Consider the following 72089-nt stretch of genomic DNA (forward strand, 5'->3'; position numbering starts at 1 on the left):
AACTCGTTTGGTCGGAAAACTCGGTTTAAAACCGTTTTAGTAAGTAAAAAGAGTGTTTTGTTAAGTTTAGTGATGGTGTAGTGGTCGAGATGGTCGTTTAAGTGATTTAATGCACGATGATGGTACCAAACAATGTGTAAGGCTTGTGTTTACGATCGGTAGGTCGTAAACACGTGTCGGATTGTGACTTGAAAAGTTGAGTCTAGAATTTTAAGGGAGAAAAGAGGGGGCGGACGCTCGCGTAACTCTCAAATGGTGGCATTTGAGGGGTATTTATAGGAAAACGAGTGGTTGTGTGAGTTTTGAGCGACGTGGCCGCATGGGCTGCTCAAAGAGGCGCGAGCCACGTCGCACATCTTCGAGGTGTCTTGTCACTATCACACGAATGCAATTATGATTTGTTCTATCCTAGGATTTGGATGAACATGTTTGGTACTTGACTATGTAAGATTCCGGGAAATCTTAACATAGAAGCATTTGAATGGTTTGTTTTTTGTGTTTGACTCGGTTTGACTCGTTGTTGGAGTCGGCATTTGAATTTTGAGTCGGTTTTTGGTCCGGTGTCAGTTTTGACTATAGTTAGTGTCATTGCAACCAGGTCGGGCGTCTCCCCAAACAGGATGATTGTCTTCAAAGCAGAGGTCGAGCGTCCCCTTCCCAGGACTTGCAAGGCCTTGGACATCAATTAAGGGGTCTAATCGTCATTTAAACCCTTAGTTAACCTAATCCTTGTGTCACTATATATACCCTCTTGGTAATAAATTGAGGGTTTAGCCCTCTTAGTGTAGCCAAAGTTCCTTTAGTTTAGATTAAGCTCTCATTAGGAGTATATTAGAGTAGATTAGGCTTTAATCTTTCCACAAATTGCACTGTAATTTTTGTTTAATTATTGTTCAAGATTTATTTGGTTAATTGAAGATTATTGGGTTATTATTTGGAGAATTGACAACTCTTCATCAATCAATCAAGTTCTCTTCTATTATTCTTTCCTTTCCATTTCTTTATCTTAAGATTGGTATAATTTCTTTACTCTTTATTTAATTATTACATATTGTTAAGATGAATGACACCATTGTTAGCATATTTTCCATGATAATGAGTGAGTAGCTTCCTAACTAGGGATTAGCGGGGGATTAGGAGAGTTAATCATGGGATAAATCTATGATTAATGAGTTCGAATGAATGCTTGATTATTGTACTTTAAACTTATGCACATGTTATGTTTGATGAAATGCTAGATTGACAACCTAGCATGATTCTCTTATCCTTTCAACAAGACTTGTAAGGCATAAACTAACTCAAGCCTTGTTAGACCATGCATATAATTGAATAGGAAGAATTAAGTCGACTTGTAGGTGTTGTAAAGTCTTGGCCGACTCGGCTCCGAGACCCAAAACTTCCTAGGAATAGTAAGATATGTTGGAGTATGTGTCCTCAACAATGATGCGATCACATTATTGAAACTCATGATAAGAATACATAAGGGATGATTCATTTATATATGTCAACTGATCAACATTAATCGGCAATGATTGGCTGACTAGAGTTTGACATTACTGTCGTTTGACGGTGGTGATCAGTTGATCCCTTAAGGTCACACCTAAAGGACGATTCCCTCAATTGTAAAGTTAATCGATTGTATGACGATACAGATTGATTAAATCCTTAAATTGAACAAATTGATATATAAGAGAAAATATTATATCTTATTGTAATATGATTAAATAAGATTCAATTTAGTAATTAATATGTTATATTACTAAAATTGATTAATGTTTGTGAAACATTTGAGATAAGAGTAATTGGTTAATCATAATTGCAAAATGTTGTAGATTATATTAACTAGACCTAATATGACCCATTTTATAAACATGAAATTGTGAATTACTTGTTAATTTGTTAATTTTAATTTATTTAATATATAATGATATTTAATTAGTTAAATATGCATTTATATTACTAATGACATGTTACATGTCACATGTCACAACATATTACAAATGACAAATGACAAAAATAAAATGGAGTCCATTTTAAGTGGCTAAAATCGGTTTATGTAAGGGTTAGTGGGTGATTATTTTATGCTAATTGGAACATAATTATGACCCTATTGCATGAAAGATACCTACACTTATTCTAGCTTTTCTTGTGAAGAACAAAAGGCAAAATTGGGTAGAAAAATTTGACTACCCTATGTGCCAAAAACCGGTTGCCCATATACATAAAACAAGAGAATTGTTCTCATTGAGTAAGATTAATTCTTATACTCAAAACCTCTTTTTCTCTCTACATAAAATTGTTTTATGCAAAAAAATTTGTTCATAAATTCTAATATTCTAATAATATTACTATGGTAGTAATGATATTAATATTAGAATAAATATTTAAGGTAACTAATATTGTTATCTAGTTATAGTAATAATATTAGTATTGAGGGATAGTCTTGGTGCAACTAAGAGGAGGTATTCCACAATGAATACTTGAAGATTTTGGAGGATCATCCTAATATATTTAAGCTCAAGATCTAGGTTAGGAAGGTGTTCTAACCTAGTGCCTATATTTCGTCCATTATCAATGTAAGAAAATCGTTTTCTCCTAACCTTGTTAATTTTGTTAAGCATTCACTAGATCTAATGACTAAATCAAAGAGTAATTTAGATCATCAATTAAATGAGTTTAATTAGAGGGTTATTGAATCCTTTCAAGTGGTATCAGAGCATAGGTCGTGCATGCATAATCGGTTTGGTTTTTCCGAGTTAAATGTAACTTAATTAAAACTAAAATTTGTGATTTATAAAGATAAAGCCACGAAATTTTTTGCATGTAATATATTCTGGTCCTAAAATATATTTAGGTCATTTTGATGATTAATGGATGATTATTGCTTATTTTAATAATTTTTAATGAAATAATTACATTTTAATGAGTAAAATGAACTTTTATTTACTAAAACTAGTTACACTTCACTACTGGCCATGATTTTTTAGTATGACCTTGCATGCATATTTTGCATATTGTATGTAAAATTTCGAATCATTGTGATTGGTTTTGCATGTTTTATGATTTTTATGTGATAAAAATAGTATAAATGGAGGTTAAATGACTAAAAATAGTTGAACTTCGAAACAGGCCATGAAATTTTAATATGATATCACATGCATATTTTACAGATTGTATGTAAAATTTGAAATAAATGTGATTTATTATGCATGATTTATAATTTTAATGGTTAAAATGATATAATTAGTGACTATTTTTAGCAAAAATAGCTAAAATGAATTTTATGGCATGAAATTTTTCCCTAATATTGTATATATAATATGGACATCAGATCTAAAGTTGCATGATTAATTTTGATTGATTTTATACGTTTATTGATTTTTATGTGATAAAGTCGATAAAAGGGCAACTTTATTAGTCATAAAAATTAATTCGAAATTTTTGGTTGAAATTTTGAAATTTCAAGGTTCTGGAAATTATTTAAGAATTTTCAAAAATTTGATTTTGATTTTTTCATAATTTTTATGTTTATTTTGGAATTAAATGGTAAAAATTATGTTTTATACGATTTATTAATGGAGTAAATTATAAATATTTTGTGGGAAAATTTTATTGAGTTTTTGAAATTTTGGTAATATTAAAGTATATACAAAAATGTGATTTCAAATTTTCTCAAATTTTTTAAAATTTTTATGATTTATTGGGAATTATTTCATAATTGTTATGATTAAAAGAAGTTTAAATAAGCAATAATACAAAGCCAAGTTGAATTATTGTCAAATGTTTAGTGAAAACTAATTTTTGAGTCCTAAGAAGGTTAGGATAATAAACTTGGGCTTAAATGTGATTTAAGTATTGATTTGTGATTTTAATAAGTTATTATCACACATTTCCATAAAACCGGATTATATACGATATAAGGTTTAAGTAGGGCGATTTGGCACATTAATTTGGCATGTTAATCACATATATTTAAGCTGCAATTTTTATTGATGAATGTCATATTTTATTTATATAATTTTGAATTATGTAATTTTATCTTAGTATGGCCTTAGTTTTAATCGGTATTACCCGTAATGTAAGGGATTACCGATTCGGTTGTAATTTTATTGTGATCTCATATCACTTTTATTTTTACTATTTTTTCATATTACAAATGTATAATAGGAATAACTATGTATTTTATTATATTTGTTTTTCCGGAGTTCCTTCAAGATGGTGCCATTCGGAAGGTGTTTCGACAAGACGTAGTTTTCTTGGAAGGCGTGCCATATGAAGATTCTAGGGACCAAACGAGTTGGTTTCCGAATTTGTAATAGATTATTAGATTTTCTATTTTAGGAAAGGTCATACTAGGAAATTTCTTTACTGCTTTGCATTTTTCCTTTATATCTTGCATGCATTGCCAAATCGCCATTAACATCACATGCATATATATATATATATATATATATATATATATATATATATATATATATATATATATATATATATATATATATATATATATATATATATATATATATATATAGAGGCAAGATCCGGTGAGTTTGCCACTTTTGGTGAGTTACCCCCGCATTTATATACCATTGGATCTAACAAGATCAAGGGTCGAGATTGGACCCAAAAAAAAATACACACACTCATTTTTTTTCTCTCTTCCCCTCATGCTAGGTTTTCCCCGCTTCTTCATTCTTCCCCTCTTGTTTCTTATTTTCTTCATATTCTTTTTTCACTATCCTATTTTCTTTATTCTTTCTCTCTTTTTCCTAATTTCTTCAATTTAATAACATTATTCAATCAAATCATCACAGAAACTGGAGTAACTCAAGTCGAAAACACAAATTAGTTCATTATTTTCGTTCTATTTGATTTACACATGCATCAATCGTCAATTTTTGCCCAAAATTTGCAGAAACCCTAGCTCGAATCGACAAAACGAAGGTAGGAGTAGATTATATAAGTCAATATATGTTATTTTGCGAGTTATTTCATTTTCTACACCGTTAGTATGCTTGTTTATCATACCGTTGACATTTGATTGATGATTTATTATCATAATGCTGAAAATTTGTTGGTAACCTAGATTAGCATACCAACTGTTTGTTAAAATGTCTAATTGAATTTAGAAACTCAATTATTGTAATGAAAAAACGTGGTTATTTAAATGCACAAACGCGGTTATTTTAATGTACAAAGTCGATTATTGTAATGTACAATCTCAGTTATTGTAATGTACAAACTCACTTATTGTGGTGTAGAAACACTGGTATTTGTAGTTATTGTAATGTAGAAACTCAGTTATTGTAATGAATAAATTGTGTTATTGTATTGAGATGAAACTCAAATATATTCAAATTTCTTGTTCACTCGTTAGTTGTTGTAACATTACATCTCGATTATTGTATTACTTAAACCCAGTTATTCCATTATTAAAACTCAGATATTGTATCTCGTAGTTATTTCTTGGATGTTATGGAAAGTAATATTCTGCTTTTTGGTGATTTGCAGGTTGAGTCACGATATACGCGGATAATTGACGTTTAATGGAAAAATTGATGTATATACTTGGTCATTTTTTGTTAGCTTTCATCTTGTTTAATTGATTAACTTAGTTATTCTAATATAGAGAAATTCAGTTATTGTAATGTAGAAACTTTGATATTTGTAGTTATTCAAATGTACAAACTCAATTATTGTAATGTAGAAACTCAGTTATTGCAATGTAAAACTTTGATATTTGTAATTATTGTAATGCAGAAACTCGGCTATTGTAATGAGTAAATCGTGTTATTGTATTGAGATGAAACTCAAATATAATCAAATTTCTATCTTGTGTTTGTTTTCATGTTGTTTAATTTAATAACTAGTTATTTTTATTCAATTAATAATTGAGATTGGTAATCTAGATTAGCACACCAACTGTTTGTTAAAATGTCTAGTTAAATTTAGAAACTCAGTTATTGTAATGAAGAAACGTGGTTATTTAATTGTTATTCAAATGCAGAAACTCAGTTATTGTAATGTAGAAACTCGGTTATTGTAATATATAAACTCGGTTATTAAACACTTACTTTCATTATATAACTATTTTGTTTCCAACACATTACACTTAAACATCTCCAACAAATTATATCTAAGCATCTCATAATTACATCTATGCATTTCAAATAGTACATCTAACAATAGTAACTTCTCAAATATTACATATATTTATCTCCGATACAATGTCTAAAATAATTCTTCCAACGAGAACCATGTCTTGTTGTTGTTTCCACGTTTCTTCCACCAGTATTTCTTCCTAACGAGAACCATGTCTTGCCGATTGATGAGGGTTGAACCAGCAGACAACAAAAACTCACTGAAAGAAATAAAAACAAAAAGGGGGTAAGTTATAAATAACTATGCAACTGATATACAATAACCACCTATAAGTATTGAAATAACCATAAAACGACTATAAAATAACTGGATATTTTAGAGAAATAAAGCATATTATTATAACCGACTATAAGCATATTATATAAGACCACAATAATAACTCCAAATTGAAATAACTAAGTTAAAACAATACAATAATTGAGATGTAATATTATTAAAACCAACTTAAACAGATTATATAAGAAGACGTCATCTTATAACAACACTAATTTGAAACAACTAAGTTAAAACAATACAATAACTACGTTTGAATAATGCAATAACTCGGTTAAAGCAATACAATAACTATTATTACCATAACATATTCTAAAATAGCAAAACAAGTAACTACAAAATACAATAACTGAGTTTGAATAATACAATAACTCGGTTAAAGTAATACAATAATGTTATTACCAGACTAACCACAAAATCCGAGAAATTATCAAAGCTATAGAAACAGAATTGAATAAAAAAAACCTACTCAAACACCTTACAATCAACATAAAAGTGCACAAAATCATTTAGAATTCTCATCTCAAACTCAAACCTTATTTATTGGCAAAAAAAATGAGAAAACAAGTAATTTAATAACAAAAGACATAAGAACAAACGAATATATAAAAAATCAAATGAAAATGAAATGAATATTAGACAAGAACGATAATGAAAACGCACAAATTAGATCTAGAAAAACAAAATTAGTACTTACATATAGTGAAATTGAAGAGAAATACGAAGATGAAGCGAAAGTGACGATGAAATCTCCATAATTGATGACGAATTTGGACGAGTATGATGTTTGTAGCCTAAAACTTGAATCAAATTGATGAAGATTGAATTTCATAACTTGCATCGATTCTTTTTTTTTTTGGTTCTGGTTTTTTAGAGGCGGAAGGAGGAGAGAGAGTGGTCTTTTCTAATAATGGGGGAGATTGAGGGAAAAGTGGGTATTTGTAGGTTGAGTAAGATCTAATCTCAGCCATCCATCTTAGATTAGATTAGTGGTTCAGATTTAGAGGGGTAACTCACCAAAAAAACCAAACTCATATGATCCTATTTCTATATATATATATATATATATATATATATATATATATATATATATATCGTCTTTTCGACCGTGTCGATTATAATTATCGTTAGTTCACTAATAGAGTTCACATAAAAGTGATAGATAATAAATCGACAAGACCTCTCACATATTTAAAATTGAGATTAGCCTTTACAAATAGTAGGACCCATGAATCCCTTTGACATTTGGAGTAGATTTGGTTTCCCGAGGTACTTTCATTTTTCATTGGGTAAGTGGGGTAATAAAACGTTATTACACGTGAAATTTGGTTGGACTCAACGGGATATAAAGACTAGTCTTATGTTCCGGGGCTAGAGATGAAATTTATGAAATTCATCGACCGAGAGTTCTAAGGTAGAATCAATTAAGGAGTTAATTCACCAAATTTATGGAAGTATGGGATATATCGGTTTCCTGTGCCCATGTTTGTGTAAAGATGGATCTCGGAATTATTTATATAATTGGGTGGAGGTCATTATATAAATGCTAAAACATGCTAAAATGTTTTCATATATTAACGATGAATGTTTCTTTTCCCACTATTTCGTTGTTTTATGCAGTTCTTTATCACTTCTCCTATTAATATACGATATCAATTCGATTGTAACACGAGTCTCCGCTAAACCACTATTACTAACGACAGATAGAATCTCTTTCTAAATCCTCAAATAAACCGTTTAAATAGGGCATGGACTAGTTCCATAGGAATCGTTCTATTCCATAGAACTCCATAGGAGTTGTCCTATGTCATATAAGATTAAGCATCTTAAATTCCTAACATGTCTATGTATGATTTCTTGTGAAGAAGTATGAATAGAAGTAATAATTAGTCAAAATATGTTTTGATGAATTCTTCTATACATTCTTGGTTCAACAATCTTATTGCTCAACCTAAACACTTGTCATCAAGTACTTAAGTTATTAAAAATATCACAATGTTAAATTGGTAAATTAATTTGATAGAAATTTTGATTAACAAAATACCACAATAAAGTTAATCCTTGTGAAGGATTAACTAAGAATTTATATGAAGATAAGTCTTCATCAAGTAGAAATCCTTGAAGTACCTATCTTAATCGTTAAGGATAGAACTAGGTTCGAAAGAGAAAGTGTTAGACACTAAAATAGATAAAAAACCCCAATAAGCAAAGATCAAGGAAGTTGGTCGTGTGACTCCAACATATTCCTTCTTGAAAATCTATGACATTGACATTGCATTCTTGCCAAATACCACATCATGAGTATTTGATACAAATTTGTGAATTTCGTCATGACATTTGGCATTATCGTGTGATGACTAGCAAAAATAAGTTCAGAAATTTGCATGAATGGAACTAGGGTAGTTGCCATTTCATCCATTAACATATGAATGTTGTAGCGTACTCATTTTAGTTTTGTATTTAGAAATGTACCTCAATAATTGTTATGATGTACAATATGTCTAAATAAGAATATAATTCAAGTTTTTGTATAAAACGCAAAGGGTTTCTCTATTATGCAATTAAAACAAGCGTTGTGCCCTAACATACCACGATTAAGTTTATGGTGAGACCATACAAATCAAGGTAATTATATTCAAACTAGAAATAAAATGTCATATATATACAAAACTCAAGTTGGTGACCCCAATCATTTCTCAATTCTCGATTGAAAATCACATTTAGAAACTAGTTTTGACTAGTCTCCCAAACCATTTGATTGGGAATCTTTTGGTGTGTGCGAGTCTTGTATTCAAAACAAGTTAATTCATGACTTTTTCTGGAAAAGGATTATGAATAGAGCAAGATATTCGCCCTATTTACACTTTGAAGTGTATGGTCGAATACATTTTCAATCAGAAAAGGTTAATACTTCTTTATCTCTTTTACCAACGAACTAGGTAGATACTTGGTATCCACTTAATGAGGTAAGAAGAGAAATTCTTTGAATAAGTTCAAATTAATGTTTAAAAAGTATCAAAACCTACAGATTATACAATCAAAGTATTAGTACTTTGTTAAGGATGGGAACTATAAAGTAGTGACTTTGATTTACACCATATAGAGTGTGATATAGTATCACAAAATCACTTTCATAATCACACACTATTAAGATAAGGTGTGTTAGAAAGTTACAAAGAATCCTATGCGATATGATTGAATCTTTACTATAAAGTTGGAGGTAGTTTCTATCACAATTTGTCTAGCATTTAAATTTTCCACTAATATAAATATGTTTAAAGCAATCATCTACTTTTCATGTGAGATATGGTTAGGCATGGTACCTAAATTGTAGCTTGTTTCGATAGTAAACATGTGCTCTTTCTTCCTACATGATCACGAGAACAAATGGTTTGTGGCTCGTGATGCTGTCTATTAAAGAAAAGAGGATTATTTCTTAAAGACAGAGTGGGAGAAAATGTTCAAGAGCCACAAACTGAGAATAAGACGTAGGAAGATGTTCTTTCTTGGTCAAAATCAGTAATTATTTCTTCGAAACCTAAAGTGGACAGGAGTCATGTTATTTTAAAAGTAACAAACCTGTAACTTATTAAGATGCTTTATCTAGTTTCAACTCCGCAAAAGTCCAAACTGAACATAAACATTAAGATGTTTCTATAACTTGGTGTATTGGTGGTAAGAGGTTTACACCAATTGCAACGCTTCGTTAAATTCGGATTTAATAATATTATTTGATTGTTGGATTTTAAAATCATCTTGCATGAATTTTGTAAATCACTATTATCCTAAGGTAGGATACGAACCTAAGAAGAAATCTTAAGTAAAAGTCAAGGAGTTGAATGGTATGTTTCAGTCATGTAATAAACTTTTCTCGATTTATCGAGTAGTTTTGTTTATACATGAAGTTTAGTGGAAGTAGGGTGGTATTATTAGTCTTATATGTGAATGACATATTGATCACTATGAGTGATAAAAGAATTAGGAGAAGAATAATACATCTCTAAGATATCCAGTTCGATGGATATTAGCTTAAAGTTAATATTCTTATGTTAATAAGAATCTTAACAAGTTCAAAAGTATTGAACATGAAGAATTTGAATCCAAATGCTTCCCCTGCGAGATTAATTCATTACGCTAAGATGTATTACTATTCTTAAACCTCGTATACTTGGAGTATAACGAGATGTTACAAATCGAATCCTTGAGAGAAGTCTCTATATAGCCACATAGTTCATTAGTTAGTACTCAGGAAGTACTAAAGATATGAAGCTATAAGCATTTAGAAATGAGATGGATTTATGTGCAAGGAGTTACACAAAACCATATTCTAAACACATAAGGATGTTTAGAGAACCATCTTGGCTATATTATTTAACGAGGATATCTGCTAGAAACGCCCTAGGCAGTTGAACAATGAGATAGACACAACGGAAATTGAGTACACTTGCAATAATGAGATATGAAAGAAGGAAGGGATGATATTAGGATTCGGTTTTGTGAATTGGAGGAATTATGGTAGTTCGTTCCAATAACCGAAGGTCCTATCCCTACTCTCTGTGAGGACAGTGGGAGCTATTCTAAGGCAAGATAGCCTATGTTTAGATTGGATCTAGACAGGTACTCAAAAGTTCTATAATAAAGATTATACATAACAAAGGGAAATAGTATATAGTAAGGTTAGTAAAGTGCAAGGTGTTGCTAAGACTTACTAATCAAGGCCTTCCCATAGGCTTAGCATGATGTGTCATGCCATTTCAATTGAATTGAGATGATCCACTATATACAAGATTAAAAATGAATTATAGATTATGTAGTAATTGATATTGTATCAATTTTACATATGTGATAAAGCACTCATCGTTTGAGTTTTTTTCAAAAACTCCTTTCTTATAATACTTTGTTTTCCAAATAGGTTGTCGAGACAATATTGAACCCTATTTATGTGAACTGGATTAACATAGTATTGGCCCCTAGTCACTTATATGAGATGACGTCTCCTAGTGACTTGAGTGTGAGGTGATTGATGGCAAGTTCAAGTGCCATATAGTCATAAGAGACGACTCGTCGATCACATAGGCAGACTGTATGGGACACGCTGTCGGGTAGTGACCGCTAATAGAGTTCTGGCAATTTTATATAGCATGGTCGTGGCGAGAGCTACTATAGTATTATTTTAAGTCGATTCTTTGACTAGAGACTGTTCGCCTAAGTCAGCACAGTTTCTGATTGACTTTGATTTTTGCCCCAAGCCATTCTGTCAAAAGGGGTGAGTGTGCATCTTTTGGGTCATGATGAACTGTGGGTGTACGAAGGGAATAGTGCGATAGGAATTGTCCACCCCTTGTCAGGGTTATTTGAAATCTCAAGACCACTCGAGGAGTAGTGAACTTGAAATGCGTGGCCACGCTCAGAAAGTATCTACGGTAAATAATTCCGGTCAAACAGTTACTCTCCAGATCGAGGAAACCACTCTTGATATGACCATATGCAAGTACGACCTGCAAGACACCTTGCATTGATTGGGAGATGATGTAATAGGACAAGAGAATTGGTGACGCACACTTGTCTCGGACAAGTGGGAGATTGTTAGAGTATGTCCTCAACAATGGTGGGATCACATTATTGAAACTAATGATAAGAATACATAAGGGATGATTCATTTATATATGTCAACTGATCAACATTAATCGGCAATGATTGGCTGACTAGAGTTTTACATTACTGTCGTTTGACGGTGGTGATCAGTTGATCCCTTAAGGTCAAACCTAAAGGACGATTCCCTCAATTGTAAAGTTAATCGATTGTATGGCGATACAGATTGATTAAATCCTTAAATTGAACAAATTGATATATAAGAGAAAATATTATATCTTATTGTAATATGATTAAATAAGATTCAATTTAGTAATTAATATGTAATATTACTAAAATTGATTAATGTTTGTGAAACATTTGAGATACGAGTAATTGGTTAATCATAATTGCAAAATGTTGTAGATTATATTAACTAGACTTAATGTGACCCATTTTATATACATGTAATTGTGAATTACTTGTTAATTTGTTAATTGTAATTTATTTAATATATAATGATATTTAATTAGTTAAATATGCATTTATATTACTAATGACATGTTACATGTCACATGTCACAACATATTACAAATGACAAATGACAAAAATAAAATGGAGTCCATTTTAAGTGGCTAAAACCGGTTTATGTAAGGGTTAGTGGGTGATTATTTTATGCTAATTGGAACATAATGATGACCCTATTGCATGAAAGATACCTACACATATTCTAGCTTTTCTTTTGAAGAACAAAAGGCAAAATTGGGAAGAAAAATTTGACTACCCTATGTGCCAAAAACCGGTTGCACATATACATAAAACAAGAGAATTGTTCTCATTGAGTAAGATTAATTCTTATGCTCAAAACCTGTTCTTCTCTCTACATAAAATTGTTCTATGCATAAAAATTTGTTAATAAATTCTAATATTCACATAAGATTACTATGGTAGTAATGATATTAATATTCGAATCAATATTTAAGGTAACTAATATTGTTATCTAGTTAGTAATAACATTAGTATTAAGGGATAGTCTTGGTGCAACTAAGAGGAGGTATTCCATAGTGAATACTTGAAGATTTTGGAGGATCATCCTAATATTTTTAAGCTCAAGATCTAGGTTAGGAAGGTGTTCTAACCTAGTGCCTATATTTCGTCCATTATCAATGTAAGAAAATCGTTTTCTCCTAACCTTGTTAATTTTGTTATGCATGCACTAGATCTAATGACTAAATCAAAGAGTAATTTAGATCATCAATTAAATGAGTTTAATTAGAGGGTTATTGAATCCTTTCAAGATATAAACTAATTCGATTCCAACAATAATAATTGCTTGCATCTATGTGACTCATTTATGCTATCTTACCATGATTCCCCTATGATCCCATGACACCTTAGTGTCTTTTACTATTTGTTTGCATCTTCATACCTATTTACTTGCTTTGTTCTTCATTTGTTTGCATTTCCATGTTGTAGTTTAGAACACAACTTCAAACCCCAATATTTGTGACACTAGCATAAATTGAGATAGATAGACTTAAAACCCAAAACACACCGTCCCGTGGATCGACCTCTACTTAACCACTATCTAGTTGTTTGTTGAGAATATAAATGTGTTTGATGGAGTGAACAATGACTCGCTCACCATAAAAAATGGCGTCGTTGTCGGAGACGGTGTTTTGTGATTAAGTTCTTGTTTGTTTGTCTATTTTAATTGTGCTTTAACCTTGAGGAACTTGTTCCTCAAGGTCGTTCTTAGCGTTTTGTTGTAGTTTCCGTGCTTGTAGTTGTTTACTTGTCTTAGCTATGATGATGTCTCAAGACTTGACACATGGAGTATGTAGTGGATCTTTTGAGTATGACTACAATGGGTATGGGGAGTTTGAGGAGCAAGTTGATGTGACTCCTATTTATGCACATTTAGTCCCCTAACTAGCCTAGTTCCTATGCTTTTTAGTGTATATTAGGGTAGTTTCTTGTCTTTAGCTTCCTATTTATGCATATTCTATGAGGATTGGTGTCCTTTGTAGAAGAGGAGCACTAACCTTGCCCAAACGGAGTGAAACAGAGCTAAATTGATAACATCGAATGACCAAGCATCGAAGAGGAGACCAAGGCTAAAGGCCGTAGTTCAATAAATCAAGTTTTAGGGTAATGAAGGACAACTCCTACGACCCAAGAATCAATCCCCATAAGTTGTTGAGCAAGGATGAGGAGAAGGGAGCCATTACAAGAGGAAATTGCTTGGAACCAAACCAAGAGTTGCTTGTTTGGCTCTGAAACCATGATATATGAAACGACGTCAAACATTCAAGTGCTCTACGCTTTTGAATCACTCTAATAGGAGTTCGGATGAGGAAATGACGTCCGTTTCACAATCCAAGCTCAAATAGACAAGCTGACCGTCAGGACGGGCGTCCCATGCTCAGGACGGGCGTCCTCAAGCTCAGTACGGGCCTCCCGAAGCCAGGACGAGCGAATTGTTCGGCAGGAAGATTGTCTTCACAATGGGGAGTCGTGCGGTTCCTCCTGGGACTTGCAAAGCGCTAAATTTAATTAAAGGGTCTAACCGTCATTTATACCCTTAGTTAACCTAATCCTTGTACTACTATATATAATCCATTTGTAAAAATTAAGAGATTATGCTTCCTTATTTTAGATTAAGCTCTCATTAGGAGTAGATTAGAGTAGATTACACATTAATCTTTCCACAAATTACACATTAATCTTTCCTTAATTATTGTTCAAGCATTCTTAGATCTTACTGTGTAATTGAAGATTATTGGGTTATTATTGGAGAATTGACAACTCTTCATCAATCAATCAAGTTCTCTTCTATTATTCCTTCCTTTCCATTTGTTCATCTTAAGATTGGTATAATTCCTTCACTCTTTACTTGTTTATTGTTTATTGTTTCACTCTTTTATCATGTTTATACTTGTTAAGATGATTGACACGATTGTTAACATGTTTTCCATGATAATGAGTGAGTACTTTCCTAACTAGGCTTGTTATATCATGCACATAGTTGATTAGGAAGAATTAAGTCGATTGTAGGTGTTGTAAAGTCTTGACCAACTCGGCTCCGGGACCAAAACCTTCCTAGGACTCATTTATGTTATCTCACCATGAATAGGGAAAACCAAGTTGACTTGTAGGTGTTGTAAAGTCTTGTCCGACTCGGCTCTGAGACCTAAGTTTCCTCTAGGAATTGTAAGATATACACTAAATTGATTCCAACAATAATAATTGCTTGCATCTATGAAACTTGTTTGTTTGATCTCACCATGATTCCCCTATGATCCCATGATTCCCTAATATTGTTTATCATTTGTTTACACCCTTGTTTCTATTTACTTGTCTTGTTTACATTTCCTTGTTTAGCTTAGAACACAACTTCAACCCAAATCAATTGTGACACTAGCATAAATTTAGATAGATAGACTTAGAACCCAAAGCACACCATCCCGTGGATCGACCTCGACTTAACCACTAACTAGTTGTTTGTTGAGATCATAAATTTGTTTGAGAGCGTGTGACGACAACGCTCATCACAAGTTAACACAAACCTACCTTATAACTCATACAATGAAAATCCTAACTACTACCCCAACTTTTCCTACCAAAATTCCCACCTCCAGTATCCACAACAACCACCCTCCCAATACCCACTTTACAACCAATTCCAAATACCACAATATAACCACTCTCACACCCACCCACAACAAGAAGATGAGCAGGACTTTAACATTCAAAATGCGGCTCTCCAAATGATGGGAGATCAACAAAATTTCTTAAAACAAGTGCTAGAGGAGAGCCAAAATAAGGACAATGTTCTTTAAAGCATTGCTACCTATGGTGAGGAGTTGGCAATTCGAATTGCCCAATTGATGTGACTCATATTTGTGCATGTTTAGTCCCCGAACTAGCCTCGTTCCTATGCTTTCTAGTGCTTATTAGGGTCGTTTCTTTTCTTTGGTTCCCTACTTTGCATATTCCTTGAGGTTTTGTATCCTTGGTAGGAGAGGATTGCTAGTCTTGCACTTATGAAGCAAAGTGGAGCTAAATGAAGTGCATCTAATGACCAAAAATCAAAGAGGAGACCAATACTAAAGGCCTAAGTGAATAAATCAAGTAGAATGGGCAATGATGAAGACCCGCACGACCCCTCAACTATCCCCACGAATCTTTAGGCAGTCAAGAGAAGAAGAATAAAAGCTGATCAAGGATCCGGGCGACCTGAGCTCAGAACGAGCGTCCCAAGCCACAATCTGGGCGTCCCGTGGTCAAGTCAAGTGGATCCCTAGGCAGCTTGAGCATACTTCAAGGACAAGTCGGGCAGCTCCTTATGGGACTTGCAAGGCACTAATCTTCTTCTTAGGGACTTAATCGTCATTTAAGCCCTTAGTTACCCTAATACTTGTACTTAGTATAAATACCCCATTGTGTTAGGGGATTGATCATCAAGTTTGCATGTTAATAATCAAGTTTTAATCAAGTTGTATTTACTTAATTCAATATTAATCAAGTCTTAATTCCTCTTTAATCACTCAAGTGTTCTTAGATTTAGTGGGGTAATTTGAAGACACTATTTGGGGTTTATTGAAGAATTGACAACTCTTCATCATTCATCAAGTGTTCTTCTATTATTCTTTGCTTATTATTTGGATCATCCTTAATTTGGTATAATCTGTTTTACCCTTTGCTTAATTAATTATTGCTTTACTCATTCACCATGTTTAACCTTGTTAATATGATTGACACCCCTATAGCATCTTTACCATGGCCATGAGTGAGTAGTCTTCTAGCTAGGGTTAATGGGGGGATTAGGGGAACTAAAACATGGGGGTAGATCCATACTTAATCTAATATGTTTTCATAAGATTTCTTGCTTGTTGTAGTTTGAACTTATGCATATGTTATGCTTGATGAATTGCTTGATTGACAACCTTGCATGAATCTCTTATTTATTCAACAAGACTTGTAAGATATAAACTAACTCAAGGCTTGTTAGACCATGCATATAGTTGAATAGGAAGAAACTAAGTCGACTTGTAGGTATTGTACAGTCTTGACCGACTCGGCTCCGGGACCCAAATCTTCCTAGGAATTATAAGACATAAACTAACTCGATTCCACTACAACAATAGTTTGCTTACAACTATGTAAACATATTTGTATGATCACCACCATGAATCCCCTATAAACCCATGACACCCTAGTACCTTTCATCAATTGTTTGCAAACCCCTATTTGCTTGTTTTGAATTCATTTATTTACATTTCATTTTTAAGTAGTTTAGATTGCAAACCTCAAGCTCAACTCAAATTGTGACACCCTAAGACATAGCTTTCTACTATTGATAACTTGATTCATACCCGGCTTTTGGGATCCGACCTTTACATGCCACTCTACTAAGAGTAGTTAGTTCAGTCTATAAATATTGTTTTGATCGGTTAGCATAGACGACAAAGTTCCAAACCACATCAAAAATGGCGCCGTTGTCAGGGACGGTGTTCAATTGAATTATTATTTATTTTTTTTAGTTGTGTCTTTCTTAACCTTGGGGAAGTCAAATTCCTCAAGGTAGTTTTAATTGTTTTCTAGTTGTTTGATTTTTGCATGTCTAGGAGATCACAAGGTAGACTTTTGCCTATTGATCCCGAAATTGAAAGAACCTTGACCAACATTAAAAGAACCGTTAGAGGGAATTCAACAAGTTTGGGTATTGGAGAACTTGTGGACATTGGTGTTGTCAAATCGGATAGTATTGAATTTACCAACCATTTTCAAGAGAAGGAGAGGAGAACCCAATTCAAAATCAACTACAAAATCAACCCACAATGCCTACATTTTCATCTCATTCCGTACCAACCGAGGAGAACCTACCCAATGGTACTTTTACACCACCTCACTTAACTGGTAATTTCATTGCCAAATCCGCATTCATACAATTAGTTGAGAGAAGCCAATTTAGGGGGATGCCTAGTAAAGATCTTCATCTACATATGGAGACTTTTTGTGACTATTGTGTGATGCAATTTCACAAACCGGGGTGACTCAAGACCAAATTTGATGGGTTTTGTTTCATTTTTCCTTGATCGGAGCCACAAATCAATGGTTAAAGAGCCTAGACAAGGCTACCCTTGGAATTGATTCATGGAAGAAGTTAGCACTTGCCTTCTACAAGAAGTTCTATCCTCCGGAGAAGACTAACATGCTGAGAGCCTAAATCACCGGGTTCAAGCAAAGAGATGAGGAGTCTCTATATGAGGCTTGGGAGAGATTCAAGGATACAGGTCGCACTTGTCCTCATCATGGACTAAGTGAATGGTTCCTTGTTCAACAATTTTGGAATGGCTTATATGAAGATTAGAGAAATGTGCTCAACATGGGTTCCAATGGAAGATTCACCGAGGTTGATGACAACCAAACATGGGCTAGGATCGAAGAATGATGGTTCATAACTCCTAATATAGTAGGCCAAGAAAAGCTACTAGAGGAGGGAAGCATGAAGTGGACTCCATCACACAATTGGGTGCCCAACTAAGTGCTCATATTGACACCATAAACTTGAAGTTTGAGAAAGCCATGGCCAAGCTTGATGAAGCTTCTAAATCACCCAAACAACACGTCAATGCCACGATGGCAACATCCTTAATCCCAAACGGAGTGTGTGAGAGTTGTAGAACCTTGGGACACGATCAACACGAATGTAGGGGAACAAGTGAACAAGTGAATGCTTTCAAAGCATACAAAAATGGCACCCCTTATTCCAATTATTACAATGAGAATACCAAATTCCACCCAAACCTCTCATACAAGAGCCAAAATGTCCAAAACCCTCAACCCACATACACACCCCCTCTAATGAGAAATCCTACCCAAAGACCATACTACAATCAACCCAATGACCAAGCTTTTGATGTTAAAAAAGCGGTCCTCCAAATACAAAAGAGCCAACAAGATTTCTTTGCTCAAATGCAAAGGGATAGCCAAGCCAAAGACACTACCATCAACAATATCCTTGCTCACACTAAGATGTTCGAGACTCAATTGTCTCAATTGGCCTCTTCTAGCTCCCAAAGACAAAAGGGGCAATTACCTCCTCAAGATAATCCTCCTACAAGACATGAGATGTAATACCACTCATTTTTACAAAGCATTTATCTTTTGTCTTCTAAACTCGAACTTCGAGGGCGAAGTTTCTTTTAAGAGGGGAAGATTGTAATACCTGAAATATTTTGGATATCTCTTATTTTAATTTAAACTATTTTAACATCAATTTGATATTTGTTTTCGTTGTAAAGTTCGTATCCATTGGGCCTATGTCTTTACGTCTCCTCTTAAAGTCTCAAATATCTTTATATATTTATATCCTTTGAACAAACCCTTATTCTAGCATAACAGAAAAACTCATTCTTTTCCTAGCCGTCTTCTATAATCTTGATTGTTGTAATCACCATGATTCCCAATTATTCATGTGCAACATATACTTGCTGCTAATCTGCTATGCTTGTTTACCAATTCTCCCTGTTTGGCCAAAATTAAAGCTGCCCACAATCTCGTGAAACAATATTCTTTTTCTTTACCTTTCCGATTTCTATTTGCCCGAGTACATAGTCCTTGTTATCTTCGAGTCAGCCGCATGAATTGATTTTCCGTCGGAAGGTAACACGATTCTACCGATCCTATTATTATTACTATTGTTTGAGGTTATGTGGCATATTTGTTAATTGTTATTGGTTTAATTGAGTTATATGCTGAAATTTTATTATTGGTTGGTATTACTTACATATATTATGAGTATATATTTTGTACTTAGTAAGTGACTCTTTCGGTGAGATTGGGTGACGAGTTCAGTTAAGATGGAAATAGTTTGCATAATTGGTTAGCTTACTGGCTGTGGTTACGTTTTCATGTTGATTGGAAATTAATGTAAGGAGTAGGCCTTGATTCTAGTGGTGTATGAACAAAATTATTATTAGTAGATTGAAAAAGAGGATGATGATGATGGTTATCCATTCCGTGACATTAGAATATTACAAATTATATTGTGACAGTAGTAGTGGTAATGTTTGGTTGATCAGATTGTCCGACTTGGTTACAATCGTATAGCGAATTGGTATTTGTTTGGACTTGTATTGTAATTTTCATTATCGTTTTCTTTGACCGAGATTCATGGGTGAGTAGCTTAGAGTTATACTTTAAGTGTTGAGCAGTTCCTTTAATGGAATATTTGACAATATCGATATTGAAATTGAGATGGAAATTAGTTACTGGTATTGAGTTATGAGTTATGGGGCCTTTGTGCCGAGTTATGTTTACGGTCCAGTGGGACCATGGTTAATGAGTTTTTATTTGAGTTTTGAATCGATATTGAGATGAAAATATTGTTTTACGGTTTTATCCCCCGGTTTACTCACCACTTGCCCTTGGCTTAGGAGTGACGATGAGAAACTGTAATACTCCGTATTTTAACACAATTAAAGGATTATTTTAATCAACATTTTAATTAAATTATATGAAACTCGTACCATATAATATAATAATAGTATATGCTATTTTTTAGTCAGCGTAGCAGTAAGCGGAAAAACAATTATTTTAATAAAGACAAATAATAATATTGTAGTTATTATATAATTATTATATTATATGCCACTATACATCATATTATTAATAGGAAACCAAACCCACCCACTAATACTATATAAATATTATGCTAAAATGATATATTTATTACAATTGTAAGATATCACTCATAATCATAATAACCCTAAGCACTACCCTCCGTGTTCTTATTCAACCAAAACACAAAAACAAAGAGAGAAAGAGAGGTTGTGCGGCGAGTACGTGAGAGCAGCAGCGAGAACGCGAGAGCAGCCATGGACGACGCCATTAACACAATCGTCATCGTCCTCTTAACAACTAAGGTAAACGTGAGTTTCCCTCTTATTATGGTAATGGTAGTAATTCGTCTTTAAACCGGAACTTATTGTTAGGGTTGGTGTCGGTAGTCAGCGGTGGTCATCGGTGGTCATCGGGGTTCTGAGGGTCATGATTTGGGTCGTAAATAAGGTGTTTTAGAGCCTTTTATTGGGTCGTTGGTGGTCGGGAACGTGGCTGGAAAGGAGAGTAGAATGCTTTGTTTTTGTACCGATACGATGTAGTTTTGATATCGCTAAAAGCTCTCTATTAGTCGACTCAAACCCCGGAATTTGGACCATACCCTATTGTGACTACGAGGAGTATTTTATTGGTGGTGAACCCGTCATTAGTAGCTGAGAACAACATGTTTAGGCCTGCTCTGTTTTGGTCGTGGGTGTACCGAGTGTTAGGCATTGAGAGTGCTGGTCGTGAGTGGTGCGGTAGTCATGTGAAAGACGAGTCGGGCCATGCTGCTTGAAGTTGTGGTTGTTGTGTAGGAGGTGTAAGCCGTGGAGTTATGTTGGGAGGATGGTATGTATGTCGGGATGATGTATTAGGATGTAGGGGTGCACAATCATATTTGATGATGATGATGATGATGATGATGATGATGATGATCGTACTATAGTATTCCGTATATAAAAGAAAGAAAACAAGGACGCTTAGTTTATTATAGTAGTGGGGTTGTATTAGTGACCATGTACGTAATTGTTAGAGTATAAATAAATTAAGGATAAATGTATATATGTTCAGCTTATAACGGTACTAATTAAGTCGTAATTTATATTAGGTAATGAATTAACTAATCTAGTATTAATTAATATGTAATTATTTATGTAGGAATCGATTTCGTAAAGGAGCAGTTTTATTCTTGTGCTAATTGGCTTGTACTTGGAAGTTGCTAAAAGGTAGGGATTATCCTACTCAACTTGTATTTATGTGGTTGTTAATTGTTTATATATATGTGGTTGGTTTATATATTACAATTGTGACTACAGAGGTGGAGTTGAGTTAATTATGAGCATTGTGGGTTACTTGAGTATTGGTGGATATTGTAATTTGATGGAAGGGATCGAACTGCCAGTCCTTGTGAGTTATTATTTGAATGGGCCGATATACCGCTAGTCCTTGGTTATTATTTGAAGGGACCGGTCTGAGCAACCGCTAGTCCTTGTGGCGTCAGTTGATCACTAGCCGCCCCTCAGAGTCTCTTCTCTAGTAGGCTCATTACTAGGGAGATGTGCACATTCGGAGCCGAGGAAGCGTTAAGACGGAGTTTAGGAGAAGTGGATTTGATTGGAGTGTAATATGGATGGATGAATATTATGGGTGTCACTATAATCTGTGATTATATCGACTGAGTTGGATTTATTATTATTGTGCTAACACCGTTGTCTTTATTTATGTCTTATTTACTTTCAGTATTTGTTATTGGGTTGTTTAGTTAGTCCCTACTCAACCGTAGGGTTGACCGTGTATTCGTTAAATACCTGTGATGAACCAATTATTGGGGAGCAGATTGACTGACAGGTACTTCAGATTAGCTGACTTGGGAGCTCATTGGGATGCATGAGGATGTTGGCCAGTCTACCTAGAAGTCTAGATCGCATAGCTTTACCATTCAATTTTTTTATTTCCTCTGCGTAGTAGATTTCATTTTTAGAAGTTTAATTTAACCTGTTTGTTGAATTGTAATAAAACCTTTTTCCGCTAAATTTTTTATATAAAGTACTTTGGTTTGTTATCTTTGTTATTCACTACCTCGGGAAACCGAGATGGTAACGCTTTCGTTTACTTGGGATGTCTAGCTAAAGGCTCCTGAATAAATGGGGTTGTTACATGAGACCATCAATGCTGTCCACTTGAGGAGTGGTATAAGATATGAGGGACCCAAGATGCCGAATGAAGAAGATATTGTTGATGAGAATGACAAGCAAATTGATGTGATTGAACCACTAAGGAGAAATCCTAAGGTGGTAGAGACAACTACCAATGACTCATCAAAGAAGAGAAGTGAAGAGAAGGCTAAAGAAGTTGAGAAAGAGCCTATTGTGATTAGACTTCCATTCCCAAGTCGCCAAGCCAAGCCCAAGCTTGATGAGCAACTTGGAAAGTTCACGGAGATTGTGAAGAACTTAGAAGTTTCTATACCATTCACGGAGCTAATCAACCATGTTCCGGCCTATGCAAAATACATGAAAGATATCTTTACCAAGAAGAAGTCCATCCGAAAGTTGAAAACCATTGCCTTTACAAAGATAAGTAGTGCAATTCTTCAAGGGAATTCCCCACCTAAGCTCAAAGATTCGGGAAGCTTTTCTACCCATGTACCATTGGTGACACTACAATCAACAAGGCACTATGTGATCTAGGTGAAAGTTGAGTGTCATGCCATATTCGGTATGTGAAAAACTAGGGGTGGAAGAGCTCAAGTGCACCAACATGACCTGACAAATGGCGGACCGTTCAACAAAGAAACCACTAGGAGTATGGGAAGATGTGCCCGTAAGAGTTGGAAAGTTTTTCATACCGGTGGACTTTGTCATTGTTGATATGGAGGAGGATTCCAACATTCCAATCATTCAAGAAAGACAATTCCTACACACCGCCGGAGCGTTGATCGATGTGAAACATGGAGAGCTCACACTTGAAGTAGGTGATGAAACAATCACCTTCAATGTTGATAAGACTATGAGAGCTCCCAACTAGTTTGAGCCATGCTTTATGGTTGATCACTATACTCGAGAGGGTTACAAGAAGAAGATGGAACCTCCATTCAAAGAACAAGGGAAAGAAATAAATCTCAAAGAGAAGGGCAAAGACACATCGCCCAATTGGAAGAAAGATATTGATGATGTTTAAATGGCTCTATTCGGAGAGCATGAAATTTTTCACAACAAGAATGAGAGCTTGCAAAGCTTGTTAATTATTTAGACCATATTAATACTCATCTTATGATATTAAAATTATAAATTAATTTAAAGTGGTCTAAATCTACATGCATGCAAATAAAAGTATAAAAGATGGTATTAAACCATCTTAAGACAAAAGTTCCTTACATTGTATAAGGCAAGTTTTGGGCACAACTCAAGGACTCCTTCCTTGATGTTGTTCTTGAGTTATGAAAATGGATAATCCTCAAAGACAACAAACCACCAAAATAGATAGTCTCCTAAGGAAGCACCCAAGAATCAACCCAAAATACTACTAAAATACTAACTAGGTATATGTAGTAGTAAACCTTGTTTATTGTATATTTGATGTACTAAATAATATTATTACTTTGATAATATTACTAGTTAATATATATATGTGTTTTTAAGATGAACAAATGAGAAGAAAAATGGTCTCTTGATAAAGTGCTCAAACAAAGACACAATTTTCTTCAAATTTTTCCAACTAGTAAAATGATGTGAATAGTTGGGTATTTATAGCCAAATATGGGAGACCAATCTAAGTGGAATTTGCCACTTAAAAGGACACTTGGTGTCCTCTAAAAAATCAGCCAAATGGACTTACACTACTACAAATCCAGGCAACTACAACGCCCCTTTAACAACGATTATTCACGAAAATCACAATAGACGTTGTAGAATGTATGGCGCGAATTTTACTAAACTTAATTACAACGGGTATGGTTATAAAAACCGTTGTTATTAGTTTTAACAACGGGTCACACATGCACAACTGTTGTTAATAATTTGGCGCAAAATTGGCGCAAAGTTAGTGAAAAGTAATCACAACGGTTACTTTTGTAACCCGTTGTTAAAACATATTTGACAACGAGTGTTTTTTACAACCGTTGTTAAAACATATTTGACAACGGTTGTTGTTTAATAACCGTTGTCAATACCTTCCCATACTATAAACCACACAAACACAAGTCTGCTGTAGCCACAAAACACAACCCTTAATACACAAACACAAACACAAACACAGCAGACAAACACAAAACACATAACACACACTTTCTCATCGTCTCTTTCTCTCTTTCTCTCTTTCTCATCGTCGCTTTATCTTCTCGCCGTCACTGTTGATTTCATCGTCTCTTACGTTCTCGTATTTATCAGGTAAATCTCGCAAATCACACGTTAGTTTCATCGTCATTATTTTCTTTTTCTAATTATTTCTTTTGCATGTATGTGTTTTTATCGACCATTATGTTATTTGTTGAAGTATTGTTCGCATAATTAGTTAGTAAAACAATGAAGAAGCAAGATGAAGAAGCAAGATAAACATAATTAATATATATATATATATATATATATTTATAAATACATAAATTAAAAAAAAATTACATTAATGAAAATGCAATTCTTATATTTTCATAGAGGATCTTATTCTCCTCTATCATATCGTTCCTCTCCTCCTTGGCTATTTGGAGGTTCCGTTCGCAGATTGCTATATCGTCATATAGCCGCAATCGCTCCGCTCCGTCAAGCCATCTTCTTTGGCGTCCTTCAGTACGGATCGAGCATCCGCAAGGTAGCTCTTGAAACTTTCCTCAATATGGAGCAACCGGCGGATGAAACTGTTGTTTTCGATCATAGTAAGAGTCTTAAGGATGAAATCATTCATTTTGTTGGAGTTTGGAGTTTGTTTTGAAAGATTAAGTAGGGTTATTTATTTGGAGTTTGTTTTTTATTAGGGTTTGGAGATGTATATATTGAGATAATGGAAATGTTAGTTGAGATAATGCAATGTATTTATACTAAGCAATGTGTGGGTTGAGTTGTTTTTTAATTAATATATATGTTAGGAAGTTGTGCCATGCATAATCATCATCATATCTCTCAATGCTTCTTCAAATCTTATTACTAACTCTTCTCATTCCATATTGTCCGTTCATATGCACAGTGATGTCAGTAATAATGCATGCATCGGAATTATAACGGGCCGTAATTATGCATGCATCTAGTAATATTTAATTTTTTTTTTTTTTATTTTTTAAGAACAAACAACAACGGTTATTTACAAACAACCCGTTGTCTTTAGTTATAACAACGGTTTTGTATATTAAAACCCGTTGTTATAACTTTCCCCCCAACATTGAGTCACACTTTCCACAACGGGTTTTTATACTTAAAACCGTTGTTAATATTTTTAACAACGGTTTCCTTAAGAAAATCAACCGTTGTTAAAACTTTTTACAACGAACGCTTTAACAACGTCCGCATTTTTATATAACAACGGTTTTTGACCGTTGTTATAGCCTGTATTTGTAGTAGTGTTATATGGGTCCATTTCGATTTTCGACATTTGCCCCACAAATGCTTATAAGTCTTATATTTAATTATCTTACATAATTAAATATTAATTTAATTATTTAACACTTAAATAATACAAATTAACTACCAATGACTACTTAACCATTAAGTAATCATAAGACCATTTTATCAATATACAATGTATCAATATTAACCCACTTAGCTAATTTTACAACCTCTTGTAAAATTTAATAGCTAATTAATTCCACCTCAAAACATATACATATATCGTATAAAATTAATTAATTAACAATTAATTAATAAATTCTAATCATTTATAATTTAAACATCACATAATTAAATAATAAATCTCCTTGTCCCGAGTTCGTAACCCGTCATCAAATAATACATTTATGTGACTAACTAAAAGTCAAATAATACAAGGATTTAATTATTTTGTATCTCATACAAATAATTAGTTTTTCCATTTGGGCATCATCCTATAGGTGTGACCTAAAGGGATCAGCTGATCATCGCCGTCACACGATAGTAATGTCAAACTCTAGTCAGCCAATCATTACCGATTAACGATGACCAGCTGACAAATAAATAAATAAATCCCTGATATTCCTTTTACGAGATTTATTATGTAAACGCACTTATTGTGGAGGACACTACTCCAACAATCTCCCACTTGTCTGACACAAGTGTGCGTTACCAATTCTCTTGTCCAATAATATCTCCCACTCAATGCAAGATGTCTTTCAGGTCGTTCATGCACGTGATCATATCATAAAGTGGTTTCCTCGATCAGGAGAATGACTATCTGACCGGATAATCTACTATAGATCTCATCCGAGCGTGGCCACGTATTCACAGTCATCACTCCTCGAGTGGCCTTGAGATAAAATATGACTTAAAAGGACAATCTCGTTGACCTATTTTCTTCATTCGATACAGATCACAATGACCCAGTAAATACTCATCGGCCTCCTTTTACGGTGCGACCTAGAACAAAAACCAAAGCCACCGGAAAACCGTACCAACTCAGACAAATAGTCACTAGTCTAAAGAATTGACTCGAAGGAATAAATAGAAATCCTCGCCACGACCTAGCAACAAAAGGACACTATAAACGGTCACTGTCCGACAAATTGTCTCACAATCTGCCTATGTAATCGACCAGTCATCACTATGACCATATTACAGTCGAACCTGTCATCTATCGCCTTACAATCTAGTCACTCCGAGACGTCACCTCATTAAGTAACTAGGGACAAAATACAATGTTAATCCATTTCACTTAATAGGGTTCGACATTGTCTTTACAACCTATTTGGAGAAAACAAAGTATATAAATTCAGACATAAAACTGAATATAACAATAAATGCAACTTATCTTATATGAAATAATAAATACAATATTTTGATTATTACATATCATATAATTTACAACAGTTCTGGCATTCGTCTCAACACCATCGAAACTACATGACTATCATGTTTAGCTTGAGATAAAGGCTTAGTTAAAGGATCAGCGATGTTGTCAGCTGTCTCAACCTTACAAACTGTAATTTCTTTCCTTTCGATTAAATCTCTAATTACATGAAATTTCCTAAGTACGTGTCTAGTCTTGTTACTAGACTTGGGCTCTTTTGCTTGAAAAATTGCCCCACTGTTATCACAATACAAATTGATAGGATCCTCGGCGGTAGGAACTACCTTCAATCCCTCTAAAAATTGCCTAATCCAAACGACTTCCTTTGCGGCCTTCAGAGGTCGCAATGCACTCACTTCCGTTGTAGAATCGAAGTCACGAGACTCCTTGAAACTTCTCCAAAGAAACCGCCCCTCCGTTCAACAAAAAGACAAAACCACTGGGATTTCAAATCATCCCTATCGGTTTGAAAGCGGCATCCGTATAACCTCTTATACGTAATTCATATTCTCCTCCAAACACTAAGAATGAATCTTTAGTCCTTCTCAAGTACTTTAGAATATTCTTGACGGCTATCCAGTGACTCACACCTGGAGTTTTCTGAAAACGACTCATCATACTCCAAAGCATACGAGACGTTAGGACGAGAACACATCATAGCATACATGATCAATCCAACAACGAAAGCATAGGGAATCGATTTCATGCGTTCAATATCCTTAGGCTCAGTAGGACACTGTGACTTACTCAAAGTGATCCTCATGCCCATAGGTAGAAAACCTCTCTTGGAGTTTTTCATATTGAATCGGTCAAGAATCTTATCGATATAGGCTTTCAATGCTAATATCCTTTTGGATCTATCCCTATAGATCTGGATACTCAAGATGCGCTGAGCTTCTCCCAAATCTTTCATTTGAAAGTGATTTCCTAGCCACTTCTTAACAGAAGCAAACATATCTACGTCATTCCCAATGAGTAATATGTCGTCCACATAAAGAAGTAAGAAAACAACTTTACTCCCACTAAACTTCATGTATAAACATGGTTCCTCAACACTTCGAGAAAAACCATTTTGTTTAATAACATGATCAAAACGATGATTCCAACTCCTTGACGCTTGCTTAAGACCATAAATGGATCTCTTAAGTTTGCATACTTTGTTATTAGGATCCACAAAACCCTCAGGTTGTGTCATGAACACTTCCTCTTCCAGAAACCCGTTCAGGAAAGCGGTTTTGACATCCATTTGCCATATCTCATAATCAAGAAATGTAGCAATCGCTAACATTATCCGAACAGATCTAAGCATAGCAACTGGTGCAAAAGTTTCATCATAGTGTAAACCATGAACCTGCGTGAAACCTTTTGCCACCAATCTAGCTTTGTAGACATCCTTATGTCCATCCATGCCGATTTTAATCTTGAATATCCATGCCGATTTTAATCTTGAATATCCACTTACACTGAAGAGGTCGAACATCTTTAGGTAAGTCAACCAGGTCCCATACCTGATTATCGTACATGAAATCCATTTCGGATTGCATGGCCTCGAGCCATAGCTTAGAGTCAGAACTCGTAATAGCTGCTTTATAGGTCTTGGGTTCATCACTTTCTAAAAGTAAAACCTCATAGTCACCATCTTCCTCGATAATACCAAGGTATCTATCAGGCTGGCGACTAACCCTTTCTGACCTCCTAGGTTCAACAGGAACAATAACCGATTCTGACGTAGTAGGAACATCTTCCTGCACTGTCACATCATTTTGTGGCTCTTGAACTTCAACAACTTCAAATTTTCTCCCACCCTGTCTTCTAGAAATAAACTCCTTTTCTAGAAAGACAGCTTCACGAGCAACAAACACTTTATTCTCGTTACTATTGTAGAAGTAATATCCACAAGTTTCCTTAGGGTAGCCTACAAAAATACATTTTTCAGAACGAGTTGCAAGTTTATCGTCAGACTTGCTCTTTACATAAGTATCACAACCCCATACTTTCATGTATCACAGATTCGGGACTTTCCCTTTCCATATCTCATATGGAGTTTTGTCAGTTGCTTTAGTGGGACTTTTATTAACTGATTGTACAGCAGATAAAATGGCAAAATCCCTGAATGACTTAGGTAAGTCTGTTTGACTCATCATCGATCGAACCATATCTAATAAAGTTCGATTCCTCCTTTCAGACACGCCATTTAATTGTGGTGTGCCAGGAGGAGTTAACTGAGATACAATACCACAGTCTTTAACGTGATCTCTAAAGTCATTGCTTAAATACTCCCCACCACGAACTGATCGTAATGCTTTAATCTTCTTATTTAATTGGTTTTCTACTTCATTCTGAAACTCGTTGAACTTATCAAAAGCTTCACTTTTATACCTCATTAAGTAGATATACCCATATCTACTCATGTCATCGGAAAAAGTAATGAAATAGTCATAATTACCTCTAGTAGTGACTGTCATTGGACCACATACATCGGTATGTATTAAACCCAATAACTCACTAGCTCAAGATCCTTTTCCTAGAAAAGGTGAACGAGTCATCTTGCCAAGAAGACAAGATTCGCATGTACCAAATGATTCGAAATCAAAAGGTTTAATTATACCAGTCGACACTAGTCTTTTAATGCGTTTCTCGTTAATGTGTCCTAATCGACAATGCCATAAATAAGATTGATCGGGATCACCTGTTTTGAGTCTTTTATTATCTAAATGATAAACATCGTTGCAGGTATCTAGAATATAAATTCCATTGATCGAAATAGCTTGGCTATATACAATCCCATTAAGGGAAAAAGTATAACACTTGTCTTTAATTACAAAATAAAACCCTTCAGTGTCTAACACGTATAAGGATATTATATTTCTAGATAACGTTGGTACAAAATAACAATTATTAAGATGCAACTCCAACCCCAAAGCTAAACTAAGTACATAAGTTCCTACTAAGACGGCATCTACTTTAGACCCGTTTCCCATTCGGAGATCGACATCACCCTTGTTTAGCTTTCTTATGCTTTTTAGGCCCTGCAAATGATTGCACAAGTGAGAACCACAACCAGTATCTAATACCCAAGTTGTATTTGAAGCATAATTTATGTCTATCATAAAAGAGTCAGTTGAGAAATTACATGTCGGCTTCACAATGCCAGCTTTAATGTCATCCAGGTACTTTGTACAATTACGTCTCCAATGTCACTTGTTATTACAATAATTACAAGTATATTTAAGAGGATTACCCTTTATAGGTTTAGGCTTGGTAGAGCAATTCGCAATTGCTTTACCTTTGCCCTCCACCTGAACGGGCTTCTTACCTGCGTTCCTCTTAAACTGCTTCTTCCCCTACACGTTAATCGCAAGCACATCTTTCCTTATACTCCCACTCAATCCCATGTCCTTCTCTGCTTGCACAAGCAGAGAATGGAGCTCATGTAAACTCTTTCTCATGTTTGTCATATTATAATTTACCTTAAATTGGGTAAATCCCTTGACGTGAGAGAGAGAGTGGAGCACTCGGTCCACCACTAGTTCGTCGGGGATCTTACATCCCAACCCCTCTAAAGTTTCCACGTACTCAATCATTTTAAGTACGTGTGAACTTACAGGTTGACCATCTTTGAGGTTAGCCTCAAAGAAACGAACTGCGGTGTCATACTGGATTATCCTCGGGGCTTGAGAAAACATAGTAGAAAGCCTCGAGAATACTTCATGTGCATCGTGAAACTAGACACATTGCCTTTGTAAAGAATGACCCATTGAAAAAATCAAAACATTTTTAATTGCAGCGGATTCCTTTTGATAATTTGAAAAAGCCTCCCTTACATCGGCAGTGGCCCTTGTACTAGGCGAAGGGGGAGAAGGATGGACAAGGTAGCGTTATTTGCCATCACCTGCGGCAGCTAATCGAAGTTGTTCCTCCCAATCTTTAAAATTACTACCGTCGGCTTTTAAAACATATTTGTCCATAAAAGAACGTAGCCATGAATCTCTAGCTATGGTGACGGTTTCACTAGTAGAAGTCATCGTGATTACTACAAAGGAAATAAAGGAAAGATTAACATTTATCGTGTAGAAATATTTAACTTGTGAAACTATTTAACAAGTTCCCATTTATATAATGATCTCCCACTGAATTATATAAATGATTCCAAGATCCAATTTTATATAAACACGGGCACGGTGGACTGATTCAACCCATATTTATATAAATTTGGTGAGTCAACATTTTGACTGATTCTACTACTAGAACTCTTGGTTGACGGATTTTCTTAAAATCTATCTTTTAGCCCCAAAATAAATATGGGCACGGTGGACCGATTCAACCCATATTTATCCCGTTGAGTCCAACCAATTTTCACGCGTAATAACTTTATTACCCTACTACTTACCCAACGTAAAAAGAGTGTACCTCGGTGATCCGAACCTACCTCTAATGAAGAAGGGATTCATAGGTGCTATTATTTGGTAAGGCTTAATCTCAATTTTAAACAAATGTGAGAGATCTTATCAATTTAATTGTCTATCACTTTTAAGTGAACTAAATTGGTGAATGCTAGACAATTAAATCGATAACAACAAAAATAAAACATGTAGTGACGATTTGGCATGAATGCATAAATGTAAACAAGTAAGTCCTAATATGACCACCTAGTTAATCTAATTAACTAAAATTATTACATATCGGAAACCAACTCCTTGGTCCCTTGAGTCTTCATAAATTGGCCTCCTTCTTTAGTATTTCGGAACGCCTTTCCGAAAACACCGTCTTCATGAAAACTCCGTCTTTAGATGCTTCATCTAATTACTAATAATTAAATTACATAACAATACTCTATTATACAATTTGTAATAAAATTAAAATAAAAACTATTAATTAATTACAAATTAGACGATACGAAATCGCAATTAATTACAAAACAAGTCGATATTCCCTTACATTACGGGAAATACCAACTTCTACCTATGGCCATATTAGGAAAAAAATTACATAATTATAATGCTAAAAAAAACATTCATCCAAATGAATAATCAAATGCATTATAGAAAATGACATGCCAAATCGTCTAACTTACCAACAACGATCATTTGAGCTTGCTTTGACGGAATTTTTACCAATAAAAATTCATAATCAATTCTTAAAATAAATTTAAGACTTACTCATCATACTAATCTGGTCTAATATCAAAATAATTATTCTCAACAATTATCTTGAATTTATATGGGAATTAAAACACAATTATGACAAAAATGATATAATAATTCACAATTATCATACAAAAATTCCATTCAATTTAAAAATTTATGGAAAAATAAATTTCAAAGCCATGAACATTCTGGTCTTACACCAAAAATGCCACACAAGTGAAAATTTTTGTTTTTAAAATTTATTTAAAACGATTTCACAATTTAATCGGTAAAGCGACAATTTTTACGATTTAATTCTAAATCAAACCATAAAAAATAAAATGACTTAAAATAAAATTTTGTACATTTTGGAACAATTTCCAGGAGCTAAAAATTCAAAAATTTCGAGCCCTAAAATTAAATCAATATTTATTTGCAAAATAACCATTATTTACCAATTTTTATCAAATAAAAATCAATAAACTACCTAAATTAATCACATTAATTTAAAGTTTCTATTTTTCTCATAAATAGAACATGCATGTGGTTATTTCTAAATAAATATGCATAAAATTAACATGCAATCAATTTTAATTAACTCTTAATTAATTTTAATGCATTTTTACTCAATTTTATGCCATTTTAATTTATAAAAAGTGGAAAAATTTAACAAAAATCAAATTTTCGTCCCATATCATCCTAAGACCAGATTATTTACATGCAAGACCATATTATGTGATAAAACTAATTTTAGTAACATAATATCAATTTTATTAATTTATCTCATAAATTACTAAAATCGTCTTAAGACAACATGCATGTATTTAATAATGCTCTGATACCACTTGTTAGTTATTTAGACCATATTAATACTCATCTTATAATATTAAACTTACAAATTAATTTAAAGTGGTCTAAATCTACATGCATGCAAATAAAAGTATAAAAGATGGTATTAAACCATCTTAAGACAAAAGTTACTTACATTGTATAAGGCAAGTTTTGGGTACAACTCAAGGACTCCTTCCTTGATGTTGTTCTTGAGCTATGAAAATGGATGATCCTCCAAGACAACAAACCACCAAAATAGATGGTCTCCTAAGGAACAACCCAAGAATCAACCCAAAATACTACTAAAATACTAACTAGGTATATGTAGTAGTAAACCTTGTTTATTGTATATTTGATGTACTAAATAATATTATTACTTTGATAATATTACTAGTTAATTTATATATGTGTTTTTAAGATGAATAAATGAGAAGAAAAATGGTCTCTTGATAAAGTGCTCAAACAAAGACACAATTTTCTTCAAATTTTTCCAACTAGTAAAATGATGTGAATAGTTGAGTATTTATAGCCAAATATGGGAGACAAATCTAAGTGGAATTTGCCACTTAAAAGGACACTTGGTGTCCTCTAAAAAATCAGCCAAATGGACTTATATGGGTCCATTTCGGTTTTCGACATTTGCCCCACAAATGCTTATAAGTCTTATATTTAATTATCTTACATAATTAAATATTAATTTAATTATTTAACACTTAAATAATACAAATTAACTACCAATGACTACTTAACCATTAAGTAATCATAAGACCATTTTATCAACATACAATGTATCAATATTAACCCACTTAGCTAATTTTATAACCTCTTGTAAAATTTAATAGCTAATTAATTCCACCTCAAAACATATACACATATCGTATAAAATTAATTAATTAACAATTAATTAATAAACTCTAATCATTTATTATTTAAACATCACATAATTAAATAATAAATCTCATTGTCCCGAGTTCGTAACCCGTCATCAAATAATACATTTATGTGACTAACTAAAAGTCAAATAATACAAGGATTTAATTATTTTGTATCTCATACAAATAATTAGTTTTTCCATTTGGGCATCATCCTATAGGTGTGACCTAAAGGGATCAGCTGATCATCGCCGTCACACGACAGTAATGTCAAACTCTAGTCAGCCAATCATTACCGATTAACGATGACCAGCTGACAAATAAATAAATAAATCCCTGATATTCCTTTTACGAGATTTATTATGTAAACGCACTTATTGTGGAGGACACTACTCCAACAAAGCTCACTCATGACAAGTATAGATGGAGGCCTCATTGGCCATGATAACAAGGAAGGAGAGTTGCTCTTGTCAACTCATGATCCACCCGACATAGGAGAGAAAGCAAATGAAGTTTATGGTCTATGGGATGACGAGTTTGAAGGACTTGTTAACCCATACATTGGGAATGCTATGATTCTAGACCAAGGCTATATAGACCCTTGTCACCTCTTTGACTCGGACTACTACATGAATGAAGAAAACAATGTGCCTAGGTCTATGCAAGATTTCTATCACGACAATGAACAAGCATTTGACTACTTCTTCAAGGCGTTGAGCAAAATCAACAACGCCTTGGCTTTGCCCCATTGACACCTCTCAAAAGAAAGAGAGTTTGGTGGAGTCCTCCCTAAACCACCATTTATAAATATTCTAACCTCTTAACTTGCATTTCATTTAACTTTTGCATTACTCAATTTTTGCATTTCATTTTACATGCTTTGTTTGACGAATTTGTGTAACATGAGAGCAAGTGAGGGAGGGATTTAAATGTGCTTCAAATGTGTAGTGTTTGATGATAAAGTGTGGGGAAGCACATGCCTAGGCTAATCAAGCCTTTGTAATGCAACCCATATTGAAATGATGAAGAATTGAAGGAGAATTAATGCAGGACAAAGATCCCCACGAGCATACCTGAGCTCGTGGGGACTCGGAAAGAGGCAAAAAGTGAAAATTTGCTCTGGAGAACGTAATACTACAGTTTTATATGTTGTTGGGTACTCTATCGAGTGGGGCTTACTCTGTCGAGTAAGTGAGTTTGGATTTCGAAACAGTTTACTGCTGAAGGGTACTCGATCGAGTAAGTGTGGCACAGGGTCACTCGATCGAGTAAGTCGGTTCTACGGGTTATTTTTGCCGGGTTTTGTTAGCAATGCGAGAATGATATATAAAGTTTTCCGCCAGTTTCTTTTTCACTTTTTATCTTTTCTAAAATCTCACACAACCTAAACAAAGCACGTTGCTCTCTTCTTTGCATTGCTACCAAATCCTAAGGGTTATAGTTGTCAGATCGTCGTGTTCTTTACGCCGTTTAGTTCGTCGTGTTGTGGGTAAGATTCTTGTATAGTTTTTATACCTTTTTGTTGATTTTGTTTAAAGCCCTAATTGGGTATTTTGGGGGATTTTGGGAGTATGATGTAACACCCCATACTCCAAGTGCCTTACCAGGACCACTTAAGGCATGAGAATGCTACCATCTCGGTTACCCGAGGCAATTTATATCAAATAAACAATAAAGAAACGTACTTTAATAAATGAATTTAAAGTGAAACAAGTCAAAAATCAAAACTGATAAAGTGAATACAACTGTTTCTCAAAAATACTAATCCAAACAATGTAAAAGAATGTTCATGTGACAGCGGAAGACTTCTAGACATCTCGTGGCGACTCAACCCAGCTATCCCATGCGCATCAACTCATACCTGCTCAATAACTGCTCAACATCCTCGAATGGATCACCACAGTTTTCAAAACATTTAAACCGGGGTCAGTTACCGTTTACATAAATTAAAACAACAGAAGCAATACAACAATCCTCCAATCTCCATCATAACTCCACACATCTGACTACACACTAAAGTGTGTAGTCCTTCCAGAATACTCATCGCAACAAGTATTCCACACCGCCAGTGTGGGACCGCGGCCGTTCCCACCTAAGCCCCGCTTATCCCATCCGAGCGATAACCCAACTTCCCAAATGTGCACATCGCTCTGTGGCGGGTTCTACAGAGGGCGGATCAAGGGCGTGAAGCCATTCCCGCAAGTGACTCCACTCAGTCGAGGACACACCTTGCAAAACAAAGATAGTTATACAACCAACCACGTTATACCACAACAAATACCAATTACCAAATCCAATATGATATAAATCAACAATGATCAACCACCAACAATACAATGTAAACAATAACTGAGTAGGGAAATCCTACCTGGAATAGCAACCACAAGACCGTCACAGCAACTAATCAGTAATGTTCGTCTACGAATCCTCCTCCTATAACACATATTCATATAATTATCACCTAATCAACATAAAACACCCAAAACCCCCAAATATACCCAATTAGGGCTTTAAGCAAACTCAACGAAACATTATAAAAATTCTACAAGAACCTTACCCTTGACAGGACGATCTCAACGGCGTAAAGAACAAGACAATTCAACGATCCTAGCCCTTGGGATTTTTTAACAACGCGACGAAGGAGAACTACGTAACTTTTTTTCTTTTGGAAAGGTTTTAGAAAAGCAAAAGTGATTAAAAAGAATGACGGAATCCTTTTATATTAATCACGCGTTATTAACAAAACCCGGCTAAAATAACCCGTAAGACTCACCTACTCGATCGAGTAAGTGACTTACTCGATCGAGTGCCCCTTACTCGATCGAGTGTCATACGCACTCGATCGAGTACCCAACAGGCAGACTACTGTTTTGCGTAAAAACATACTTACTCGACTGAGTAAGCCCCACTCGATAGAGTACCCATAGACATAGAAAACCGTAATATTACAGTCTTCCCTCCTTAAAAAGAACTTCGTCCCCGAAGTTCAACCCATACACAAAAGCAAAACATACTATCTCAACTCCGACACAACAACATAACCAAAAACTCAATACAAAACTCCCAACCAAATCTCAAACCGACTCAAAGCAACTACTACTTGTACTAAAACTAACATAAAATAACACTAAAACCTTATGCAACCATGTCCTACCCCCTAAAAGAAACATGTATACGTCCCCGTAACCACACATACCTGATAAAAAAGAGACAGATACCGCTCCCTCATAGCCTCTTCCGCCTCCCAAGTAGCTTCCTCAACCTCATGGTTAGACCAAAGAACCTTAAGCAACACTGTTTCCCCATGTCTAGTTCTCCGAACCTTGCGATCAGGAATCTGTTTTGGCACCTCAAGATAAGACAAGGACTCATCCAACTCTATGTTCTCCACCTCTAACACATGTGAAGCATCTCTCACATAATTCCGTAACTGAGACACATGAAACACATTATGCACTCTATCCAAAGCTGCTGGCAACGCTAACCGGTAAGCAACCTCACCCACACGATCCAAAATCTCATATGGTCCGATACCTCATGACCTCACTCATAGGAGACATTTTCAAAAGAACCTTGTCCCCAACCTGAAACTCTATGTCACGACGATGTAATTCTGCATAACTCTTTTGTCGATCCGGGGCCGCTTTCATCTTTTGCCTTATCAGCTTAACCTGTTCTACCATCTCCTATACCATCTGTGGTCCTAAAATTACGGCCTCAGCTCTATCATCCCAGCAAATCGGACTCCTACACCTCCTCCCATACAAAGCCTCAAACGGTGCCATCCCAATACTTGTGTGATAGCTGTTGTTATACGAAAACTCAATCAGATCCAACCTATCCTCCCACCTACCACCAAACTCCATCACACAAGCCCTTAACATGTCCTCCAAAGTCTTGATGGTCCTCTCTGTCTGCCCATCTGTCGCAGGATGAAAAGCTGTACTCATCTTCAAAGTAGTTCCCATAAACTCCTGTAACTCTCTCCAAAACCGCGATATGAACCTCACATCTCTATCTGACACTATATCCTTAGGCACCCTATGCAAACAAACCATATGCTTCCTATAAGACAAAGCTAACTGTATCTTGGTCCAAGTATCTTTCATCGGAACAAAGTGAGCTGACTTGGTCAAACGATCCACTATTACCCATATCATGTTGTTACCCTGTTGACTCCTCGGCAAACCCACTAGAAAATCCATGGAGATAGACTCCTATTTCCATTCAGGTACCTCAAGAGACTGAATCTTACCTTGTGGTCGTTGCTGCCTTCCCTTAACCCTCTGACATGTCAAACATCGAGCCACAAACTCTACTGTTTCCTTCTTTATCCCAGGCCACCAGAAAGTCTTCTTCAAATCTTTATACAACTTGTCACCGCCTGGATGTACCGAATATGGGGTACAATGAGCCTCTGTCATGATCACCATTTTCAACTCCTCATCATTAGGAACACACCACCTGCCATCAAATCTCACACTGCCATCTGTATGAATAGAGAATTAAGACACTGTCCCTTTCTCTACTCCACCTCTCCACTCCTCAATCTTAGGATCTAAAGCCTGTTTACTACGAATATCTTCATAAAGATCTGGCTCCACTGTCAAGTCCCCTCTAGCATCCCTTTTCTGTATCATATGTATCCCCATCTTCCCCACCTCATCTCTCAACCTCATCAATGAAATAGCTGTACATAAAGAATGCTCACTCTTTCTGCTCAGCGCATCAGCAACCACGTTTGCCTTCCCTTCATGGTATATAATATCCATGTCATAGTCCCCTATCAGCTTCATCCACCTCATCTGTCTCATGTTCAACTCCTTTTAAGTAAAGATGTACTTGAGACTCTTATGATCTGAAAACACCTTAAAAGTCGCCCCATAAAGATAGTGCCTCCAAATCTTGAGAGCAAACACAACTGCACCCAACTCCAGATCATGTGTCGGATAGTTCTCCTCATAAGGCTTTAATTTCCTAGATGCATAGGCAATTACTTTCCCGTTCTGCATCAACACACATCCCAATCCATTCTTTAAAGCATCTGTATATACTTCAAAGTTCTCACACCCTTCAGGTAATACTAAGACTGAAGCTGTGGTCAAACACTCCTTTAATGTTTGGAACGCCGTCTCACAACTTTCATCCCAACGAAACATGTTCTCTTTCCTCATCAACACTGTCATAGGTCTGGCTATCTTTGAAAAGTCTTTAACAAACCGACGGTAGTACCCTGCCAAACCCAAGAAACTCCTGATCTCTACTACTTTCTTTGGTGCTTCCCACCGAGTGACTGCTTCGATCTTTGCCGGATCCACAGCTACACCCTTCCTTCAAATCACATACCCCAGGAAGGCAACCTCCTCGAGCCAGAACTCACACTTTGACAACTTTGCATATAGCTGATTGTCACGTAAAGTCTGCAACACCAACCTTAAGTGCTACTCATGCTCCTCCTTAGTCTTAGATAGACTAAGATATCATCGATGAAGACCACAACAAACCGATCCAAAAACTGACTGAAGACCCAGTTCATCAAATCCATAAACACTGCAGGTGCATTAGATAACCCAAACTACATCACAACATACTCATAGTGACCATACCTTGACTTAAAAGCTGTCTTTGGTATGTCCTCGTCCCGAATCTTCACCTGATGGTAACCCAACCTCAAATCAATCTAAGAAAATACTGCTGCCCCGTTCAACTGATCAAACAAATCATCTATCCTTGGCAAAGGATACTTGTTCTTCACTGTAACCCTAATCAACTCTCTATAGTCGATGCACAACCTCAAGCTCCCATCTTTCTTTTTCACAAACAGAACTGGTGCTCCCCACGGTGATACACTATGTCTAATGTATCCCTTATCAATCAAATCATTCAGTTGTGTCTTCAGCTCCTCCAACTCCTTAGGACACATGCGGTACATGGCCTTAGAGATTGGTCCCGTCCCTGGTTTCAACTCCACACTGAAATCTATCTCCCTTTTTGGTGGTAAACCTGGTATCTCCTCTGGAAAAACATCTGGAAATTCGCCCACCACTGGTATCTGATCAACTGTCGAATTCACCATAATATGGTCTTTCACATGGCATAGGATCAACGTACACCCCTTTCTCAGATAAGACTTCAATGTCACCGCTGCAATCACTTTGACTTTGGGTTTGACAACAAACCCACGATAAGACACACTAACTCCCTTAGGACCTCTCAAAGAGACTCTCTTTTGGTGACAGTCTATTCTAGCTTTATACTTACCCAACCAATCCATGCCAACAATCATCTCAAAACCATCCATAGGAAACTCTAACAAGTCCACTGGGAGGTCAACCTGCCCTACTATCATAGACACACCCTTATACAACCTCCCACAAGATACAGACTCACCCGACGGTATGAAAACTTCCTCTTTTACAGACTCAAACTCTCTCAAACCCAAAAGCTTAGCATGACTCGACGATACAAAAGATTGTGACGCCCCTGAATCAAATAAAATAAAGGTAAAGACACCATTAACAAGAAAAGTACCCGTGATTACATGAGCATCATCCTCATATGCTTTCTTCTCTATCTTGAAAAGCTTGCCACTGGTCTTCTGTCCACCTCCCTGGACAGTACTAGCAGAAGTAGACGGCTTAGCAGCCGACCCCTGGTTGTTGTTCGTCACTGGTCTCTGATATGAATTACCGCCATTGCGGTTAGCCCCACTATTATTGTTCTGACCACCCTGATTGTTCCATGACCGACCCGGCCTGTTACTAGTATAACTCTGAGATGGACCCTGAAAGAAACTCCCCTGTGATTGTCTCTGAAAACCCCTGCCTACGGCACTGGTGCACTCATGTCTTTTATGGCCCATACCGCCACAGTTAAAGCAAGTTATCCCCTACCTGCTAACCACCACCACCTCGACCATGCCCAAAAGAAGCTCCGCCACTGAACCCCGATCCCGAAGCGTAAGCCCTCGCCTAATTATGGTTCCCCTCTTATAACTAGACTGACCACCACCCTCGCTCTCAGCCTTTTTCTTCTCAGAACCCCTCTCCTTATTCTTCTTAGCTATCTCTACCAACCTCTCACCTCTCCCGGCCCACTCATACACTTCCTTAAAATCAGTAAGGACTCCTACAGGCAGCTTCTCCATGATCTTCGGTGTCAAACCCTTCTCAAACCTCAATGCTAAGTTCTCCTGAATCAGCCCCATATCCTCTGCGTACCTAGACTTCTCATTGAACTTGTGATAGTACTCAGCCATTGTCATATCCGGAGCCATCTTGAAATCATCAAACTCCTCCCTCAACTTACTACGGACATGCTCAGGTACGAACTCTCGGCGCATAGCTCTCTTGAACTCACTCCAAGGTATAGCTGACAACCCCTGTTTCACATGTAGGTCTAAGGCACTCTCCCTAACCTTATCACATCACTCTCCGGCCGCATTTCTCAAGTGGAACACAGCATGTTCCACTCTAAAGTTCTCAGGGCAATGAACCACATTAAGTATATTCTCCATCTCTCTATGCCAATTATCAAGCAAAATTGGAGCACCTGTACCCATGTACTCTTTTGGTTTGAAACGAGCGATGTTGATACTCATCTTAGCAAAATCCACCCCAGCCTCTTTATCCTTCCCAAACTTCTTTAAAGCATCTGTGAGCGCTTCTTGGTGCTCTAGCATCTTAACTATCTCATCAATACTCATCATCTCAGCCCTAACATACAACGCTACAACGCATTTCTCTTTGGGGGCATCTTGGAACTATATAAGAGAAAATGGTAAACATAAACATACATCCCACAACTCAAACACGTATATGACCTGTGCAGAACCTACTCGATCGAGTTGAGGCCACTCAATCGAGTTGCCCACTTACTCGATCGAGTGCCTCGACTCCATAACCTGACCAGAAAGTATCAAAAACCTCACTTGATCAAGCCCACTATCTACTCGATCGAGTTGACCTCGCTCGATCGAGTCCCCTTACTTACTCGATCAAGTGCCCAAAAATAGTACACTGTCCATAAACGATATACACCCCACTCGATCGAATCACACCCACTCGATCGAGTCCCTCACCTACTCGATCGAGTGCCCCCCACTCGATCGAGTTATGCTGACTCGTATACTACCCGCATGCTCAACTCAACTCTCTCCAACCAACTACATATATATAAATCGATAAACATACGTGTGTATACAACAAACAATACCCTATTTCACATATTTCTAATAAGCCACATTAGAAATCACTTATCATGCAGTTCCATCATCTATATTAACACATATACTCATATTACTTATCACCTTCCACCATAATATTCTCCATCCTCCACATGCATTCATCCACCAATTCATACAACACATTTCTATATAGATATACATATATATATATATATATATATATATATATATATATATATATATATATATATATATGCAACATACTTAGGTAAACACATAACGATCCCAAGACACACCCCATAGTGACCGGTTCAAAGTTGTAGGGCGAGATCGCGACTTTAGGACGTCTCCCAAGTCTTTGCATTAGCTCCTAACAACTCCTACCCGAGTTCATTTTATTTTGACTCCCTAAGTTCATTAGGTTCATTAGTTACAGGTTTCAAAATCGTCGCTCTGATACCACTTTGTAACACCCCCATACTCCAAGTGCCTTACCCGGACCACTTAAGGCATGAGAATGCTACCATCTCGGTTACCCGAGGCAATGTATATCAAATAGACAATAAAGAAACGTACTTTAATAAATGAATTTAAAGTGATACAAGTCCAAAATCAAAACTGATAAAGTGAATACAACTGTTTCTCAAAAAGACTAATCCAAACAATGTAAAAGAATGTTCATGACACAGCGAAAGACTTCTAGACATCTCGTGGCGACTCAACCCAGCTATCCCATGTGCATTAACTCATACCTGCTCAATAACTGCTCACCATCCCCGAATGGATCACCACAGTTTTCAAAATATTTAAACAGGGGTCAGTTACTGTTTACATAAATCAAAACAACAGATGCAATACAACAATCCTCCAATCTCCATCATAACTCCACACATCTGACTACACACTAAAGTGTGTAGTCCTGCCAGAATACTCATCGCAACAAGTATTCGACACCGCCAGTGGGGGACCGCGGCCGTTCCCACCTAAGCCCCGCTCATCTCATCCGAGCGATAACCCAAGTTCCTAAATGTGCACATCCCCTCAGTGGCGGGTTCCATACAGGACGAATCAAGGGCGTGAAGCCATTCCCGCAAGTGAATCCACTCAGCCAAGGACGCACCTCGCAAACCAAAGACAGTTATACAACCAACCATATTATACCACAACAAATACCAATTACCAAATCCAATATGATATAAATCAACAACAATGATCAACCACCAACAATACAATGTACACCATAACCGAGTAGGGAAACCCTACCTGGAATAGCAACCACAAGACCGTCACAGCAGCTAATCAATAATGTTCCACTACGAATCCTCCTCCTATAACACATATTTATATAATTATCACCTAATCAACATAATAAACCCAAAACCCCAAAATCTACCCAATTAGGGCTTTAAACAAACTCAACGAAACATTATAAAAATTATACAAGAAGCTTACCCTTGACACGACGATCTCAACGTCGTAAAGAACAAGACAATCCGACGATCCTAGCCCTTGGGGTTTGTTAACAACGCGATACAGGATAACTAAGTAACTTCTTTTTCTTTTTGAAAGGTTTTAGAAATGCAAAAGTGATTAAAAAGAATGACGGAATCCTTTTATACTAATCACGAGTTATTAACAAAACCCGGCTAAAATAACCCGTAAGACTCACTTACTCAATCGAGTAAGTGACTTACTAGATCGAGTGCCCCATACTCGATCGAGTGTCACACGTACTCGATCGAGTACCCAACAGATAGACTACTTTTTTGCGTAAAAACATACTTACTCGGCAGAGTAAGCCCCACTCGATAGAGTACCCATAGACATAGAAACCGTAGTATTACATATGATGTGTATTAGTTAGTGATTGTATGGTTATGTGATTATAAGAGGTGGTTTCGTAGAGGAGCAGTATTGAATAGCTGATTTGTGACGATCTGGTGATATGCTTATTCCAGGTATGGTTTCCCTACTCGGTTATTGATTACATAGTTGTTTGGTGATGGTTGTGATTATTGTTGATCTTTAACGTATTGGTATTGTATTGGTGTTATTATTGTATAATTGGTTGTGTTGATTGTCTATGGTCCGCGAGGCGTGTCCTCGATTGAGTGGAGTCACTTGCGGGAGTGGCTTCACGCCCTTGATTCGCCCTCTGTGGAACCCGCCACAGGAGGGGATGTGCACATTACGGAACTTGGGTTTTCGCTCGGAATAGATGAGCGGGGATTTGGTAGGTACGGTTACGGTCCTCCACTGGCGGCGTGGAATATCTGTTGCGATGGGTATTCTGGTTAGACTACACACTTTAGTGTGTAGTCATGTGTGTGGAGATATAATAGAGTTGGGAGTTTTATGTGTTGTATCTTGTGTATCTTATTTTATGTAATCAGTAACTGACCTCGTTTAAATGTTTTGAAAACTGTGGTGATCCGTTCGGGAATGGTGAGCAGTTATTGAGCAGGTATGAGATGGATTGCGCGAGGGATAGCTGGGATGGAGTCACCACATGTCACTAGAGTCTTCCGATGTGTCTTTGGCTTAGTTTATTTTCAGTTGGTTTGACATTTGGTTTGGAACATTTGTATTTCTTTTACAGATTGGGATTTTGATGTTGTAATCACTTAAACTCATTTACTTAATTAAGTACGTTTCTTTATGGTCAATTTGATATACATTGCCTCGGATAACCGAGAAGGTGGTCTTGGTAAGGCACCTTGGTGTATGGGGGTGTCACAAAGTGGTATCAGAGCGACGATTTTGGAACGTGTACTAATGAACCCAATGAATCTAGGGAGTCAAAATAAAATGAACCCGGGTAGGAGTTGTTAAGAGCTAATGCAAAGGTTTGGGAGACGTCCTAAAGTCGCGATCTCGCCCTATAACTTTGAACCGGTCACTATGGGGTGTGCTTATTAACGTTCTATTGCATATATATTAAATGATGTGTTGTATGAATTGGTGGATACATGATGTTGAGAATGGAGGATGTGGTAGAAAAGGTGAAGTAGATTATATGCTTATATGTTGTTGTGAGTAATGAAATTGCATGATGGCGATTCACAATGTGGCTTTATAGAAACATGTGAATAGAATGTTGCGTTATTGTGTGTGTATATATATATATATATATATATATATATATATATATATATATATATATATGGTCAAGATCCGGTGAGAACCACTTATATAATGAGAACCGTGAGAACCCTTACTAAATCATCATCAAATCTTGTTCCGAAAGTTTTGATGGATCATTTACCCTTAGTTTAGTTTATTCAAACACATTTTTAGTATAGCTAAAAAAATTTATTGATTTATTAACAAAATATAAACTTAATGTACAAAAATCCAAATAGGTATACTAAAATGGCTATAGATGCACGAAAACAAATACTAGGTGCATGAAAATTGTTACATGCATCAAAATGATTACTAGGTGCATGAAAATATCAAGCTCTAGATGCACGAAAACGAGTTCTAGGTGCATCAAAATTGTTAGATATATGAAAATGTGTAGTAGGTGCATAAAAATTAATAAAACGTTTCTCGTCTCGATTTCCATTAATAATTTATACTTTTTAGACAAAGAAATATGTTACCTAGCCATAAACTTCTACACCGAATCCAAATATGTCATTTTTTTAAGAAAAAAATCCGTAAGGTGGAGTTCTCGCGGTTCTCACTATGTAGGTGGTTCTCACCGGATCCCAAATATATATATATATATATATATATATATATATATATATATATATATATATATAGAATTAGGATCACATAAGTCCACCCTATCTTTTTGAGTCCGTGAGTCCATGATACAATATCACACGTTATATTAAACAATATCACAGCTTATACTCCAAAAAAAAAAAAAATTGGTGATATTGTTTTGTAATACAATATCACACGTTATACTAAACAATATCACAGCTTACAAAAAAAAAAAAAAAAAAAAAAAAAAAACTTTTCAAAAAAAAAAAAAATTGAAACAAAAAATCGTGATATTATTTTGTAATACAATATCACATGTTATACTAAACAATATCACAACTTACATAAAAAAAAAAAAAAAAAAAAAAAAAATCGAAAACAAAAAATTCGAAAAAAAAATTTTTTTAAAAAAAAAAAATTTCCGAAAAAAAAAAATTTCGAAAAAAAAAATTTCGAAAAAAAAAAAAAAAATTTGAAAAAAAAAAATTCGTGATATTGTTTTGTATAGTGCGTGATATTGTTTTATGGACTCATGGACTCAAATATATAGGTGGACTCACCGGATCTTGCCTCTATATATATATAGGAATGGGATCATGTGAGTACGACTCATATATTTGAGGATTGAGGATTAATACTAGTTGTTAGATCTAAGAGATCCAACGTCCCATATTGAGCGCGGATCATTAAGGGCAAAATTGTCATTTCCGCGCACCCATATGTAAACCCCTTTTCAGCCAAAATCATCATTCTCCCACAAAACAACGTCTCTCTCTACCTTCTCTCTTCTCTTACTCTCTCTTCCATGAAAACTCTAATTTTCCTTACTTTTTATTCCTCATTTCTAGTTTTTCTGTTCGATCTCAGCCCAGTCTTCGATTTATGATCAACTATCATACAATTTCAATCACAATCGCGTTGTCAGTTACGTTATTCTTGTTAATTTCAGCTTTATGTTCTTAATAATTTGTAATTTTTAGCTTTAAATCACTTTTTTTTTTCATACATATCTTTCTAATTCGTACACGTCTTACTGTTCTTCTAATTTTGTGTTTAGATTTTCAATTTCATCTAGCTTTATTGTTATTTTCAGCTTTATTTGTTGTTTCCCTAAATTTGTTATGTTTCCGTCCTGATTTCTAGGTTTTCATCTCAATCTCAGCTCATTCTTCTAGTTCTGATCAATTATCATCCTATTTCAATCATAATCTCGATGTTAGGTACGTTATTGTTGTTGATTTCAGCTTTTTGTTTTGTTTAATTCCTAATTTCAACTTAAAATCACATGTTATTTTCGTTTTCGTACATATATTTCCAATTCGTAGGCATCTTACTGCGCTTCTTATAATTTTTGTACCTATTTTTAATTTATTTCTATTTTAATTCTTATGTTCATCTACCTTTATTGTTATTTTCAGTTTTATTTGATGCAAATAACAAAAGATGATCGTTGTGATATTCCTTAAGTTGTGATATTGATATTCTTACAAAAGATTATTGTTGTGAAATGAATTCTCGAATATAGCAAAAGATGATGGTTGTGATATGCATCCAGTGTGATATTGTTTAGCAGACTATGCGATACTCCTTCTGTCCCGGTGAATTGTTATCTATTTCCATTTTGAGGTGTATCATTCATTTGTTATCTATTTCTATTTTGGGCAAGTATTGAACAAGTGGCTAGTGTATGCAAGTGGGCAATTTTTCCTTTATTTTATTAGTTTGTTTCACATGCATTTGTCTTTGTGTAGAAAGGAATAGATAACAATTGACTGAGACGGAGGGAGTATTGTTTAGCACACTGTGTGATATTGTTTTACTCCATCCCTGTTACTTTGATTCTCAGACATCAATTATTACTTGTTTGTTTACATTTTATTTTAATGGTATACCTTTGTTACTTTAATGATGTGACTGTGTTATTCTAAATGGTGATCAGTTAAGAATGACTCCCAATCTTACAGGAGAACTGATAATGATAACTACTTCATCATTTAGTTGATTTGCAATAGACATAATATCATTGTATCATAGTGTTTTCTATATTGCATGTCCTTTCTTTTCCTTCTTACTCTGACGTTATTGTTTGGTCATGATGTTTGCATAGATAAGACTAGTATCTAAGGTACAATAGTATTATTGTAATGGTCTACCTATGTTACTTTAATGATGTAACTGTGCTAGTCTAATGGTATAACTCCTTAGTCACATATTAGTTGATATTGTAATTCTAATGGTAAAACTATGTTATTGTAATAGTGTATCTTTACACAGAGGCATGGATTCTAATCCTTTATTTGAGTTACTTAGTATTAATAAGCTATCATTGTCAAAGCATAACCTTGACAAAGTTTTATTTTTAGTGTATAACTGTGTTATTGTAATGGTATAGTTGTGTTATTCTCATGAACATTTGTTTGGGGAATGCTTTTATATCAAGGAATGCTTTAGGATGTTGGCTGACTGGCTGGGGATTGATGAGAATGACCTAATTACTTCTGACAAAATCTTGCAGGACAAACGTAATCCATTGTTCATTCGGATGGTGAAGAGTGCAATTGTGGTTGGTGTTTACTATGATAATGTATGGATGGTCAGGAATTCCAGTCGAGTAAATTGTTATGTGATCTGTCCAGAGAAGCTAATTGATAAAGTCAAGTCAGAAATGAAGCTAAGGATCTGTGCTGCTTTTCAAAGGGATATGAAGTCTCATGATATTCTTTATTAGTGTCGTATTAAAAGTTTGATGTAATTGAATTCCTGAAAGTTGAGTAGATAGTCTGGTGGCTGCATTAAATTGAGTCATGGTCATGAAATGGTTGAATGAAACAGTTGTACTAGTGTTTAAAAAAAGATGAGGTTGAACAAACGTCAAGCAAGAAGTTGAAGATTATGCTGGAAAAAGATGCCAAAAAGAATAATAAAAAGAAATTGGTAAAGGTAGAAGAAGAGAAAGGAACTAATCTGTGTACTCAGATTGTGTTGACTGAAGTTTAATTGAATATGCACTGATTGATGTAATTTTGGAAGGATAGTAATCTGCTGTAGTCGTTATAAATTAATATTGCTGCTGTAATTTTGTGATATTGTTTAGAATCAGCAATGATATTTTATATTATATGCTGTGATATTGTTTCTCAATAGCGAAAAGTTGGAGGGTTTCAAGATTCCTTGTGAATGTGATATTGTTTTGGCTAAAGTGTGATACTGTTCTGCGTGAAGTTTGAAATTGTTCGGTAATGCTTCTAGAACATTATGACGTGATACTTATGAAGATATATATTATTTCTTATAACCATTTGGAAACTAGCAAATAAAGATATATATATGATATTTTTAATAGCATAGTGTGATATTATTAGCACAATAACTTGATATTATTTACCATATCATTTGATATTTTTTTTTAAAGAACCAATTTTTTTGATATTATTTACACAATAAGGGTGATATAGTTTTATGATATTGTTTACCACATCTTGTGATAATGTTAAGCCAGTAGTGTGATATTGTTTACCACATCTTGTGATATTGTTAAACCAATAGTGTGATATTGTTCTCAAAGTCATTTGATATTGTGTCATGAAAGGTAATATTGTTTATAATTAAGTGTGATATTGTTTACTAGAACTTGTGATATTGTTAAAACAAACGTGTGATATCGTTTACCAAAAAAATGAAATACTTTAGAAACCATATATTTTCTATTTAATAACATAAAAAAAGCGGCAAATCCTGATACAACTATAATATTGTTACCATTATTTTACATTCCAACTCAAAAATGGAAAAAAAAAATACAAATTTATAATCGCTTGAAACGATATCTAATAATAAAGAATTTGTCTTTATAAAAGGAATGAATAAAAAAATATGATTTGTTTAGTTGATCATGCACTATAGACTTCGCCAGCATGCACACATACTCTTAAGTAGCCTCCAAAAGCGAAGAAATCTTCAAAAAAACGGAAAACAAAGTACAAAATATCATCTTAGTATCATCTTTCAGACAAAAGAAATACACCAAATATAAAAAATACACCATATTACAGCATTTACATCAACATTTTACATTATTTTACAACAAATCAGTGACATTTTACAGCAAAAATACTATACTATAGCATTTTAGTGCCTTGATGACATTTTACAACTTAATTATGTAGTCAACCTGCCAAAATGTATGAAAATAGAGTACCACTAATCTTCACATTCAATATCACATCATTCAAACAACAATATCACACGTTTCCGTTATCATAGCCAACATGTAATTCGACAATACTCATTTTACTGAACACAAACGATTACTTCAATTCTATCATATGAAACTGTAATTTTGCACAATTAAACAATGTTAAACCCTAATTTTCGCGATTAAATTAATATGAAACCCTAATTTTCACAATTAAACAATGTTGAACCCTAATTTTCACAATCGATCAATATTAAACCCTAATTTTAGCGATTAAAACAAAAAAGACATCTTATAAACAACTACAACTTCAATTGATGATAGCAATTGATTCAATGTGTCGATATTATGAACGAAAAACATTTAAAATCTTATATAAGTAAGATATTTAGAAATTTACAGTAAGAACATGAAAGTACACTAAATAACTTGACGATTAGTTCAAATTTTTTGATTTAATCCTATTAAATTCATGTAATTCAACATACATACAATAATTTCGAACAAAATTAACATGTAAAATCAATTTAACACTACATAAGTCGAAATAAAATCGCAGAAATCAAAGAAAACGAGAAACAAATGTACCTCAACGATTTTTGCGCGAATTATTGTGAAAGTATTCAATCTAGTGAATGAATAAATCTAGGATGTTGAAATACAATTGAAATCGTGTTTGAATTTTTAGGTTTTCGCAGATTTTCAGTTACATTTTTGAGAGGATTGTGATATATTTTTGTTTGAAATGTTTTAGATTGATTTTGGATTTTTTAGAGAGAGAAACGATTAACTGATTTTGGGAGTTTTAGGTGGTTTTGTTTGTCAATTTTCCTCGCGATATTGTTTTGTACATGGTGTGATATTTCATTCGTTACTCAATCCTCAAATATTTAGGAGTTCTCACCGGATCCCGATCGTATATATATATATATGTATATATATATATATATATATATGTATATATATATATATATATGTATATATATATATATATATATATGTATATATATATATATATGTATATATATATATATATATATATGTATATATATATATGTATATATATATACATATATATATATATATATATTGTCGGAATAAGTGTCCTCCGACAATAATGCGATCACAACGGTCGATCATGATGATCACATGTTTAAATCTCATTTTAAGAATACATGTGGGATGTAATATTTTACAGTCAACTGGTCCACACATATCGGTAATGATTGATTGACTAGAGTTTGACATTCGTCGTGCGACGGTGGTGATCGATTGATCCCCTTAGGTCATACCTATAGGGAAATACTCTTAATTGATTATTTAATTAATCGTATGCCGATACGAGTTAATTAAATTGCTTAAAATTGACGGGTGATTTTGTGAGTAAAGTTAACGTGTCTTATTATAATTTGATTAAATGAGATACAGTCTAAGTAATCGAATTGTTTTATTACTTAGATAAAATTATTGTTTACGAAACAATTGAAAAATTGAATGAATAATTTATTATAAATACAAGACGTTGTAATTTATAATTTGATAAACCATTTTGGTACAAGTGATTACAAATTACTAGTGGATTTTGTACATGACATATTTTATGAGTATGTTGATTTTTAATATGTTAAAAATACATTACAAATTCACATGTCAAGTAACATGTCACATATGTCAAAATTGACAAATGACAAAATAAAATGGACCTTCCATTTTATGTTGTATGTACCGAAATATTGGAGGGAGTATTAGTGGATAAATTGTGTTGATTATTTTAATAAGAGAAAACACAATGATTATAGTCTAATTGTAGCCATGCAACCCTATTGCTTTTGAGAAGAGCAATTTGTGCATGCATTGGCTTCCTTTCCTTCCCCAACCGGTTTTTGCATAGAAAAGCCAAGGAAATTTTATCTATAACTATTCACTACTTCACTATAATATTTTCTAGTGTTAGAAAATGAATTCTCTCTACCATTTTTGGGAAAAAACTTAGAGAAATAAAAACTCACATATCTCTCTTCTTGGCCGAAATTTTCAAGAGGAAATACACAATATTTTTGTGTCAATTTTATAGTAAAACTTATATTATTACTAGATCATAATAATATTAGTTATTAAGAGGTTTCCTTGGGTATTCACTTTTGGGAGGGATTCTAATTTGGATCCTTGTTCATCCATAATAAGGAAAGCTCAAGAACTAACAAGAAGGAGATCTTGTTGGTGCCCATTAATCCGAAATCACATAGTAAGATTGATGTTTTCTTCTCTTATCTTTTTTATGTTTGCATGCATAAGATCTAGAATTTATTTTATGACTAAATAAATTTGAACATATATGAATATGTAAATTAATGAGATTAAATGAATTCCAACAAGTGGTATCAGAGCCAGGTTGTTTGCATGCAAATCGGTTTATAGTTTTTCCGAGTTATATGATTAACACACAAAACTAATTAATTTGGTTTTATGAAGATAAACCTTAAAATAAATTTGCATGTTAAACGTTTCTGGTCCTAAGTGATTTTTAGGACATTTTGGTTTGTTTATGGATTTTATTGTTCATTTTATATAATAATGGCATTAAAATGTGATTTTTATGATAAAAATGTCATTTTTGGACTAAAATAGCTAAACTTCGTTTTTTTCAGTGGTTTTTGGATATGTTTTCACATATATTATCTACTGATGGCCTGTAAATTTTCATGATAAAATGAATTGTTTTGCTCGAAATATGGATTTTTCAAGTTAAAATCGTATTTAAATAGTAAAATAGGTTAATATGAGTTATATTTCGAATCTGGTCATAGAAATTTAGTACGTTGTCACATGCAATTTTACAAGATGTTTGTAAAATATTTGGCTATAATGAAGTCTTTATGCATGATTTATGAATTTTTGATGAAAAATCACATAAATAGTGACTTTAATTTGTAAAAATGCTAAAACATACTTCATGACTAAAGGAAAAACGTCACATGTTTCATTTTATCATATATTTCAGATCTAAAAGTGAAAAGTTGGTAAAAATAATTTTTCTCATATTTTATGGTGATAATAGTTAAAACCGATAAACCGCAACATTGTTTTGCTCGATAAATTTTCGAAATTTTTAACCTAAGTTTTGAACATTATGAGTATCATGGTATTTTTCAAGAATGTTCATGAGTTTAAATTTCAAATTTCGAATTTATTTGGAATTTTTATAATTTAATTTGAAGTTTATAGCATAATTTTGTATTTTAGGTCCATTTATGAACAATATTAAGAAAACAAGTTTAATTATTGTCAAATGTTAGTGGAGACTAATTTTGAGTCCTAATATGGTTAGGGTAATTAACTTGTACATAAATATGAATTTATGTAATTATTGTGATTTTAAAAGGTTAAATCACGCAAATCCGTAAAAACCGATTAATATACGATATTGGCTCTTTAAAGGCGATTTAGCATAAAATCGAGCATGTTCATACATATTATAATGCTGCATTTTATTTATGATTGTCATATTTTAATTTTATGTAATTTTTGAATTATATAATTTTACTTAGTATGGCCTTAGTTTTAATTGGTATTACCCGAAATGTATGGGAATATCGATTCGGTTGTAATTATTGTGATCTCGTATCACCGTTTTGTAATTTAATAGATTTATTTTATTTTATTACAAATGTATAATAGGAAATTATGTAATTCATTTTGTAATTTAATTATTCCGGAGTTCTTTGAAGACGGTGCCACTCGAGAAGGCGATCCATCAAAGAAAGTGTTACCTTGAAGTGCGTGCCAAGACCGAAGTTCAAAGGACCAAAGGAGTTGGTTTCCGATTTTGTAATAGTTTATTAGATTTACTATTTTAGGAAGGCCATACTAGGATTTTTTTTATGCTTTGCATTTTATTTATATGTTGCATGCATCGCTAAATCGCCATAACTAAACATGCATTTTAAATCGAGTTTATCGACCTTGTCAATTACAATTATCGTAGTTCACCGCTTTAGTTCACTTAAAACATGATAGATAATAAATTGACATGACCTCTCGCTAAAATAAATAATTGAGACTTAGACTTACCAAAAAGTAGAAACCATGAAAACCTATTTCATGAGGGAGTGCACTCGGCCCTACCAGGGTACAAACCTTGTTACGTAGGGGAAGTGGGTGATAAATGTCTACCCACCGAATTTATAAAGATAAGGGTTGTATTCGGCTTTACCGATGCCCAAGTTGATGTAAATTTGGATCAAGGACACATTTATTCGAAATTTGGGTTGAACTCAACGAAAGTATTCTCGACGGTTGCCGGATGTGTTTCGAGCTAAAGATAAATATTAATGTAATTTTATCGACCAAGAGTTCTAAAAGTAGAATCGATTAAAGAGTTAATCCACCGAGTTATATTGATGAGGGTTGTATTCGGCTTTACCGATGCCCAAGTTAATATGAATTTGGATCTTGGAATCATTTATCATAGTTGGGTAGAGGTCACTATGTAAATGCTTTACTTGTTATTTACAAGTATTAATAAAACGATAAATGTTAAGTTTTCCACTATTCCGTTATCATATTGTTCTTTTTCTTTACCTCAATTCATATACGATATCATTTCGATTTTTGATTCAAATCTCCATTAAAACATCGTAACTAAAGACAAAACTTGAATTTTTCTTCTAAAAACCTCGTATTATCCATTGTAAGGATCTCTTGTGAAGAGTATAGATAAAAGTTATTCATGATCAAAAGGGTTTTTGATTATTGACTAACATATCTACTTACAATGAATTGTTTCTCATATGCTTAATTGAGTTAAGTGCTTTGAAACGTTACATCATTTTGGTAACTAGATTTGTTTGAAATCAAAATTGACCAAAATACCGCAACCACTTCAATGAAAGTTTTAAGACTAAACAAACGAATGAAGAGTAGTCTTCATGAATTTCAATTTTGCTTCTCTTAGCAAAGACTCATTTAAATGAGTGGGAGCATTCTCTTAAACCGTTAAGAAAAGGATAAGGTTTTAAAGAAGTAAAATTAGAATGGAATTGATACAAGGTAATGTTAAAAGTAAAGTTATTGAGAATAACGATACTAAACCTATTAATCCCGACCGATAAAGTTTCCATTGTCTTAATTGTTGGACGCTAGAAAGGAAACTACCCCAAATTATTGAAGAATCAACAAGTTAGTTGTGGGACATCTAATGGGACCTTCTTCTTTAAATGTTTATTTGATTGACATAAATTTTGCTAGTACTACTTCGTCAATATTAGAAACCGGTGGTGGTTTTCATCATTGTATTTGATACATAGGATGATTAGAATATGACGACTAGCAACAATGATGTTGAGAGATAGAGTCATTGTGTACTCAATCTAGTTTTTGGGTTTAGAGTTGTACTTAATTGTGACTATTTTGTGTATAAACTCTAAATAAGAATATAAACTTGTTAAGATACAAAAGAGGTTTCATTTTTGTGACCCTATACACCGTAATTTGATGTATGGCTAGCCCATTATCAAGGTGATTATATTCTAAACCAAACTAGAATGATGATATATTATGAAGATGACGCAAGACTCAAATTGGTAACCCAAGATTAAACCTTAGATTCTGGAATGATGAACGCAAAGAGTTATCGAGTACTCTTGAAACCATTAGATCTTATGGTATATGCGTATCTTGTATTCAGAGCAAGATGTCTCGTGCCTTTTGGTTGAAAAGGAGATCGAGGTTGTAAATCATTGATCCAAAATAGGTTGATCATTTTCTTTTACCAACGATTTAGGTTGACACTAATGTGTTCACTTAATAAGGTAAATAGAGAAATCTTTGAAGAAGTTCAAAGAGTTCAAAGAATCACGATTTAGTCGTGATGGGATTATCAAAGTGAAGACTTTGATATAAGCCAAAGGAAATGTGATATAGTATCACAAATTAATCTCTCTTAGCATGCATTATGGGATAATGTGTGGTTGGATAAAGAAATCAAACGCTATTCGATATGGTTTGGACTTCAATCAAGTTACTTTGAGTTACATGATCCTTTTGGGGATTTTATCATTTTGTCTAAATTATTTTTCCACTAAATCTAAAGTAATTCATATGTGATATGAAATGGTAGGGTACCATGCTTGTAAGTTTTCACAAGAAACAAATGCTCATTTTTCCTTACTATAATCACGAGTACAACGAGTTTGTGGCTCGTGAAGCTATCTTTCTAGAATACAAGTTTATTTCTAGAAGACAGAGTGGGAGAAATTATTCAAGAGCCACAAATAATGTTATGTCGCAAATTCAAGAGCCACAAAGAATGTTATGTCGCAAGAAACTGGTCTTTCTCGGCTACATGAGACGTTTTGTGTAAGACGTTGTTTCTTCAAAACCTAGGAGGTTAAAGTCATCACTTGTTGAAGATGATGAATTAGTGTTACTTTTAGAAAGTAAAGAGCTTGCAACTTACAAAGAAATTGTTTGATTCAAGTTGATTACTTCTGGAAAGTAATGAACATATGACTTACATGAGAGTGTTTAAGTCACAACTCAATACAAGGCTTAGAGCCATGAAAATCCGAAATAAATTCTAAGTGGAATTGTTGGATATCAAAGAGAGATATCAAAGCTTGATTGGTGGCAAAGGGTTTTGCACTGGTTGAAATGCTTAAGTCTATTTGGATCTTCTTAGGGATTGTGTTTCATTATGATGATATACATATAGCAAGTGAATCTAAAACCCACTTCTTCAGATAAAAGGAATGTATTCAATACATGTCTTAAGTTTTGTAGATTCTTGCAATCCTAAGATAATGTGAAACTTAAGAGAGGGTCTTAAGTAGGACATCAATGAGTTGGAATCAATATTTTGATCATGTTATAAAACTTTTCTCGATAAGTCGAGAAGTTGTGTTTATACATGGAGTTTAGTGGGAGTTACGGAAATTTTAATTAGTCTAATATATGGATTACATATTGATCATTGGGAATGATTTAAGACTTGGAGTAATATAATACATCTTTAATATCCAGATATGTAGATAAATCCACATGATATTAGCATCAAATAAGAAGTCTTATGTTGATAAGATTCATGACTAGTTCAATCAAGTTGAACATATTTGATTGATTCCATTTGCTTCCGCTGCCGGATCAATTAAATGAGTAATGATCTACAACACTTCATATACTTTGAGTATGATGAATTGTTTCAAATCGAATTTAAGTAATAGTTACCAAGTAAGCCATAAAGATTACCCTTAAGTGCTTGCAAAAGCATTAAGGATGTAAAGCAAAGTGTTTTTGATGCAATTTTGTGTAAGGGTGTTACACAAATGACAATTGACAATTGAGATTGCGCATGGTTTCCGACAAAACCATAATCAAAACACATCAGGATGGTTAAGGAACCATTGTGGCTATGTTATTTAAGAAATAGATTTGCTAGAATCGTTCTAGGAAATAAAGAACAATGAGAGATACTCACAACGGAAATTGAGTACACTTGCAATCATGAGATGAGCAAGAGGATGGATCCCACACACTGTGAAAAGAGTGGGAGCTATTCTAAGGCTAGAGAGCTTATGTCTAGATTGGATCTAGACACGTACTCAGAAAGTTTTGTAATGCAAATGTATACATTACAAAGGAAAACGAGTATGTAGTAAGGTTGAGTAAGGTACAAGAAGTTGATAAAACCTACTAACCAAAGCCTTCTCATGGGCTTAACATGATGAGTCATGTCATATGTTATTTCAATTGCATTGAGATGAACAACTACATATAAGATGAAAATGGATTATAAAATTATGAAGTAATAATCAGGTATTGACTATTCATATGTGATAATCACATTTGTCGTTCGAGTTTTTAAAATCTAAAAACTCCTTTTATACTCTGTTACATCCAGACGGGTTGTAGAGACAATATTGAACCCCGTTAAAGTGAACCCGGATTAACATGGTATTTGCCCATAGTCACTTGTATGAGGTGACGTCTCGAAATGACTAGAGTGTGATGCGATTGATGGCAAGTTCAAGTGCCATAGAGTCATGTGAGATGACTAGTCGATCACATAGGCAGACTGTTAGGAACACTTTGTCGGGCCTAATGACCGCTTATAGAGTTCTGGCAAATTTATATAGCCTGGTCGTGGCGAGAGCTACTATAGTATTCTAATGAGTCCATTGTTTTGACTAAAGACTGTTCGCCTAAGGTGGCACAGTTTCAGATTAACTTTGATTTATGTTACTACGACCTTCGTAAATGGGGTCAAATGGGCATATTTTGGGTTATGATGGATGTGGCTAGTCGAAGGGAATAGTGCGATAGGAATTGTCCACCCCCTTGTCAGGGTTAAAACAATATCTCAGGGCCACTCGAGGAGTAATGAACTGGAAATGCGTGGCCACGCTCGGAAGGTATCTATGGTAGATAACTCCGGTCAATCAGTTATTCTCCAGATCGAGGAAACCGGCCACTCTCGATATGATCACTTGCAAGTAAACCTGAAAGACACCTTGCATTGAGTGGGAGATAGTAATAGGACAAGAGAATTGGTGACGCACACTTGTCGAGGACAAGTGGGAGATTGTTGGAATAAGTGTCCTCCGACAATAATGCGATCACAACTGTCGATCATGATGATCACATGTTTAAATCTCATTTTAAGAATACATGTGGGATGTAATATTTTATAGTCAACTGGTCCACACATATCGGTAATGATTGGCTGACTAGAGTTTGACATTACTGTCGTGCGATGGTGGTGATCAGTTGATCCCCTTAGGTCATACCTATAGGGAAATACTCTTAATTGATTATTTAATTAATCGTATGCCGATACGAGTTAATTAAATTGCTTAAAATTGACGGGTGATTTTGTGAGTAAAGTTAACGTGTCTTATTGTAATTTGATTAAATGAGATACGGTCTAAGTAATCGAATTGTTTTATTACTTAGATAAAATTATTGTTTACGAAACAATTGAAAAATTGAATGAATAATTTATTATAAATACAAGACGTTGTAATTTATAATTTGATAAACCATTTTGGTAAAAGTGATTACGAATTACTAGTGGATTTTGTATATGACATATTTTATGAGTATGTTGATTTTTAATATGTTAAAAATACATTACAAATTCACATGTCAAGTAACATGTCACATATGTCATAATTGACAAATGACAAAATAAAATGGACCTTCCATTTTATGTTGTATGTACCGAAATATTGGAGGGAGTATTAGTGGATAAATTGTGTTGATTATTTTAATAAGAGAAAACACAATGATTATAGTCTAATTGTAGCCATGCAACCCTATTGCTCTTGAGAAGAGCAATTTGTGCATGCATTGGCTTCCTTTCCTTCCCCAACCGGTTTTTGCATAGAAAAGCCAAGGAAATTTTATCTATAATTATTCACTACTTCACTATAATTTTTTCTAGTGTTAGAAAATGAATTCTCTCTACCATTTTTGGTAAAAAACTTAGAGAAATAAAAACTCACATATCTCTCCTCTTGGCCGAAATTTTCAAGAGGAAATACACAATATTTTTGTGTCAATTTTATAGTAAAATTTATATTATTACTAGATCATAATAATATTAGTTATTAAGAGGTTTCCTTGGGTATTCACTTTTGGGAGGGATTCTAATTTGGATCCTTGTTCATCCATAATAAGGAAAGCTCAAGAACTAACAAGAAGGAGATCTTGTTGGTGCCCATTAATCCGAAATCACATAGTAAGATTGATTTTTTTTCTCTTATCTTATTTATGTTTGCATGCATAAGATCTAGAATTTATTTTATGACTAAATAAATTTGAACATATATGAATATGTAAATTAATGAGATTAAATGAATTCTAATATATATATATATATATATATATATATATATATATATAGAGAGAGAGAGAGAGAGAGAGAGAGAGAGTCGGGATCCGGTGAGAACTCCTAAATATTTGAGGATTGAGGATTAGTGAATACAATATCACAGGTTCTTCAATAAAATATCACGAAAAATTAGACCTTTAGCAAAAAAAAAATTTTTTTTAGAAAAGAAAATTTATAATTTTTTTTTTTTTGCACAGGTGTTTTTTTTTGTGATATTTTATCGAATAACCTGTGATATTGTATTGAAGAACCTCTGATATTGTAACGAAATCCTCAATCCTTAAAAAGATAGTGTATCCTCACATGATCCCATTCCTATATATATATATATATATATATATATATATATATATAGAGAGAGAGAGAGAGAGAGAATTAGGATCACATGAGTCCACCCTATCTTTTTGAGTCCGTGAGTCCATTATACAATATCACACATTATATTAAACAATATCACAACTTAAATTTAAAAAAAAAAAATTCAAATTTTTTTTTTGTTCGAAAATTTTTTTCTCCTTTTTTTGTTATGTAAGCTGTGATATTGTTTAGTATAACGTGTGATATTGTTTTGTAAAATTCGTGATATTGTGTTCTGTCACCTACATGGAACAAAAGCGGTATGTCTAGGACGGATATGCCCGTCTTAAGAGAAACCAATTGAATTAACAATGGTCCGTTCGGTAGTTTGATTGTCTAATTCACCACTTATTTACAATACCAAAATCATGTAAACACTACCAATTCAACGCATCAATAATTCAAAACCTATAATAAGTAGTGAGTGCAACCGCATAATTCTCAGCCCACATCATGCTGTAACGATTTATACCATTTTTTACATGAAGAAACAAAGATTTTCACCAATTTTCAATTTTGTTTCACATTATTATTTCATATTCAACACCTACCATACATGCATCACATGTTGTAGGCCACAACTAATGTTTTACTTAACACAAGTCCATTTATAATCCTCCAAAAGTTATCTTAAGGTTGATAGTGTAATTAACTTGCAAATGATAAGTTTGATACAGAAGTGTCAAACTATTATCTTGCTTAATTGTTTTGTATTGGGTTGTTTTTAGACTCCAAAGAGGAATACTATTGATAGAAATGCTACTATAATACTGTATGTTTTAGTGTATTTCCCATTTCTTTTGAAAACTTGAGGTTCTTTATTTGTTCCAAATCCTGTATGTCTCATTCTGCACTCTCTTCACTGTTTGCAGGGCTCTTGGATTGTAGGACAGTGTCCATAGAACTCCTTGTTTTATTGGGGAAGTAATTAGTAATGAACTGCAATTACTTTCGGGACCTAAGTTGAACCTACAACAAAGCCCTCATTACTGTCGGCAGTGTCCATAGAACTCCTCGAAAAAAGAGGCCAGTTCACCACTTTCATCCGCCTTTTAAACACCACCCAAGTCGGCCAACAAGTCGAGGGAGCCATTGGCCTGATTAAGCCTTCTTGAGTTGCTTTCCTTAACTACATTAGAAACAAGATTCGTGATATTGTATAGTGTAAGTTGTGATATTGTTTCGTGTAATCTGTGATATTGTACAGCTTAAAAAAATAATTGAAAAAATAATTTCGAAAAAAAAAATATTCGTGATATTGTTATGTATAGTGCGTGATACATAAATAGACTCATGGGATTCAAATATATAGGTGGCCTCACCGGATCTTGCCGAGTCCACCTAAATATTTGAGTCTATGTGTCCATAAGACAATATCACGCACTACACAAACAATATCACGAATTTTTTTTTCCAGAAATTTCTTTTTCGAAATTTTTTTTTTCGAAAACTTTTTTTTTCGTGTAAGCTGTGATATTGTTTAGTATAACGTGTGATATTGTTTAGCATAACGTGTGATATTGTATTACAAGACAATATCACGATTTTTTTTTTCGAATTTTTTTTTTCAAAAAGTTTTTTTCCTAACTCTGATATTAATTAGTATAACGTGTGATACTGTAAGCTGTGATATTGTGTATCATAACGTGTGATATTATATTACTAAACAATATCACAATTTTTATTTTTATTTTTTTGTGTATTATAAGCTGTGATATTGTTTAATATAACGTGTGATATTGTATGATGGACTCACGGACTCAAAAAGATTGGGTGGACTCATGTGATCCTAATTCTATGTATATATATATATATATATATATATATATATATATATATATATATATATATATATATATATATATATATATATATATATATATAGTTAGGATCCGGTGAGAACGACCACTCGGTGAGAACGGTGAGAACGATGACTAATTAAATATCCAACACTCCATCACGTGATCTTAACCCAAATCTCACCATAGGACCAAAAACAACCCCCTTTCTCTGTTCTCTCTCCTCACTTGTGAAACCCAGCACCCACACACCAAATCCCACCCTTGTCGACTTCACCAACACACCACCGCCGATCACGAGCTCCACCGGCAATATTGACAACCATTTTAATCAACCTAAATCTTTCTTTCCTTTTTCGCGCATTACGCTACCACCATCTCCGACGAACCATAGCTACGGATCACCACAGTTGAGGTAACAGACGGCGGCGACCACCATAGCTACGGATCACAACAGTTGCCATCGTTGAATTTCCGATCACACTCCTCATTTTCTTTACCAATTCCATTAATTAATAATTACACGTAATAATCATACCATTTCATCAAATTACATTAGTTTCTTCAGCTCTAAATCTCTAAAACCTCAACAATGTCGTCGATGGACTAGGATGATGATTCAGAGGTAGAGTTGTTGAGTAAAGTTGTTGATGACGGTGACAAAGCAGATAAAAATCGCATCGCCGTAATCGGTTGACTCGCTGTGTGGCGCCTCATCGTCTTCCTCCTAGCTATGGCTCCTTGTATTTAAAGCTTCTCGACCAGATTGCCAGTTTTCACTACACAAAATCGATGTATCTGTATTCTATATTGATGTATCTCAAAGCTATTTTAGTGTACCTAGTAAGTAATTTTGTGTATCTATGTTAGATACATTAAAATAGTGTGTAGATACATAAAAAAATAGAGTAGTTACATTGAAATAGGTTGTTTTCGGCGGCATAAAGAGCGATGACATCGTATCTCAACTTATAAGATGGGATGTTTCTGGTGATTAAGATAAAGAGCATAGGGACAGGAGTGGTCGTCGACGTATGGTGGTGGTGGTTGTATCGTCGGCGTCGTCTGTTGGCGGTGGTGGTGGCCGGTCGTGGTAGTCGTCGTTTGTTAGTGGCTACACGTGTTGTTCACTGTCAATTGAGGTGGAATGAATGTCTTTCATGGCTGGAATTTTAATTGGGGAAAAAATGAAAAGTGAAAAAACGCGTGAGTAGTAATTGTGTAGGTCGTTATTTGTTATGATTGGGAATTGGGATCTCAGCCGTGAGTTTTTTTTAATCTAATAGTTGTAGGTTGTTCTCACCGTTCTCACTGGATCGTCATATATGAATTGTTGTTGTGAAAAGTAGTTAAGTTGAGCATGCGGGTAGCTAACGAGTCAGCATGACTCGATTGAGTGGAGGATACTCGATCTAGTAGGTTAGGCTCGATCGAGTGGGCTGGACTCAGTCGAGTGGGGTATATGACGATTTTTGGGCAGTCGCTTTAGATTTTTGGCACTCGATCGAGTAAGTATGGGGCTCGATCGAGTGGGTTATGTGGTACGTTCTGGTCAGGTTCTGGAGTTGAGGTACTCGATCGAGTAAGTGGGAAACTCGATCGAGTGCGTTGAGTTACTCGGTCGAGTGTGGTCTGCACAAGTTATATACGCGTTGAGTTACTCGGTCGAGTGTGGTCTGCACAAGTTATATACGCGTTGAGTCATGGGATGTGTGTTTATGTTTACCTCTTTTCGTATATAGTTCAAAGATACCGCCAAAGAGATCCGCTTTGTATGCTAGGGCTGAGTTTATGAGTGTAGATGAAGTTGCCAAGATGCTTGAGCATCAAGAGGCGCTTACTGAGGCCTTAAAAAAGTTTGGGAAGGACAAAGAGGCTGGGGTAGACTTCGCTAAGTTGAGCACTACCATAGCCCGTTTCAACCCAATGGAATATATGGGTACCGGAGCGCCAATTTTGCTCGAAAATTGGCATAGAGAGATAGAGAATATCTTGAATGTGGTTCACTGCCCCGAGGACTTCAAAGTGGAACAAGTTGCGTTCTACTTGAGAGTTGCTGCGGGAAAATGGTGGGATAAGGTAAGGGAGAGTGCTCTAAATTTGTATGTAAGGCAGGGGAAGTCGACTATACCATGGAGTGAGTTTAAGAGAGCTATGCGTCGAGAGTTTGTACCTGAGCATGTCCGTAGTAAGCTGAGGGAGGAGTTTGATGATTTCAAAATGACTCCGGATATGACCGTGGCTGAGTACTATCATAAGTTTAAAGAGAAGTCTAGGTATGCAGAGGATATGGGGTTGAACCAGAAGAACTTGGCACTGATGTTTGAGAAGGGCTTGACCTAGTAGATAATGGAGATTGTACCGGTCGGGATCCTTACAAATGTTAAGGAAGTGTATGAGTGAGCAGAGAGAGCTGAGCGATTGGTCGAAATGGCCATGGAGAACAGGGAGAGGGGTCCCGAGAAGAGGAAGGCTGAGAGTGAGGGTGGTGGTCAGTCCAGTTACAAGAGGGGAAACCATAACCAAGCGAGGGCTTACTCATCGGGATCAGGCTTTAGTAGTGGAGCTTCCTGTAAGCGTGGTCGTGGTGGTGGTAGTAGCAGCTGGGGTATATCTTGCTACAACTATGGCGGTATGGGCCACAAGACACATGAGTGTAACAGTGCTGTGGGAAGGGGTTTTCAGAGGCCATCTTAGGGGAGTTTCTCACAGGGTCTGTCTCAGAGTTATGCTAGCAACAGGCCGGCTGGGTCATGGAACAATCAAGGTGGATAGAGTAACAACAACAGTGGATCTAACCGCAATGGCGGTAACTCTTATTAGAAATCGATAGCGAACAACAACCAGGGGTCGGCTGCCAAGCCGTCTACTTCTGCTAGTACAGTCCAGGGAGGTGGACAGAAGACCAGTGGTAAGTTATTTATGATGGACAAGAAAGCTGCTAAGGATGATGCTAACGTGATCACGGGTACCTTTCTTGTTAATGGTGTTTTTACCTTTATTTTGTTTGATTCGGGGGCGTCACACTCTTTCGTATCATCGAGTCATGCTAAGCTTTTAGGTTTGAGAGAGTTTGAGTCTATACAAGATGAGGTTTTATACCGTTGGGTGAGTCAGTGTCTTGTGGGAGGTTGTATAGGGGTGTATCTATGATAGTTGGGTGTGTTGACCTTCCAGTGGATTTGTTAGAGTTTCCTATGGATGGTTTTGAGATGATAGTTGGTATGGATTGGCTGGGTAAGTACAAGGCTAGAATAGATTGTCACCAAAAGAGAGTTTCTTTGAGAGGTCCTAAGGGAGTTAGTGTGTCTCATCGTGGGTTTATTGTCAAACCCAAAGTCAAAGTGATTGCAGCGGTGACATTGAAGTCTTATCTGAGGATGGGGTGCCCTTTGATTCTATGCCATGTGAGAGACCATAGTAAGGTGAGTTCGACAGCTGATCAGATACTAGTGGTAGGAGAGTTTCCAGATGTTTTTCCGGAGGAGATACCAGGTGTGCCACCAAAGAGGGATATAGATTTCAGTGTGGAGCTAAAACCAGGAACGGGACAAATCTCTAAGGCCCCGTACCGCATGGGCCATAAGGAGTTGGAGGAGCTGAAGAAACATCTGGATGATTTGATTGATAAGGGATACATTAGACCTAGTGTATCGCCGTGGGGAGCACCCGTTCTGTTTGTGAAGAAGAAAGATGGGAGTTTGAGGTTGTGCATCGACTACAGGGAGCTTAACAGGGTTACAGTAAAGAACAAGTATCATATGCCAAGGATAGATGATCTGTTTGACCAGTTGAGTGGGGCAGGATTCTTTTCCAAGATTGATTTGAGATCAGGTTACCATCAGGTGAGGATTCGGGATGAGGACATACCAAAGACAATATTTACATCGAGGTATGGTCACTATGAGTACGCGGTGATGCCGTCTGGGTTATCTAATGCACCAGCAGTGTTTATGTATTTGATGAATCGTGTCTTCAGTCAGTTTTTGGATCGGTTTGTGGTGGTGTTCATAGATGATATCCTAGTCTATTCCAAGACTAAGGAGGAGCATGAGGAGCACTTGAGGTTGGTGTTACAGACTTGGCGTGACAATCAGCTGTATGCAAAGTTATCTAAGTGTGAGTTATGGCTCGAGGAAGTTGCCTTTCTGGGGCATATTTCCAAGGATGGTGTAGCTGTGGATCCAACAAAGATAAAAGGAGTGTCTAAGTGAGAATCACCGAAGAATGTGGCAGAGATCAGGAGTTTCTTTGGTTTGGCAGGGTACTATCATTGATTCGTGAAAGACTTTTCAAAGATTGCCAGACCTATGACAGCGGTGATGAGGAAAGAGAACAGGTTTCGTTGGGATGAAAGTTGTGAGACGACGTTCCAAACATTAAAGGAGCGTTTGACCACAGCTCCAGTCTTAGCTTTACCTGAAGGATGTGAGAACTTTGAGTTATATACAAATGCTTCAAAGAATGGGTTAGGATGTATGTTGATGTAGAATGGGAAAGTAATTGCCTATGCTTCTAGGCAATTGAAGCCTACAAGGAGAACTATCCGACACATGATCTAAAGTTGGGTGCAGTTGTATTTGCTTTCAAGATTTGGAGGCACTATCTTTATGGAGCAACCTTTAAAGTGTTTTCGGATCACAAGAGTCTCAAGTATAACTTTACTCAAAAGGAGCTGAACATGAGACAGAGGAGGTGGGTGGAGCTGATAGGGGAGTATGACATGGATATCATATACCATGAAGGGAAAGCAAACGTGGTTGCCGACGCTTTGAGCAGGAAGAGTGTGCTTTCTTTATGCACAACTATGTCCTTGATGGGGTTGAGACATGAGGTGGGGAAGATGGGGATACATGTGATACAAAAAGGGGATGTTAGAGGGGACTTGACAGTGGAGCTAGATCTTTATGATGACATTCACAGGAAGCAGGCTCTTGATCCTAAGATTGAGGTGTGGAGAGCCGGAGTAGAGAAAGGCACAGTGTCTCGGTTCTCTATTCATACAGATGAGAGTGTTCGGTTTGATGGGAGATGGTGTGTTCCTAGTGATGAGGAGTTAAAAAAGGTAATAATGATAGAGGCTCATTGCACACCGTATTCAGTACATCTAGGTGGTGACAAGTTGTATAAAGATTTGAAGAAGACTTTCAGGTGGCCTAGGATGAAGAGGGAAACAGCTGAGTTCGTGGCTCGATGTTTGACATGTCAGACAGTTAAGGGAGAGCAACGACGACCACAAGGTAAGATACAGTCTCTTGAGGTACCTGAGTGGAAATGGGAATCTATCTCTATGGACTTTATAGTGGGTTTACCGAGGAGCCAGTAGGGTAACAATATAATATGGGCGATAGTTGACTGTTTGACTAAGTCAACTCACTTTATTCCTACGAAAGAAACATGGAGTAAGGTTCAGTTGGCTAATGGGTACAAGAAGCATGTGGCGAGGTTACATGGAGTCCCTAAGGACATTGTGTCAGATCAGGATGCGAGGTTTATTTCTCGGTTTTGACAAGAGTTGCAGGGGATGATGAGAACTACCTTGAAGATGAGTACTGCTTTTCATCCTGCAACAAATGAGCAGACAGAGAGAACTATCAAGACCTTGGAGGATATGTTACGAGCTTATGTGATGGAGTTTGGTGGTAGCTGGGAGGATAAGTTGGATCTGATCAAGTTTTCTTATAACAACAACTATTACACGAGTATTGGGATAGCACTGTTTGAGGCTTTGTATGGGAGGAGGTGTAGGAGTCCGATTTGATGGGATGATAGAGAGGAGGCAGTGGTGTTAGGACCACATATGGTACAAGAGATGATAGAACAGGTAAAGGTATTCGACAAAAGATGAAAGCGGCCCAGGATCGACAAAAGAGTTATGCAGACCTACATCGCCGTGACATAGAGTTTCAAGTTGGGGATAAAGATCTTCTGAAAGTATCTCCTATGCGTGGGGTTATGAGGTTTGGTAAGAAAGAGAAGCTGAGCAAAAAGTTCTTTGGACCATATGAGATTTTGGATCGTGTGGGAGAGGTTGCTTACCGGTTAGCGTTACCAACAACTTTGGATCGTGTGGGAGAGGTTGCTTACCGGTTAGCGTTACCAACAACTTTGGATCGTGTGCATAATGTGTTTCATGTATCTTAGTTACGGAAGTATGTGAGTGATCCCTCGCATGTGCTAGAGGTGGAAAACATAGAGTTGGATGAGTCCTTGTCTTATCTTGAGGTGCCAAAACAGATTCTTGATCGCAAGGTTCGGAAAACTAGGTTCGGGGAAACGATGTTACTTAAGGTCCTATGGTCTAATCATGAGGTTGAGGAAGAGACTTGGGAGGCGGAAGAGGCTATGAGGGAGCGGTATTCGTCTCTTTTTGATCAGGTATGTGTGGTTACGGGGACGTAACCATGTTTCTTTTAGGGGGGTAGGAGATGATCGCATAACGTTTTGGTATGGTTTTATGTTAGTCTTTGCGCAGTTAGTAGTTGTTTTCAGTCGGTTTGAGTTGTGGTTGGGGTTTTTTTTTGAGTTCTTGGTTGCGCTGTTGTGTCATGGTTGAGTTAGTATATTTTGTTTTTGAGTATGGGTTGAACTCCGGGGACGAAGTTCCTTTTTAAGGAGGGAAGACTGTAATACTACGGTTTTCTATGCTGTTGGGTACTCTATCGAGTGGGGCTTACTCTCTCGAGTAAGTGAGTTTGGATTTCAAAACAGTGTACTGCTGAAGGGTACTCGATCGAGTAGGTGTGGCACTCGATCGAGTAAGTAACTTACTCGATCGAGTAAGTCGGTTCTACGGGTTATTTTTGCCGGGTTTTGTTAGCAATGCAAGAATGATATATAATGTTTTCCGTCAGTTTCTTTTTCACTTTTATCTTTTCTAAAATCTCACAAAACCTAAACAAAGTACGTTGCTCTCTTCTTCGCATTGCTACCAGATCCTAAGAGCTATAGTTGTCGGATCGTCATGTTCTTTACGCCATTGAGTTCGTCGTGTTGTGGGTAAGATCCTTGTATAGTTTTTATACCTTTTCGTTGATTTTGTTTAAATCCCTAATTGGGTATTTTTGGGGATTTTGAGAGTATGATGTGTATTAAATTGTGATTGTATGGTTATGTGATTATAAGAGGTGGTTTCGTAGAGGAGCAATATTGAATAGCTAATTTGTGACGATCTGGTGATTTGCTTATTCGAGGTAGGGTTTCTCTACTCGGTTATTGATTACATAGTTGTTTGGTGATGGTTGTGATTATTGTTGATCTTTAACGTATCGGTATTGTATTGGTGTTGTTGTTATATAATTGGTTGTGTTGATTGTCTTTGGTTCACGAGGCGTGTCCTCGGCTGAGTGGAGTCACTTGCGGGAGTGGCTTCACGCCCTTGATTCGCCCTCTGTGGAACCCACCACAGGAGGGGATGTGCACATTAAGGAACTTGGGTTTTCGCTCGGAATAGATGAGCGGGGATTTGGTGGGTACGGCTGCGGTCCCCCAGTGGCGGCGTGGAATATCTGTTGCGATGGGTATTCTGGCAGGAATACACACTTTAGTGTGTAGTCAGGTGTGTGGAGATATGATAGAGTTGGAAGTTTTGTGTGTTGTATCTTGTGTATCTTGTTTTATGTAATCAGTAACTGACCCCGTTTAAATGTTTTAAGAACTGCGGTGATTCATTTGGGGATGGTGAGCAGTTATTGAGCAGGTATGAGATGGATTGCGCGAGGGATAGCGGGGATGGAGTCACCACATGTCACTAGAGTCTTCCGCTGTGGCTTTGGCTTAGTTTATTTTCAGCTGGTTTGACATTTGGTTTGGAACATTTGTATTTCTTTTACAGTTTGGGATTTTGATGTTGTAATCACTTAAACTCATTTACTTAACTAAGTACGTTTCTTTATGGTTAATTTGATATACATTGCCTCAGGTAACCTAGATGGTAGCACTCCCATGCATTAGGTGGTCTTGGTAAGGCACCTTGGTGTATGGGGGTGTTACAGAGAAGAATCTGCACGAGCCGACTGCAGCTCGAGCGTCCCACTGCTCAGGTCGCTCGACCTCAACCCAGGACGTGGGTCCTGAAAGTGCCTTCAATTATCAATTTTGCACTGGACAACAATCCGCCCGTCTTGTCTTCATGTCGCCCATCCCCAGAGCCAAGCAAATTCTGAATTTTTCACTGGATGAAAATCCGCTCGTCCCGTCCCCAATCCGCCCGTCTCTACCTCCTACATAAACAAAACACGGGACTCTTCGTCATTTCTTAATTTATTTTCCTTTCTTCAACCACAAACACCATAACTTCCCTTACTTCAACCTTCAATCCCCTCATCCAAAAACAACAATTTCTCATCCAAATTCACCACAATTAAACCCAAATTTGCTCAAATAAAAAACAAATCACTCCTTTATCAACAATAAGACCATTCAAACATCAATTTCTTCACAAAATCAATCATATTTTCTAGGGTTAGGAGGAAATCCGAAATTCCTAAATTGATTAAAGCATATAATTGAAATTAGAAGAAGAAAGGAGCATTCAAGCATACACTTGATTTGTTGATACTAACTTGAAATAAGAATAGCCATGGCAAGGACTAAAGGAGGCAACAAGGCAACAAAGACACCAACTTTATCTAAGAGACAACAAGCCCTTGCACTAAAGGCATTGGTCTTGGTTCAACAAAGGGAGCAAGCTCCGTCAACCGTCAATGCTATCGAGGAAGCTATTACTTCTATCCTTGAGGTGGAACAACTGAAAAACTATCCGGAGGTAACTTTCATTACCGATAAGCATAGGCTTTCATTCGAATCCCTAGCCAAGAAAAAGATGTTAGCTACTAAATTTGTTTGTCAAGATGCTTTGAGTAAATTGGGTGTCCTTGAGCAAACAAAGGCATTCTTCGAGTCTATGGGGTTATCCACCCTCTTTGAAATGAATGAGTTAACATACCCCTCTTTGACATTGGAATTCATTAGTTCCTTGAGGGAGTATAGAATTGAAACTCGAGATTATGTCCAATTCCGCCTCAAAAACAAGAGTAGAACAATGCATAAAAGTGATTTTTGTAAAGTGTTTGGGCTTAAGGAAGATAACCGGTTCATCAAGAAGCCTTTAGATTTTGATGCCGAACCCCCTTAGCAAGCCATCTCCGGTCGTAAGTTTTCTACTTTTAAGGAGTGCCATGCCTTGTACATTCATCATCCGGGTATTAGGTATTGGAACAAGTTCGTGGCTAACACTTTGATTGCTAGAGAGGAAGCCAATCACTTGACCGAATTAGACTTTGTCTACCTTGAGTCCTTTTTGAATGTTGGTGGGATGTCCAAAAATGGGTACAATGTTCTTCAATTATTGATCAATAGATGGTTGGACATTGAGAATGGAAAAGATGGCGCGGTTTTCATTGTTAATGGAGGTTTGGTGATGAGATTGGCAAGGCATTTTAACCCGGATTTCAACAAAGATAACACTTATAAATCGGTTAAAGGAAGCCACCTTCTTGATATGAGCAATTTGATCCACAAATTTCAATGGGTCAAGC

General features: G+C 35.4%; 1 long non-coding RNA gene and 1 other non-coding gene across 3 annotated transcripts; one reads left to right on the forward strand and one right to left on the reverse strand.

Annotated features, from left to right (window-relative positions):
* Positions 1-18223: 18223 nt before the first annotated feature.
* LOC141650008 (small nucleolar RNA R71) lies at positions 18224-18330 on the reverse strand. Its single transcript, XR_012546073.1, has one exon. It is a non-coding gene; the product is annotated as a small nucleolar RNA R71 (small nucleolar RNA).
* A 1078-nt stretch (positions 18331-19408) lies between these two features.
* Positions 19409-22639, forward strand: LOC141646132 (uncharacterized). 2 transcript variants are annotated; one of them, XR_012545366.1, is made up of 3 exons: positions 19409-19677; positions 21775-21842; positions 22453-22639. It is a non-coding gene; the product is annotated as an uncharacterized LOC141646132 (long non-coding RNA). The 2 variants fall into 2 exon arrangements; XR_012545367.1 differs by lacking the exon at positions 22453-22639 and adding an exon at positions 21933-22438.
* Positions 22640-72089: the final 49450 nt, after the last annotated feature.

This window comes from Silene latifolia, chromosome 3, assembly GCF_048544455.1.
Source record: "Silene latifolia isolate original U9 population chromosome 3, ASM4854445v1, whole genome shotgun sequence".
NCBI classification, from domain to species: Eukaryota; Viridiplantae; Streptophyta; class Magnoliopsida; order Caryophyllales; family Caryophyllaceae; genus Silene; species Silene latifolia.